The sequence below is a fragment of the Haliotis rufescens genome, unplaced genomic scaffold, assembly GCF_023055435.1.
Source record: "Haliotis rufescens isolate VD_foot unplaced genomic scaffold, xgHalRufe1.0.p SCAF_15, whole genome shotgun sequence".
In the NCBI taxonomy this organism is placed as follows: domain Eukaryota; kingdom Metazoa; phylum Mollusca; class Gastropoda; order Lepetellida; family Haliotidae; genus Haliotis; species Haliotis rufescens.
Window position 1 is genome coordinate 12,869,615 of NW_025963835.1, and position 65,222 is coordinate 12,934,836.

At 39.5% G+C, this 65,222-nt stretch overlaps 3 protein-coding genes across 3 annotated transcripts; 1 reads left to right on the top strand and 2 right to left on the bottom strand.

Moving 5' to 3' along the window:
* Positions 1–11,418: 11,418 nt before the first annotated feature.
* Positions 11,419–20,193, bottom strand: LOC124111305. Its single transcript, XM_046470965.2, has 3 exons — positions 20,048–20,193; positions 13,335–14,692; positions 11,419–12,122 (listed from the first exon to the last, which is right to left on the bottom strand). The coding sequence occupies exons 2-3, from the start codon at positions 14,677–14,679 to the stop codon at positions 12,031–12,033; spliced, it is 1,437 nt and encodes a 478-aa protein (XP_046326921.2). The 5' UTR covers positions 14,680–14,692; positions 20,048–20,193; the 3' UTR covers positions 11,419–12,030.
* A 7,087-nt stretch (positions 20,194–27,280) lies between these two features.
* On the bottom strand, positions 27,281–35,970 carry LOC124111333 (zinc finger protein 729-like). The gene is made up of 2 exons (XM_046470984.2): positions 35,879–35,970; positions 27,281–31,895 (listed from the first exon to the last, which is right to left on the bottom strand). The coding sequence occupies exon 2, from the start codon at positions 31,631–31,633 to the stop codon at positions 28,466–28,468; it is 3,168 nt and encodes a 1,055-aa protein (XP_046326940.2). The 5' UTR covers positions 31,634–31,895; positions 35,879–35,970; the 3' UTR covers positions 27,281–28,465.
* A 4,429-nt stretch (positions 35,971–40,399) lies between these two features.
* LOC124111332 (coagulation factor V-like) lies at positions 40,400–58,260 on the top strand. The gene is made up of 11 exons (XM_046470983.2): positions 40,400–40,815; positions 42,161–42,208; positions 42,712–42,819; positions 43,455–43,681; positions 45,477–45,621; positions 47,207–47,299; positions 47,488–47,505; positions 47,922–48,035; positions 48,803–49,008; positions 49,917–50,061; positions 57,902–58,260. Exons 1-11 carry the CDS (start codon positions 40,476–40,478, stop codon positions 57,994–57,996), a joined length of 1,539 nt encoding a protein of 512 aa, XP_046326939.2. The 5' UTR covers positions 40,400–40,475; the 3' UTR covers positions 57,997–58,260.
* The last annotated feature ends 6,962 nt before the right edge of the window (positions 58,261–65,222 follow it).

The following is a 65,222-nucleotide window of genomic DNA, read 5'->3' on the forward strand; positions in this document are numbered from 1 at the left end:
TCCCACAATGGACATTGTCCCACAATGGGACATTTTATGATTTGCCAAACATTCGGGTAACTTGGGATATTCACCTTCGGCTTCCCTATACCATAGCTTTCTCATTCCTCTCTACCATTGTTTCAACTACCACCATTCGGAATGAGTGTACCCGGAATGACACCTCGGTGAAAAACGTGATATTATTAATTTTCTTTGGAAAGATGGATCCATTTGAGTTCACTGCAATGCAGTATATCCTTCTCAATCAAACATATCTAGACACTTTTTGAATTACGATTCGTACATTAAATCATGGGAATATTTTCCTTTGCTCAAAACTCATGTTTTTGTTTTTGGAAATATATAAAGGCGTTTCTACAAGTATCATGACACAATTAATCTCGTTTCGACTTAATCCAACTAATTTGTGGCTTTATTAAAATATTTCGCCTATGTGCGAAAAAGTGTTGCCCATGGGCGGGAATATTTTCCTTTGCTCAAAACTCATGTTTTTGTTTTGGAAATATATAAACTCAAACCATGTGTGTATCATGACAGCTGATTTTATCTTAATGCAACTTATTTGTAGCCTTGTTAAAACGATTCCCCCAGTGACCACACACACTTTTTTACTAATGATCCCATATCTCCTTCGAATATTCTGTACAACTTGTTGACAAAACACACACACGGACAACACTTTCTGACTACTGGTCACGTTTCTGCTGATGACATAAAAAATGATCATGGAGTACAGTTTATTTACATGGCCATGTTACAAGTATATACTTATCCATACACAATGTGAAAACACTCTACACAATGTGCCATGACAACCAAACTTAATTCACCCACACGCAGACCTTTACTCTTCTGTACACACTGGTAAACATTTTTTCAAAATGTATGCAGAGTAGGATGCGTGTAAAAGGTTTATCGAGAATTCGTTTTAGCGTTAAATAGTATAATTTTGTTGTAAGATATAACTGTCAAATTAGTTTTGGTCAGTCTTTTCAAAACATTAACTAATTGTGTGCAAAGTACACGACTGCCCAAAAGATAATTCCCCTAACGCGCGTTGAGAACGCGCATGTGACTCGGGTGCTCCACGGGTTGCACACGGGTTGTGCACCCGTTGAACACGCGTGTGCAACTGGTGTGCAGCGCGTTTGCAACCCGTTGAGCACGCGTGGGTCACTCGTTACATACGCGTGTGCCATGCGTGTAACACGGGACCGGATTTCAGTTGATTTGGTTGGTTGGTTTGTTGTTTAACGCCGCACTCAGCAATATTTCAGCTATATGACGGTCTGTAAATAATCGAGTCTGGACCAGACAATCCAGTGATTGGCATCATGAGCATCGATGACATGCATCAACCAAGTCAGCGGGCCTGACCACCCGATCCCGTTAGTCGCCTTTTACGACAAGCATAGTCACCTTTTACGGCAAGCATGAGTTGCTGAAGACCAATTCTTCCCCGGAATCTTCACGGGTCGATTTCAGTTGAAGTTGGCAAATATATCAAATGAATAGTGAGATAAATCAAAACAGTGAGATGTGAATCTTGAGTTTATGAGCGGCCATTGACCTGTGTTCACCAGACCATAAACATAAGGTCGGCCTGTCTTAATTAGTGTTCGGTTGCTGGACATTTATGGCATGAACCATTCCACGAGGGTCCAGTCTAGCCATTGTGGCTACCCGACAGTAGAACAGTAGTGAATTGAGAAGCGAGTTTAACGCTAGGGGAACCCCCGAGTTGACGCGATTGTCGCGGGTTGGTAAATGTTCACCATTAATGAAGTGATTGTTTGTGGATTGCGGACATATTCGTTTTAAGTTTTGCCCACGTGAGTCATTCCAGGTGACTGCAAATATAACGTTTTTCGTTCGCCAAATTTATACTTTACAATTATGATAGAACAGTCACCACTAGTTATGTCTTATTATTTCACGTAGGAATATGACCCAGTTTCCCACACCCCACTTTCTGTTTGGTGTTTTGAAAGAATTATTAAGAGAAAGTTTTGTGTGGGACTCTAACATTTATCACTACTTCTAAGAGGATATTGGAAATGAATATGAACATATGTTGTCTCACTGTTTGAGATCTTCACAATCACCGGGTGTGGCCATGTAGACAGGATCTCGTTAGGGTTTGTAATATTTTCATTTGCCCAATGACCATGGTGAGTATTGCTAGGGATACCAAAGGTGACAGTTTACTATAAGAGGAAATTGGTGGTGTGTACTTATGCCGTGTGGATAGGATATCTTTAGGATTTTAATCCTTTCTTTCTCTGTGTGTAATCCTTTCAAATTGATGGAAGGAAGTCACTCAACCAGGTCATGACAATGGTTATGTGCAAGGCTCGGGATCGCGAAAAGATCACTAGAGGTGTTGATGGAAGCTAGACATGCAACATACATCATTTCCAGTGTAGGGTGGCACCTCGTCTTTGCTTCACTCGGTATTAAAAACAGTGGACCGCAGTTTCTGATTAACAACTTAAAACATAGATCTAGAGACAGGGAGTCGATATATAACAACAATTATGGTCCTGTTAAGACGATTGACAGTTAGAAGGTTGGAGAATATGACCCTATATGTAGGGTTTAAACGACAAGTCAACACTGGCCGCCCTGAATATGTTCTTATGTTTGACAGCAACTATGCTCGTGGATTTCAGAGATAGATATGAATTGTTACGTTGAAGTTATTACAATAAGCGAAAATGTCTCCAAAGTCCACAGTTTGTTTAATAGTACAAAAAATAAGTGTGTTAAAAATCTATCAACGTTTTCTTTTATTGAACACAATAATCTATGTAACTTAAACATATTTATGTATGATCTTCACATGCCACGATCTGTGGCCAGAAAAGCAAAGAAAGTTATGTCTTATGACTTCTATTATCCCCGCTGACGCTATCATAATGTTCAATTTCAGTCTGCCACACCAAGCGTGAATAAGCATTATACATGTGTTGATAAATCACAATGACGCATATACATTTTTGTAGATATGAAACTTTCTAGTTAATTGTGGATACACTGGGCACACATACATAACAAAACCCCGTGACCGATGAATTGGTGCCTTGATATGCAAGAAGAAAGAATCTTGTTTATTTCCAGGCTATCCTGATCATCGTTTACTCCTACAACATGCATGGTTAGAGGCAAGATCAAAGGCGCCGCCCAGCATTCATTAGACAACAACTGTTGTTTACTGAACAGAGTTTTTTTATGATAAAAAACATTGACTATTAATTTCTTCTCTCATTTTGCAATGTAGTTCACTTCAAATTTCTTCTCTTTTTCTAAAATCTTACGAAAAACGTTAATATGATCACAAGGTAATGAGCCTGTTGAATGTTACCCTGTGAGATCGACGGGGTTGAATAATAAATAATATGCTTAATGGATATAAACCACCATTCTTAATTGTAGGGGAGGGGGGGGGGGGGGGAGAAGTTTATTGTAATACATTACATTACATTACATTACATTACATTACATTACATTACATTACATTATTGAGTAAAGATTTGCAGATATATATGTTGACCATTAATTATAAATGATGTATATGTGTAAATAGGGATATATAAAATATAATACTAGAACATATGGATTGTGTTACAGAGGGAGAAAGTTATAAATAAAGATAAGATTAAGGCCTAATATAATAGTAATGTATAGCTTTGTTAGATGTGAAGCATAGCAGTTAGGCTGTTTTTCAGTATGAGGGGCCTGCTAAATAAAGGAAAACTGAAGTGAAGCCTAGCTTTAATATTCATATATTTTGATGTTAACATGTTTTGTAGCGCTTGTACAAGAAACATATTCTCCAGCAAAAGTAGTTAAGCGTTAAGAAACCTGACAGACACTTTTGGCGTTCAATCCGTAATCTGCAGGTTTGTTCACAGGGACAGGACGTCGATCTTTCTGAAGCATTGTTTCCACACAAAAGCTTAATTCCTAAGCTTACTCGGCTCCACTCGCCTAATTTAAAAATTATTCCGCGAGAGTAGACTTCTTTCCCGGGAATACCTCGGCCTTCTGGCTTCAAACGACCGAAGCATTTATTTTGTAATCTAGGCTTACATACATTTACACATACATTTACACACACGCAAGCACACACATAATTTACATACATACATGTAATCATACATGCCATGCATACACACAGCCATGTTTTCATACGTACATACTGAATAGGAAGCGTGTGTATTGATCTGTTGTCTTTATCACTGACCCATCAAGAGTGTCAGACGGCATGTATCAAATCTTTATAACCGGTGAGATTGTGATAACTGTCACATCTGACTTATTTGGCTGAATGACACGTCTGAAAACAAGGTGTGACCCGTTACACAGTAATTCGGGGTAACGACTTTCTGTGCTATAGAATGAAAGTACCGTTGTGCTGCATGTATATGGAGTACATATATCTTGCGATGATGTGTCATTCCATAGTCAGTACGATTGTATGGCAGAAATATAAACACTTAAAGGTAGACACATGTTAACGATAATACTGACAAAGAGATAAAGAAACGCGGGTCGGGTAAATATTATTACCTTGGTTAAATGTAAGTAACCATTTTTAAAACATTTTTTCATAAGATGAAAGAAATGATGGTGCCGAAAAAAGACCAGCAATTAACACTCTAACCGCGATGCAATCGCATTACTTAATACAATCCACAAAAACCAATGTATAGGGCGCCTTTTTACTATTTATTCCTTATTTGATATTAAAAATTCATTAATGGATACCAAGGAATGAATTTATATCACAAATTTTATTAAAATTTTATCATGAAATGTTTATTAATATAGCAAATCGGTTTTTAGATATCAATAACTGAATTCAGTATCAAATAATGTACTTTATCATCTAACAAATGGTATATTGTATCTATACCCTTTGTCTCCTTGAACTTTATGCCTTTTTTAATAATTCGTGAAGATAGGTACAGTATCGTATCATTTACATTATATAGTCATATTCAGATGATGTCTCTTCATATAAGTAAGGGCAATTTAGCTTCTTTCCTATGTTTAAATCAGTTTTCCTCCTGGCTATGAATTTAGAACACAGGCTTTAGGTTTACATATGTATCTTGTTATCATTGTATTTTAATGCGATTTGAATATTATTATTTACTTTGTACTTAATTCATGTTTTAAATGAGACTTCATGTTTTAATGAGACATGTCACCACAAATTACAATTATTGCTTGTTAGCTCAACACAATTGACAAATACTCTAAAATATGACTAGTAAACCATTAATGTCCGTTGAAAAAATATATATTGTAAATGAGAGAATGATGTATCTAGGATTAAGTGGAAGATAAATATATTATATTGACATTAGCGCTGGGAATATATTCAACAAGCCCGTGAAAACAACACTGCTCTAGCTCAATGTTTACATCTCCTGGCGGCCATTATGCAACGGCCATCTTATACACAACCCCGCGGTTTAACCTCACTGTGCCGGCTTGCCCTCATAACGCCTACACCCCATATGGCCTACAATAATTATAATGGTCAGTTGTACCACCCCTATCATATCAATGGGTATTACCCAACTGGCTTTACATGCGTTGATTGATGGCTTACTTATCTTCTTCTTTGACCAACCATACATGTTTTGGTTGTATAAACATGACTTACTCATCTTCTACTTTGATCACCTAAGCTGTTTTTTCTGTGTTAGCAAGACCTGCTCATCTCATCTTATTCTTTTTCGCAATGTTGTATTTAAACCTCTGCAAGTTTCACACTCAGAGTCAAAATAGCAAATCTGTAGAGAGATGAGTTTGTTACTACACAGAGAGGCGGTCAACAAGTGCTTCATGCTGGATGGATACCGATACAGACTGAATGTCAAGCGTCAACTTGCAGTTCAGTGGAAGTGTATCATTCCTGGCTGCAATGGAAGATGTAGCACTATCTGCGACCACATCGCATCCACTCCTCCGCACACTCATCCTCCTGTTTAGAATGCAGATCACATCAGAATGATAGCCAGAATGAAGGAACTTGTCAAGACTGACATCACTCCTGTGCAGCAGATCTACAATGCTGAACGCGACCAAGACACAGCAGCCACCATGCCTTCCTTTGCCAGTGTACAAGCCGCCTTGTACAGACATAGAGCCAAGTCGGTTCCGCCAGTTCCTGAATCCAGAGCCAACGTCAACCTGGAAGATCCATGGACCAAGACAGAAGATGGCAGAGACTTCCTGTGCGTAGATGACGGTGTAGATGACAGACTACTGGTGTTTGCAACCACTGAGATGTCGGAAATACTGAGTGAAGCTGACATCATGTTTATGGATGGTATTTTCTTTGCCCAAGCTTCTTTGCCCGAGCTTGTGGTTGCAGGTGTACATTATTCATTGTCTGTGGATGGCAAAATGTATCCTGTGGCATTTTCACCGCTCCCAAACAAAACCAAGCAGACTTATGTTAGATTATTTAGATTGTTGAAGAACATTGTTGGTGCAAGGACTGGTGTAGAACTCTCCCTAGATGTAATCAGGGCTGTCAGTGAGACCTTCCCTGGCAGCTCAGTTTTTTCCACTATGCCCAAGCTTTGTGGCGTGAAGTTGCTGACAGATCTTGTGCGAGAGTACATGAACAATCCTGCAGTACGGAGCCACGTCCGACGAGCTGCAGCTTTGCCACTATTGCCACTGGATCAAGTCCAAGATGCTTGGATTGAAGTTATGGAGCAGGGTCCAGATGGTCAACAGATTTCCACCTTCAATGACTATGTAACAAGTACCTGGCTAGAAGACGACGCCAGATTTCCCTGTAATATCTGGAACCAGCACGAAAACACTGGACATCGATCCAACAACCACCTGGAGGGTGTGGACTAAAGAAGAGAATGTCCCGGTCCGTCCCAGCATCTACCAGTTCATAAAAGAAATCAAGAAGATTGAGAAGCAGATAAACGTTCTAGAGGGCAGACAGGTCTTGGTGGTGCTGTTAAACGCCGTGCACGCATTGACAGAGACAGAGATGCCCGACATGACTGAAGCTACACCACGCAACTGGACGAAAAACTGTGATGCAGTTTCTAGATGCAGTTGGACACTTTGTGAAATTACAGTAATTGTTATGTGACTGATGAATTAGTGTATCATACATGTACTTGATTAACTTATGTGACTGATCATGGTGATGATGATGTCTGTTGAATATATGACCTTATTAAATTATAAATCATCAGTGCAAGAGTTTATTTTCTTTAGTTGTTGAAATTTATGAAGTATACCTCATTAGTGAAGTATACCTTTTCTAAAGGTATAATAGCATTTATGTGATGTGCAGTCAACCCTAAATTTGTTTTGATAAGGGCATAGGTGAAATGGGGTGAAGGCGAAGTGAGGTCAGGCCACTGTGCCCTCACTCCAAATGTTGTTACAGTGGATTATAGGGGATTAAGAGACACAGATCACTTACTCGCTTGGTATAGTCTGTATCATTAAAGTGAACCCTCCTCTGAGGGTGAACTCTGTTCAGTTAGTGTCTAACTGTTATTTGATGATAATAGGTGAGCAGTTTTCTCATGTACATGATTATAGGGATGATTAAAATTATATATTGCTGATTGATGTCTATCTGGGAAGTGTATAAAATGACATTTGCAAGTCACACTGCCATAACAAAATGGCTAATGCTCAAGTTAATGTTCGATTTGTTGCTAACTCCCAAGGTGGACAGAACTTAGTTTTCAACGGACACAGATTCCGAATTAAGAACAGAAGAAACACCACCATACACTGGCGTTGCTGCAGTCAGGACTGCCCGGCGACAGGAGAGACGTGTGGAACCATTTTGGGACCCTGGGTTCTAGGACAACCAATCACTTAGAAGTCTGGCACTCCAAGCTGAAGAAATCGGACCAAAGTCATCCAAACATCTTTAAATTTATTGACATTATCAAGAATGAACAATCACGTTCAGAGACATTATTGATGCAAATTCACCCCGGAGGAGGACTGACACCAAAGAGAAGGAAATATCTCCAAATTGACGACAAACATCCTGATAGAGAAGGACAACTTGTTGACAGACAGATTGACACCAATTGAATATGCTGATGCAAGATAACAGTGATTAATCAATCAACGTATTTTCTGTTAATCCTTTGATTACTAGGAACGATCCGTTGATTTACAAAAACGTAAATCAACAGATCATTCACCTCTTGCTGGGCTGCCACGTGCATATTACATAACACACATTTCACCTCACTTCAAACCTGGATTTAGATTGAATAATTACCCCAGACACAATAAATGCCAAATGGGAAACTTTGTCAGGTAATCAAAGTGGTGCTACGAACTATAACTATACGAACTATATTTATGTGTATATATAAATATATAATCAGGCAGTTTCACTTGTCTCTGCTATTTCTAGATCAGGTGGAAAAAAACAGTAGACGGGAATAAGCCACACATAAGAAGTCGGCCTCAGTATCATCAGGTAAACCTTAGGGAATCTCAACACCACAGTTGCCAAAGAGAAGCCTAATCTCAAACCGTACGTTTTACATCAAACAAACAGGTAACTGATTTCCAAGTGCACCTTTTGGATAGAGTTTGAGAATTTCATGAGGAAATAGCATTGATTGTATGGTCTAAACACGATTAGTTAGTGTTGCTGAAGACCAATTCTGCCACAGGATAGTCGCCATATGGTGAAACATTTACTCACAACCACACGTTTGTCTTTCTAATACTTGGTCTGGATGGATTAATGTGGATTTGTCTTTAAACGATCTCAGCAGGACCATTTGTGATCGAGTATCTTGGCAGAACTTGATCATAAAATGCATGTATAATATTACCCTTAACATAAATATGGTACACAATATGACAACTAATGGATAATTATTCAGTGACTCTCATTCTTATGTCATGGAAAACGATCTGAGGGTGTGACAGTTTATGTTTCTTGTGACACTAAGCCGACACGCCGTGTGACACCATAACTGTAATACTGATAGAAGCTGCGTTACAATCACCCTAAATCCCTCTAAAAGAACGACCGCGAACAGCATTTGTTTATAGCAAGAGATCGAAAATACGGAATGAAGTTGTGAATGACGTTTAATGCCGCAATCAACAATATTTCAGTTGCGTCTGGATCAGTTAAAACAGCGACTAAACCCACAAACAACGATGGGCGCCGATAATTCCCTGATATAGAGTTCGCCGTTACGTCGCCAACATCGTTTTCTTCTATATGTGAATCCGAGGCTATAAACATGTTGTAACAGCCAGTCCTTGGTGTTGCCTAGAACATCCCAATCTTTGACGCCGATGGTAAGTTGTTTGGGTCACCTTGCCCTCGGGCGGGCTGCCTGGTTTTAACGGTAAATGTTGAAATTCGCGTTGTTGTTCCTGTTCTATAATTTTCTATAACAGGAGCGGATTTGATTATATTGATTAGTGCAGTTGATGTAATGAGACATTTTGTCTAGGTGTCGTTTTGTAGGCCTTACGCGCCAAGGTCTCATTGGAACCCCACCCATTTGATGGTACTTGTTCAACAACCGCAATGGTACACCTTTTCATTTTCCAAACATACGGGCAACTTGGGATATTGACGTCCTCCCTTTATCGTGCCCTCAATTCGCCATGTTGTCTCTTCATTGAGACTATGTCTCGGGGGTATTTGTAAGCACATCTCATAGGCGCACAAACTTTGGCTTCTGTGTGCACGTGTTACAGTTCTGTTCATGCATGATGTAAAGTTTCATTGTGATTAGTTGCAGCGTTCACGTGCAAAGTCACGAAAGTGTAAGTGTGCACCTCGACGACAGCTACATTCAAATATTCTTATTCTTTTTCGGTAGTATACTTTATATACATTTACATGCAAATGACTTTATTATAGATTAAGTCATGAAAAACCATTCCTTTTATATCAGAATGGATTGGATTGGTGCGGTTATTGCTCGCCATCGTGCAGATGTCATTTGATGTAGAGGCAGTTGATCTACCATCTGTTTCAGTGCAGCTCCAGGAAATCAAATATCACTTTATTTGTTATGACCAAAGTGGTATTTTATTATTTGTTCTGCTTAATATGTTTAGGAATATTGTTTTTTAATGTTATTGTCAAAAATGATGTTGGTGTCTAAATCTGGACTTGAACCTGTCTGTTCCCAGTGCTCAAAGCCGGAGGTCCTGGGCAGTCTAGATCAAGGGAAGTAAGTTTGAATTTTTGGCCTTGTGCGTTGAGATTATTGGCTGAGACTACAACTTTGATATATGCTTAAATCCCCAAATAAGGTTAATCTGATTGCGGTTTGATTCTGATTCTGACTTGACTCGGAATCCGCTTGAACTCTCATACGGATTCTCGTTTATTTTTATTTTGCCAGACTTCGATTTGTTATACTGGAGCTCTAATTTAGAAGGGCTGCGGTGTAGCCTGGTGGTTAAAGGGTTCGCTGGTCACGCTGAAAACCCGGGTTCGATTCATCACATGGGCACAATGTGTGAAGCCCATTTCTGGTATTCCGATATTGCTGGAATATTGCTAAAACGGCGTAAAACCATACTCTCTAACTCTGCGTTAGACTAAGATTAATGTGTTAAATCTACGTCTGGGGAGATATTGTACTCTTTAGACGAAACACTCATCATAAATGCTCTTCTTTACATATATTTACCCCCACGAGCTTTTGGAATCTTTCAAACTTATGGTCAAATTGTGCAATAGCCATTGCTGTGTTTGGTCCCCGGTTGCGACTCTATTTCTTGAAATAGAACCAACGTAAAAAATATACACTCGGGGTTGAACATCGCGTTTAGGACTATTGCACTTATGTAGCGACTTGAATGCGTGTTAGTGAGATACCATGGCGCATTTTAACATGGATACCCCACTCACAGTATAATGACCCCTAGACAACCAGTTCTTGTTTTACACTCCCTTTCCCCGAGCGGCAGAAAGAGAAACAACAATTACCATCGTATCTTGGTATGATGCGGCAGAGACCGAAGTATCGATAATATTTTTATTTATTGTGCATTTACAAGAATTACACAACTGACGTGTTTGACCAGGGATGCACTCATGATCAAGGCCTTCAATAGTAAGGCTTTCAAACGGTTATACATGAAAAACATGTGTGGAACATTTCCAAGTTTGACGCATCAGGGAAAATATTTTTGGCCAAATCCTAATTTTGAATTCTATGAACGTTCACGTGTTGCTTTTTTTCAAGTAAACAACGGCCTTTTGCACGTGATTGGAAGGCATGATACAGGATTCGTTGCTTAATCACAGGTACAAAATTAGAATACAGTTTTTCACCAGTATTTATTGTATCATATCATTGCTCTTACCTACCATAATACTGAATAGCAATGGGGCGGAGCAGTAATGTAACATTATTTCAATGTAAATCGCATGCCGACCGATCATCCGCACAAATAGATCGTATGAGATGAATGCCAAATTTGATGAAAAGATTTTTTTTGTTATTACAAATTAAAACTACAATTTGAGATCGAGCAACATTTGTTATATAAGGGTCACGACTATCGCCAGATTGTGTCGTGTAATGTGAAAGTCACGTGAACAAGTGAAACTAGTGAATATGAATTCTCCGGATGCTGCCCGACACGAGATTCAGATGAGCAGGGTGAAGGAACATGTACAGTCACAAAGGTTCCCATCATGCACATACCACCTTCCACCATGTACTGAACACATAAATGTGGGGCATATGCCGCAGGGTAACCAGGCCTAGAACCTATCCACAGCAACCGGTTCTTGTCATGACTAATCGGATCAAAAGGTCAGGCTAACATTGCTGATGACGTGTCACTGCGTCTGCTTGCTTTCACCAATCGGTCGACCCGGCCCAGACTGACCGCAGTTTTTGTTTGTTTGCCGCACTCAGCAATATTCCAGTTATTACTCAGCTTGGATACTAGTATTGATTAATAACACTCACTCACAGTATCTACATCACAGATATCTAGGAGCTAGGTGCCACATTTTTCTCTCTTGACTGGCCAGCGATTCATATGTTTCCCAAATTCGTGAGTCACTTCATATGTATACACCTGGTCAGTACCTGAAACATAAATCATCTGAAACTGAAACATTTGCATAAATTGGTAAGCAGCAACTAGGGTGCCGTGGCCTTTTAAGGAAAGACATTATTGCCAGTTTGTAGAAAAGATTATAACATTGTGGGGTTTGTTTTCCATGTCTTAAGCTTACATAAGGAACTTTTATGTATCTGAGAATGAGTCTGTAAACGTCCTTTGATCTAATGAATAAGGATTACAAGAAGTTAAGCTAAAGACGTTGAGAAACAGTGATACTGTAAATTTACACTCACAACTGAAGTTTCGAACAGAAGAACACAATTATAAGGCACGTTTCCTCGCACTCACACAGGAAGTTGAGAATAACAAAAAACAGTAATAATGCAAGTGAACACACATTCATACATAAACTAGTTCATAACAAACGTGGTTACAGAAGAGACCGAACATTTGACATCAGCAACCGATCTATCATTTAAGTGTACGTCAGCGATCTCGGGGCCCTGGTCCCACATCAAGCCGACACACTATGGCATGTCTGAAAGACTGTTTGAAGCGATGTTTCACCCCGACACTCACTCCAGATGGAGGCAATTTGCTGTGTGTTGATATTGGACGTGACAGTCATGTTTTAGAAATATGCTAAGAGTTATTGTGCCAACACTTTCTGCAGTTTTCAAATTGCACTGTTGATCATCTCCCTGAACTATTTCCTTCATCTTACGTTGTTACTATTTCTGCTCATCTTGTTCAGTGAAGTACATTTTCACTTTACAATCTCGACGTAATAATGTATGCTAGACACATATACTACAATTAACAATGCACAATGAGGTGAAATAATGATTCATGTTTGTGCCAGGAACCAGGGACCGTTTCCACAAAGCAAGAATAGCACTAAGTTGAGACACTCGAATGTCTTGATGCTGACAGTTTGTTACGCTCCCAAAGATGAACTTTGGCTAAAGAGCTTAAGTCACTAATATTGATCGTTGTGTGTGTTGCATGATGTTATATATGAGAGGGTGCCAAGAACGCATACTCAGAGATAAAACACAACAATGGGTGCCTTTTTCTACAAGGAGAGACATTTCCAATAAATTGTCTCATCAAAGTAAAGCATGACTCTTCTGGAACGATCATGACTTTAAAGTGCTAATTGGGCTTCGCTGTACGAACCTCTCTATAATACATATATGCTAGTGTGTCAACAGATGTATTTCTACAGCACTAACCTGGATCGTAATATCTTCCTTTAAACGTTCTATTCATGTTCAGGTCTCGAGAGGTTGATGTGTGTGAGAGACTTTGTGTTGTGTCTTCAGAAGAGTCTTTGGGTTCTGAGGTAAGAGCAGCGGCGATTGGTGAATATCTTTTCGACGATTTGACAGGTGAATCTAGTCGATTCGTGCTCCCGAGTTTCTCTTGCATACCTTTGGATGATGTCGAAGGCGTGTAGCCAATCTGGGGTAATGCCACATCTTGTATATCTTCCATAGACACTCGTGGTTCTGGTGTTATTGGAATTTTCAAATTAATTCGATGAGATAAAGTTTCTGGCGATTTAGACGTTACTCCCTTAATCATCCCTTTAGATGTAGATGGTTTGGAGGCAATGCTTCCTAAATTATTTTGTTCTTCTGACTTTTGCGTCCCATTGTGACATGACTGGTCTTTGGTCGAGCCATGGAGCTCATCATTGCCATCACTTCTATCACTAGCTATATCTTTGACAGCGAATGAGTAAATTGATGATCGTCGAGATTCCGACACTTGGTCAAGCTCGGGACGTGGGTAGCCTCGGACATACGATTTGTCTTCCAGCATATACCCTCTTGATTCGGATTGATGCTGATACTTATCATTCCACCCAGCATCAAAGTTGTAGACACCTTCATGCGGACAGCCAACGTTACCATGATGGACACAATGCACTTGATCGTACAACATAGAGGGTACTGCTCTGGAGCTTGTCTTGGGGTAGCAGCTACATGGCGCAGGAGCAGAAAACAAAACTACCCGTGGGTCAATAACTGGTTCACCATATCCGTATGGTCTAAACTCCTTGTAATCAAAGATACTATCTTCCTTGAAGCTGCCATCTTCTATTTTTCCGCTGGAGCGAGTTTTCTGTGAATCTCTGTCTTCATGTAAGGCTTCATGGTCAGGAGCTGATGAATTCTTTGAACGTTCCTGTTTTGACTTCCTACTTTCTCGTTCTTCCTTGGATTTGCCACTTGTAAGTTGGTTACTGTCCCTTGGATTCTCAGTCACAGTTTTGCTAGAACCTCTGCTCGCTGGTTTATCCTGTTCGTGATTCTTCTTCCCTTCTTGCTCGCTGCTTTCCTCTTTCTGAGAACGACTTTCAGCTTGTGGGGTACCTGATTGTTCCCTCGGGGTTTGATTTATGGATGAACCTCTTTTATGAGCCTCTGGTGATTTTTTTCGGGATTGCCTACTAGCCTTCTGTGAACTGCTGTCCTCTCCTTGAGGCTTGTGTTCTGTTTTAGACCCATCTCCTTCTTTTGCTGTTTGCTTGGTGTCGGCAGCTTGACTTTTATTCGTTGGACTGGACGGCATGGCGATATCACGTCTGTAACAAATAATGTTTATTAATGTAGAGCCAATATGAATATAAAACCATTGGTCCGGTTTTGATAATATTCCCTCGTGTTTTTATAACAATTACCTTAGGTTACCATGTTGACAGTGAGACAACACTTCACAAAACTGTTGTACATTTATTTACGGTGCTGGAAATTAGTAGATATTGGTTACACTTATTCAGGGTATCCTACAGCCAACGAAAGAATCGGACATGAGTATTTGTTACCAAATATTGACTGCGAAAGTAAAATTAAGTCCAAAATGCCTCTCACAATCGGCAGGTGACCCGTGAAGATCCGGGGTAGAATAGGTCTTCAACAACCCATTGTTACCGTATACGGTGACTATGCTTGTCGTAAGAGGCGACTCACGGGATCGGGTGGTCAGGCTCGCTGACTTGGTTGACGCATGTCATCGTATCCTAATTGCTTGGATCGATGCTCATGATGTCAGTCACTGGATTGACTGGTCCAGACTCGATTATTTACATACCGCCACCATATAGCTGGAATATTGCTGAGTGCGGCGTTAAACTACAAACAAACAAACAAATACAATCGGCAGGTCCTATCGGTGAGGTCTCACACCGTGACAGTTACACGTGCAATAGATGATAAATCAATTATGATACTTTCATTGTGTTCAGGGCAGGGCACGTTACTCTCATGGTGAGCTCGGCATGACGACAGTCTGGAAATATTTTACTCAAAGTACTTAGTGGGTTGGTTTTAACGCTGCTTTGAGGAGCATTTCGAGACACAGAGGTTTCATAGTCGCAGCAACGAATGACGGACGCAACGTTTCAAAATACCTTAAGCACAATGTTCAGCAATGACAAAGTAGCCCATACATTATGATAGTGGTCACATTCAGTGTATGCAGTTAGTTAGGATATCAGTTGTACTTATGTGTGTAATTATTGTTGCATTGATAACAATAGCATCTGGCTGGTGAATTGTCAACAGTCGGGCTATGTATGTAAACGCTGCTTTATACAGTATTTCAGTTGTATCACAGCGCGTCAGCTTGATGTGGAGGATTTCGCAAAAGTGTTAAATGGAAAAAATGTAGCCATACACTAATAGTGAGTGAGAGAGTATTTCAGAGACATCACGCATATCAGAATGATGTGGGAGGAAAGCCCGAAGTGATGCAGATCTAAGACATTTACCACTTCTGTGCTGACGAACCTAGAAACATAATCAGGTCGAACCGGGATACGAACCCCAGATGATGGGTTTCTGGCATGCCCAAAGACGCAGCTCTGCACAGTGGGATGGGGTTTTCTTAAACTGAATGTCCACGAGGAAGTTAGGACTGCTTAAAAATGTCTTTTTCTGGATTGCAAAACTCGATCATTTTAAGTTCCTGATAAATACAATCAATTGAAGACAATGGTTAAAATACATGTCTAACAAAACGTTAATACGCATGACCCATTTAACAAACATCAAGGGGGCACGGGTGGCCCAGTCGTCTAAGGCGCCGCGATTCGCTGTGCAGAGTTGCGTCCCTTGGGCACGCCAGAAACCTATGATTGTGGGTTCGAATCCCGGTTCGCCCTGATTAAGTTTCTAGGTTTGTCAGCACCATACCAGTGCTCGTGGGTTTCACCGAAGTGGTAAACGTCTGAGACCTGCATCACTTCGGGCTTTCCTCCCACATTAAGCTGACACGCCGTGATATAACTGTAATGCTGTTAAAAGCGGCGTTAAACCCAACTCGCTCACACTAACAAACATCAATAATCAAAACATAAATCATAGTAACTAAAGGTCATATTCAGACGCTGACAAAAACATATTCAAGATGGTATGCGTCCGACGGCAATTAGAGTGTTTGGCATTAAACATTAGCATCAATATTGACAACGGGTGTGGTTTCCTACCCACAAAGGAAGTGTATCTAACGTCATTAATCACACAATACGATTACAGTTGTGGTAGGTTTGTCAGCACTGAGGCAAGGCTGACATGCTAAATGCTGGCTTTGTTCGAAGTCATTCTTTCACAGCCATACAGAGGCAAAGATATTTTAGTTGGATCGGCTTCGGCCTGCATAAGCAATTCTGTGGTGTCCTGCTTTTTTCACATCATTTTTCTCCCAAGGGGATTCCGAGTAATAATAGCCCCCAGCGTTCTATACATGTAGGACGGGCCACCAAGTAGACAGGGTGGTCAGGCTCGGTGACTTTGTTGACTGTGTGTCATCGTATCCGGATGCTGTGGGATGTTGCTCATACCATGAATCACTGGTTTATCCGAGAAGACTCGATTATATACGGACACGCTGTGATATTGCTGGAATAATGCAGAGTCGGCGTTTAACAACATCCAAAACATAACGCCAAAGTTACATCATTTCTCGGTGTCATTTTTGCATATAAGCGAGAAGACAAAGGAATAGGCGTCAACACCTTTCGTGGTGGCTTTTTACGGCTGTTGGTCCTTTCCGAACCTAGATTACGTACACTGCGAATGTTAGGGCTACAACTGGACGGGTGTTGCCATCGTGCCATGTGTTTACATTATCAATCAAGGTCTCAAAATGTGCAGGTCTTTTACTTTTGCTGGTGACAGAGAGCAGAATGTTCCTCGTATGTCTCGTCCCATACAAGGATTCCAACCACTACACTTCCTAACAGCACTACAGATGTCCTCCAGCACGATATAGACTGAGGATCAATATGAAGGGAACAGATATCCTGACCAATTGTATGTCGAGGGGTGAAGATCAGGGGTAGAATAGGTCTTGAGCAACCCATGCTTGTCATAAAAGGCGACTATGCTTGTCGTAAGAGACGACTAACGGGATCGGGTGGTCAGGTTTGCTTACTTGGCTGATGCATGTATCGATCCCAATTGTGTTGATCGATGGTCATGATATTAATCACTGGATTGTCCGGCCCAGACTCGATTATTGACAGACCGTCGTCATATATAGCTGGAATATTGCTGATTGCGTCGTTAAACAACAAACCAACCAACCAACCAATTTTATGTCAGTTTATAAATCCGTCGCGAATGCAATTTTTTTTTTATCTTCTCAAATTTAAAATCACAGAATTACAACATCGTTAACAAAACAATAACAACTCTCATCCCGAGCCTGGAAAACTCTTCTCCACACAAATTACAAATAATAGTTTCAACAGCTTAAACAATTAGTGTTGATTGCAGCATATAGGTAAATATATACAATCTTGACAATCACGTCTTATTTGTTGGAAACATAATCTGGTGAGATATGGACAACATTACACTGTAATAGAGCTGTATCTTAAGCACGGTCGTATCCATGAGAACCACATTGTCAGCAAGCATAACAGCCATTAGAAATAAGTTCTTGGTTGTTTATCAAACAGTTGGCCGATTGTATCTGGAGAAGTTAGATATTGTAGCTGTTTGAAGCTAGGGTCGCAAGCGATACATTATAAACGATGAAATACACGAATAAAAAGTAGGTACTGATCAATGATAGCATAATATAAGGGTTTCTATTCTATATATGACCTGTGAAGATCCGGGGTAGAATAGGTCTTCAGCAACCCATGCTTGCCCTTAAAGGTGACTATGCTTGTCGTAAGAGGCGACTAACGGGATCGGGTGTCAGGCTCGCTGACTTGGTTGATGCATATCATCGATCCCAAATGCGTGGATCGATGCTCATGATATCAATCACTGGGTTGTCTGGTCCAGACTCGAGTATTTACAGACCGCTGTCATATAGCTGGAATATTGCTGAGTGCGGCGTTAAACAACAAACAAACGAACTATTCTATATACTATTATCGGCTTTGCTGTTTATATCAAAATACATATCTCAAGATACCCTCAATTTAATTAAATTAGTGATTGATATTAACAACGACTGCTACTATCGCCGCCGTGGGTCGATTGAAACAACCAAGTCATTAATTCGTTCATAAAAAAGACTTGACCGACGTTGCCGTAGTAGAATTCTATTGTTGGAGTTAATTTTTTAAATAGAGCTTGTACATTTTATTAACATCCTCATAGAGGCTGTACATAATGTTGATATCTCATATAAGAAATAAGTGACGCGTAGTCGTCGTTTATAGTAAAATAAAACACTTCAGGGAGAATAATAATCGGCATTTACTTCTAAAATCAAAACGTGAAATCTAGTTTGCTCAATTACATACTCATTCCAAGTTTGTAGCCATAGAATTTATATGAAATTCCAAGCACAACTACGCATACTCGTTTGTTTGTTTTTCTGTTTGATGGTTGGTTGACAACTTCATCACGACGCCCTGATAATAATCGAGTCTGGATCTGGCAAACCACTAGTCGGGATACAATGGCCCACACACACTGTCAGCAAATTCACGAAATCTGACAACATCCCTTTTTAAGTGAGCTCTTCCGACAAGCACAGGCTTTAAGGTCAGGATAGACAAAGATGCTTCCAACAAGCACAAGTTTAGGCATGGTTAAAAAACGTCATGTCAGGTCTTACCTTTACAGAAGTGCAATAGCGTCGCTACTCAGTACTCTTCAAGTATATTACCCTACTGCCTCACTCCACCCGTGTTTAATGATGACGATATTGATTGCGTTGGTTCCTTGTCGGTCAGGGAGAAAGAGTCGGTCATTTATTAAGTAAGACGGCATTCAACCCCTTAGAGTCTTGTATGATAAAGACGCCACACGTTCTGCCGCTGTTACCGACTCTCCTCACGAACGCTGCTCCGCCACAACAGATCGAAGTGTTCACAGTGGCATGCATACCAAAAGAATTGTTAACTGCCGAACGGGCGGAAGCGGGCAGAGTTAATTAACACTAACACACGATAGAACTATAACTCAGATTTACGGGTAATAACTGGTCACATTCTCGATTTAAATCGCCAGTAATGTCGAACTTTCCTTCGAAATGACTTCCTTTTTTATGTCGATGTTGATAGATTATATAAAATGTTTAAGATGGGAATGTTTTCTTCTGTTCGACAACCTTAAAAGTATCGTTACTAATGCTATGCTATGTAAATATCACTACTGAAAGACATATACCACTATAAAAAGGTAATAACCACCCAATTCTTTCAAATCACTTCAGTGAATCCGTCATGTGATCATTAACTCATTTTGAGTAGTATGTCTTTCAATATTGATAGTTACATTACATTACATTATTGAAAGACTTGATTGCATGTTCAGAGTATGGACTAATATATAACGCGAAACAGTTCATATATTACCAACAATAGAAAGTTCTCTTGGTGAAAACAGCTGCAAATAGATCCGATACATGTTAAAAGTAAGCATTTTTATCTTATTGTTAATATATACATTATTAACTATTTCGACATACTCACCAGACGTTCTTGTAGCGAGCCTGTGAGGTGAACATGTCAATCGGTTTTACTCCTGGTAAAAGCATAAAGGTCACCACACACGAATGTGGGTAGATTACGAGTGGTGATTACAGGCAAGGCTGATTACATTGTTGATTATCCGAGTCGTTCGCCCTCCTTCAAGTCCCGGTACAGCTATGTTTGTTTTGTGAAAACGTGAGACAGACATACGTTTACAAGGTGCAACTTGATAAGAAACGATTGCCCCGTAACCCTTCGTGTGTGCGAAACGTGATAGAAATTATGAAAGGTTCTTTCCTTGTAAGAACAAATACAAAGTCAAACGTTTTAGAGTTGTTTGACAAATAGACATGTAACGTTTGTTTATTGTGTTGAAAGTTAAGTTACCTGTGTGATAACGTCCTTGGGGGTATATTAAATTACCCGCATACTGAGATGCCTGTAAATCAGACTGTTATAATAAATGCTTTATCTTGTGCACATAAATCCCCAATTGATGTCAAGTCTTTCTCATAGGTTCATAGGTAGAAGGGGGAGGGGGGGGGGGGGGGGGGGGGGGGGGGGGGGAGGAGGAGGAGGAGGCGGCTCGGGTGGCCCAGTTCCTTGGGGCACGCCAGAAACCTATGATTGTGGCTTCGAATCCCGGTTCGCCCCGATTATGTTTCTAGGTTTGTCAGCACCATACACGTGCTCGTGGGTTTCAGTGTGTCATAGCCAACTGTGATACTATATCCTTCGCTTCTGTGCATAGCCTAACCCAAACTGTACAATCAAGAAAGGAGACACGACTTCACAACAGTAATCGTGCGAGGGAGGAGACCGCCTCCGTGGTCTGGTGGTAGAGCGTCTGCCCGGAGAGTGGAAGGTCGGGGGTTCGTTCCCCGGCCACATAATACCAAATGACGTTAAAAGATGGTACTTGTTGTTACCCTGTCTGACAATAGGCTTTAATTGGCTTAAACAAGGACTAATCGGCATTAATCCGGACTAGTGCATGCAGCCACACATACACACACGTGCATACACGTCGTTATATTAGTGCAATAATCATAAAAACGACGTTAACCCTCAACGGGACAGAAGGTTTCTGATTAACGGGATCCGGAGTACGGGGGTTTCGCTGTAGTAATGTTTGTTTGTTTGTTGTTTTACGCCGCACTCAGCAATATCCAACTGAATGGCGGCCTGTAAATAATCGATGCTGGGCCAGACAATACAGTTATTAAGTCTTTGAATGGCATTCAGAAGTGACACACATATGGATGCCAACTTCTTTAATATGAGGAAATACAACGTTTCCACATTTTGTTATCTTATTACTTTTGTTGTCCTCACATGAACATATATATATATCACCTGATGGTGGAGTAAGCATACACTCCGAAACGGTATCTTTCTTCATAAATCCATAAATTCTCTTACCTTAATACAGTTATTGACATCATGGTATACGATGACATACATTAACGAAGACAGCTTCCTGGCCGATTATTGCATTAATTTATCTGTGAATGAATCTGTGGCGGAATCTGTGGTTTGACCCGACTATGGTCGCTGCTTCTCCGGATGACAGACAAACTGACTTTTAGGTGTGCCGAACTCAGGACAAACACCAAACTGCTGGCAGTGCCCAACCGCAGACTCGAGAGCTATTTACTACTACTTTGTACGCTGCCCTGTGATAACTATGGTCATGTACTTCAGGGTAAACAAAAAAGTGTGGAGATTAAATAAAACGAAATTGTACCAAATAGTTTACAGTTTTTCTTCCCATGTTCATATATATAACGGTAAAAGATTTTCGAAGCAGGTGTCATTTTAAAGGGACGTAACTCTGAATCACTTCTTACTAACATACTTCACTTTTCCATCACCATTGGGTCGGATTATTCAGTTGTGAGAGTGAAAACAAATCTGTCGTCAGTGAAAGAAAATCGGTCGTCAGTAAATCAAGTCGACGGGATGATAAGGAACGCGGAATTAAGTGTCAAAGAGCACTGCGTCAGAACATTCAGTACCCTGACGTGAGAGGGGCTTCCGGAGCGCACGTAATATCTCACTACGAAGCAGAACTGAATAACGAAACGGAACTCGGATGTTTCGAACATGTTGTTTATAAGTTTGTAAATGGCTTGCTCATTGTACATTTGATAGGCAATTAATAATACTATAGTCCGACTGTAATAATCGTAGTATGTTTCACTGTAATACTACAAATTGTCAAAAGATGTACAAACATGATAAATATGTCAACACAATATACTTATTTTACATCCAACCATGTCATAAGAATCATGGGGGAAAACGTGTCTTCACAATGATCTCCATTGGACAAAACACTGCCATAAAGTACATACCTACTGATTAATAACATAAGTATATTGCAGGTACAAGATAAGCAATACATTTCATACTCTACATGCATGAGGCTTACCTTTTGCAAAACAAAATAAACAAGACAAAACTTTGTATTGACTTTTTTTAAGGGGTTTCGATGTCAATATGCAATTGGCAAGGGCAAAACATTTGTTCCTAAAATCTTCACAACGGTAAGGGTAAATTTACTATTAAAAACCTTGAACACGTTATTGAAGAAAACATATTCTATGTGAGTAGAAATGAAAAAAAAAAATTATTGTGTAAAAACAACTTTCTATTTTTATTCTATAAATTCATGATATTAAGAGTAGACCTGTCCACACAAAAAACAATTTACATTTGTCCATAATGTGATAGATATGTCTACAAACATTTTTATGTACATAAATGTGAGGCTAGAACAATTCAATTCAATGTTCCACCTCTAATATTTTTGCCATTTTCTAACAAAAAATCTGTAATATTATTGAATCATAATGTGCATAAATTTGTATCAACACATCAAATATCAAAATTCATTAATTTGTATCGATATATCAATATTAAAAGTTTACATATACGATGACATCCCAAGCACAACCTTCAGTGGTAGTACATGTATTGACCCCAATACCAACACTAGACTGATCAATAGCAGGGAAATAATGAGTGAGTGAGTGAGTGAGTTGGGTTTAATGCTGCTTTTAACAGTATTCCAGTTATATCACACGTGTCAGCTTAATGTGGGAGGAAAGCCCGAAGTGATGCAGGTCTCAGACGTTTACCACTTCGGTGAAATCCACCAACACGGGAGGTGCTGACAAACCTAGAAACATAATCGGGGGGAACCAGGATTCAAACCAACAATCATAGGTTTCTGGCGTGCCAAAGTTACGCAACTCTGCACAACGAATCGCGGCGCCTTAGATGACTGGGCTAACAGCGCCCTCAGGGAAATTAATGAAACATGAATCTACTATATTACTTGAGAAAATGAAGATGGGTGAGCCGTATACACTAATCTAGAAGTTAGTAGACTACCATATCCACAGCTCTAAAACTGTACAACATTAAACATGTTAAATACTTAACCAAACATAGACAGAAGGTACTGCAGATCACCTGGATGAAACACTCTAAATTTTAATTTAAATTATAATTTTAAGTTTACTCTTAAACAGAAATAGGCTAACTAGAGGACTTGTAGTGTAGGTTACTGAGTATTAAGGCCACTCAGAGGCGGATCCAGAGGGGAGATTCTGGGCATGGACTTCCCCCTCTTTCACATCTGATGGCACTTCGTATGGCCATATCCTACCATGATTACATGTTGATTTGGTTGTTACAGTAACATTATTAATAATGGTTTACATTTAGTGTTTTTGGGGGTAGGCTTTAGGAGGGCACATCCCTCACCCCATCCCCCACCCCAAAGCATACACACACACATGGAAGTTACAAATGGCCCAAGTGGTACTCCCCCTTTTATAAAATCCTGGATCCGCTCCTGGCCACAATAATTACAGCACTTTAACAACCATCTTGATGTCAACCAGACCAGACATCAATAGTCCAAGAATTGCTCCATTTTCATTGTAGGAGCAATATGATTTCAGATACATCAAACAGGCATTTTACATTAACAGTGTGATATGCCTGAAAAGAAGCAATCTCATTAAAATCAGATCTTAGTTCTCGCTGCACCTAAACTTTGTTCATTAAAATCAGAATAGTAGTGAGTAAGTGAGTTGGGTTTTAACGCCACTTTGAACAGTATTCCAGTTGTGTGTAACAGCATGTCAGGTTGATGTGGGAGGAAAGACCGAAGTGATGCTGGACTTGGATGTTTACTACTTTGCTGAAACTCACAGACATGGGTATGGTGCTGACAGACATAGAAACATAATCGGGCAAACCGTTATTCGAACCCACGATCATAGGCTTTGGTGTGACCAAGGGACCAACTCTGCACAGTGAGTGAGTGAGTATGGTTTTACGCCGCCTTTAGCAATATTCCAGCAATATCACGGCGGGGCACACCAGAATTGGGCTTCACACATTGTACCCATGTCGGAAATCGAACCCGGGTTTTCAGCGTGACGAGCAAACGCTTTAACAACTAGGCTACCTGACCACCCCCCTGCACAGTGAATTGTGACACCTTAGATGACTGGGCCACCCACAACCCACAACTGAAAAAATTGTTGTGGAAAAGGATGTATTTACTGTCAGTATACTGCATATCACTGATATGACAACTGGCTGTTTAACATGATTAATGGGTAAACAGGAAACCTGAAAAATGTATTACCCTGCAAACATTACACCTTGTCATGACATCATTTATTTGACAAATTTCACTGACAGTCATTTCAGAAAAAAAAGTGAAAACGTGAAAGCTAACAGCAAGAGATGGATGGGCAGACGGAAGATGGAAACCATCACTAAGGTCACCTTGACCTTTGGTTCAACATACCAATGGCCAGACCTTTTTCAATATTTTTTTTTGGGGGGGGGGGGGGGGGTGTTTACAGTATCTTGGCCAAAAAATATATATAAATAAAAAAGTCAAATGTTTGCTTTGATTTAGTAGTTTTCTAAAGTTTTTATTATAGTATTTCAAATAATCTGTTCACATTGACAGTGACAGTAAATGAGGTATTTTCAAACATTTACTTACAAGCAACGGTAAATGTAAATACCTCCAATTAGTGTATGTTGTCACTGATACACAATCCATCATTTCAACACAGATTATACTAAAGTATATCAAGTACCATGACATCTCATTCAAGTCAATTAACATAACAATTTAATGCAAAATGATTAATTATGCAAAAGCATATCTCCAAACAAAACAACTCACAAGATCACAAGTAGCCATGGTAAATAACGTTAACAACTTATGAATAATCACACGTCACAGTTAGCCCAATTACTAGCTTACATATTAACCACTGCCTTGGCTAAAATAGTATTAACTTAATCATTAAAAAAGAAATAAAATATACATACACAGATACAATAGTTGACAAAACAAGCAGTAATCGTGACATGTATTCCGTAAAAATGAATTTTTTGACTGGCCATAATAATGTGACATAAATAAAGAACAAAACATGGTTACAAAGTCATCATGTGCATGTGTCAGTGTGTGAGACTTTTCAAAAAGATAAATACATATATAGCATAATGTATTAGTAACAAAATCACAATGAAATCACAATTTCATGAATTAAAAGATCTTTCAGCACCTAACACATGTTCATCAGTTGGTACTCACAGAGGACTACATGCAAAAGGTCACAATGCTATTAGCCAGATCCAAGTGTTGGTTTGTTTCTTGTTTAATGCCACACTCAGCAATATTCTAGCTATATGACGGTGGTCTGTAAATTATCGAGTCTGGACCAGACGATTCAATGATTGACATCATGACATCAACAATTGGGTTGATGATATGCATCAACCAAGTCAGCGAGCCTGACCACCCGATCCAGTTAGTCGCCTCTTATGACAAGCATAGTCGCCTTGTACAGCAAGGATGGGTTGCTGAAGACCTATTCTACCCCGGATCTTCACCATATGTGAAAGGCATCAACCATAGACACCTGGTACTGTCATGGTTATCTGGAGGATGTGAGCAAATAACACAGCTGTCACATTAATCTGTGGTCACAGGCATGTGTGCAGTTTGTTTATTCACTGTTGGGACCTCTGGGGAGATCCAGGGTAGAATAGGCCTTCAGCAACCCATGCTTGTCGAAAGAGGCAACTAACGGGATCGGGTGGTCAGGCTCACTGACATGGTTGATGCATGTCATCGCATCCCAATTCAAAACCGATGCTCATGATGTCAACTATCAGATTATTTACAGACCGCCGTCATATAGCTGGAATATTGCCGAGTGCTGCGTTAAACAAACAAACAAACAAACAAACAAACAAACAAACAAACAAACAGATGAAAAGCTGGTTTTATAGATCAACGACACAGATTATACCACAAATATTTCACTGCCAACATCAAACATTTGGAAGGTAACCAGACCAGAATTGAATATTATTTGCTGACGAGTGATAAGAATTAGAGCTAATTGTCATCCGTAACCATGGTAACCCTAAACAGATCTATGATATGTCTCGGACGACTTGGCCATGTTGCTTTCTAAGCACCTGTGTTAAAATCTAACATACTGTGACATTAACAACACACACTTCCTAACATCATGAACATGGTTAATGTCATCATGAAACTCACCATAATACAAAACATCAACACCAGAGAATAACCACTTCTGATCATCCAATGAAGCAGATTCCGTTGGGCACAAAGGGCATAAATAGCGGTGAAAATGATATGAATGGATCACTGAAAACAGTGATGACACCAGGTGTTCGTGAAAAGGGTATGAATGCTTTACCCTCACAGTAGCTATAACCTAAACAAAACATGTAAAACATTTGTGCAAATATGTGCAAAAACAGAAGTGTCCCCTTAACCACCATTTTCCTCCAACCTTCAGAGCTACAGATAAGTTGCCTATTTGCGTAAAATATGCCCCAAAATGTTAAAAACCCAATTACATTAAATCAACTTGCGTACAGATTCTACAGAAACACATGCATTAACAGAGCTACAGATAAGCTGCCTATTTGCGTAAAATACCCCCCTACCCCCAATGTTCAAAACACAATTACATTTAATCAACTTGCGTACAGAAACACATGCATTAAATTAAAAACACCACGCGTAAATACCCAATGCAGCTTTTTCAGCATGTGTACAACGGAGCTAATTCCAGGACCACAATTATGAGCTTTTCTGAGTCCAGCCTATACTTAGAACCCTTATATAGATCTAATACATTATTTTATTTTAAATCTCTCAATGTTTACTTATTTTTGGAGATACCCAATAGAGTGATGAATAGATGAGTGAACAAATATTGGTTACCCAATGAAAAATGAAATAACCAATTAAAACAGAAACCTTTGAGTAAAAACTCAATTGCTCAAAAAGTTATCTGGAGCTCTGAACCTTCCTAAAGTCTTAACATACCACCATGTACCTGCAGTTATAATAATATCACTTCCAGATCTTGACCTTCAGGAAGCCAACTTCCTTAGATCCAACATTCTCATGATTCTACAAGTAAAACTGACAATGAATGATACCACAACAAGATGACTTTGACTGTTGACAGTCAGGCCACTATTTTTCACGTTGTTGGACTGGTCAAGACAACCATGCCTCAGAAACTGATAATGACCACCATGTTTTACAAAAACTTGACCTTGATCGGTGTCTCATTTTCAGGGCCCCATTTTAAAGCAGGTATCTCCTTAACAGAAACAGGTAAACAAAAAGTCTCATGCCTGAAGTCTGGGTAGAGGTAAGCATGTCTCAGAGCCTTATAATGATATAACAATGTTATACAAAATTAAAAGCTGAATGCTGACCGTTATAAAATATGTTGGCAAAAATGTTGGCAAAAATGTAAACCCAAACTTACTTTGGAAGTTTTTTCTATCTTGTGACCTGTGACCTGTTCATGACTTGTGACAAAAAAGATAAAATATCTTTTAAGGTATTATCTCTAAGGTAGCTATCATTTGATATTTGGGGGTGGGGTCTGGGCTTTTATCCTCCAAATGAAGTCCCCTGAAGATGCCTGAAAACATTAATTGTGCTTCTGACTGTTAAAAAAGAAGCCATTGCTGCAAGCTGTTTTGGTAAAGATAATATTTACGCTTAATAGTTTTAATTAAAACAGTATGTGGTTGTGCAGGTGTAGTTGAAAAAGAACAAGTCTCCATATAAAATCCCAGATATTAGAAAAATCACAGGCAGCTGCAGCAGTGGCCAAATTCGAACAAAACCTGACGGAAGTCTCTTTCTTCTAGGTAACTACTGCTAAATAATGGATCGTAAGAGTAAATGATGTCAGTCACCCTGATCTACTAATATGACCAGTTGGACATATCTAAAAGCAGGTCTACAGCCACGGTTACTATGTTGCTACTTAATGAAGAATGAAATTACTTTCTCTGGATAACTTACAGTCCTGCTGGTTGGAGACTTATTCTGTTATGCTCTACCTCATGAATCTTGAGAGTAATGAGATCCAAGAATCTCTTTCCACACACATGACAAGCCCTTGAACCCCTGTCCCCATGGCACAGGTCAGTTTGTTCCTGGTCAGTCTTCCGTTGCCCATCACAACTGGTTGTCTGGTCAGTCTTCAGTCTCCAATGTCCGTCATTGGTTTCCTGACTATTTGTAACCAAACTGTGTGTCATTGTAATTTTCTGAGCAACCAACTGACCTTGAGCATGCAGGTATCTAAGTAAGTCATTGCCCATGGTGTCTGATGCAGCTGTATGTATCTTCTCATGTTCTGTCAAGGACAGCGAATCACCAAAGTCCTTATTACAGGTGTAACAGTAAAGTTTGACCACCTTACCACTGCATTTACCTTCCACAGTTATCCTGTTTCTTTGCTGCCGAAAATCAGTGATGGTTGGTTCAGGTGCATCATCAGCACCTCTTGCTTCAGTCTTCACATGGGTAGCTTCATGAGAGGTCAGTGAAGCAGCCTCACTAAACCTCTCACCACACTTAAAGCAGGGAAATAGCTTCATTGATGACAGATCAGGCGCATGTGCAATAGCTTCATGTGATCTCAGTGCATTAGTTGTGTTAAATATTTCAGGGCACTTTTGACATGGCAATGGTTTCAGGTCAACAGGGTCAATGACCTGCCCCTCTGTTTGTTTCTCCAGAGTGTTTCTGTCACAAAATTGGGGTTGGGCTGAAATAACAGGTTCGTGAGTTGTCATGTGGTTATTTAAAGTCTTTACATCCCCAAAGAGTTTACCACAATGTTGACAGATACAAGGCTTAATATCCACCGGTTCTTGTACTGGCTGACTAGTGGTAGATGTATGATTTTCATTGTGCATTTTAAATGTAACCTTGTCTTCAAAACGTTCCCCACAAATTTTGCAACAAAAGGTTTCAACACCTGAGTGATCAAGCATGTGTTTGTTTAGTGACTTAAGATAGACAAAACTTCGGTCACACACTCTACACTTGACTGGCTCTCCTCTTGGTTTGCCTCTGGCTTTGGCCACAGGCGATTCTGCTGTACTTTTTTTGAGTGGTTCAGGAGTCCTTTCTGGCAGTGGGTCTTCGGTCCTTGGCACTGGTTCTATAGTCTCCTCTGTCAGTGTCTCTGTGTTTTTTTCTGGTGCTGTATAATTTGGTGCACTCTCTTTAGAACTCAAAAGCATCTCCTTCAACTTGTTCTGTGGTGGATTCAAATGCTTTCTCGTGTGCTTACGTAATGATTTTAGTAAGACAAATGTCTTCTTACAGACAGTACACTTGAATGGTTTCAGTCTTTTCTGATGGGTTGTTTCTGTATTGGAATGCAATTTCATGTGAGTCTTTAGAAACTGCTTATTATCACTGACAAGTCCACAGGCTGGACATTTGAACATTTGCTCATTACAATTTGAGACAATTTGTGTTTTTTGCTTCCTGAAGAGTTTAGAGCGAAGTTTATTAACTATACCAATACTTATATTGCTACGTCTGCTGTTATGAACATCAGGGACAGGGAGATCGGAAACAAGATTAGGACCATCACTAGAAGACATTTCAGGGGCTTCATGCTCTGTCTTCACTTGAACACATTCACCTGGCATCTGAATGTTCTCATGAGAAGATTCTCCAGCTATTACAGGTGTCAAGGTAACACAGTTCAAATCACACTCCTCACCACTGCTGACTGAGCTAAGAGATGCAGCCTCAGGATGTAGAGACATGTGAGAACGAAAATGCTTATAGTAGGAAAATTCTTTGAGACAAAATGGACACTTTAAACATCTCTTTGTCTTCCCATTCTGGACCTTCTCAGGTATGCCCCCACCGGTATCAAGGTTGACCTGTCCCGATGTAAGCAGCAGGCTGTCATAGTGTATCTCCATATGCCTGTTCAATGTCTGCTGATGCTGGAAGGCTTTTCTGCACAAAGGACAGGAGTACGGCTTCTCCCCCGAGTGGGTTCGCATGTGGATCCTGAGACTACCCTGCAAAGGGAAAGCCTTGGAACAGATGGAACACACATGATCCCTCTTTCCAGAGTGTATGATCATGTGCTTCTTCAGAGAGGTTGGACGTGGAAAACACTTTCCACATTCTGGACAAGAGTGGAGTCTCTCTTTTGTATGCTGTTGGCGTTTGTGTGCACCCATGTTACTTGCGGATGTGAACCTTTTCTCACAAAAGGGGCATTTATATGGTTTTTCTCCCGTGTGGGACAACATATGTTTCGTCAAACTGACTGACACAGGGAACGATTTCTCACAGATTGAACACTTGTATGGCCGTTCTGTGCTATGTTGTGTAGCCATATGTCTTTTCAGTTCAGCCTTAAAAACATATTCCTTTTCACACTGATCGCATTTAAAGGTCTTAGCGTCATGATTTCTCATATGTCTCTTCAATGTAACAACTGATGCAAACTTCTTGTGACAAACACCACATTCATATGGTTTAACTTCTGCATGCTTTTCCATATGCATCTTCCAGCTATCTATCTGAGTGAAAGCCTTGCCACACACTTGGCAGTTGTAGGGCTTCACTCCAGTGTGACCACTCATGTGACGCTTCAGTTGATCATGCCGCAAGAAGCTCTCATCACAGACCGTACATCGATACGGGCGCTCCCCGGTATGAATACGCTTATGCATCTTAAGGGTGTTGGAGTGAGTGAATGATCGCTGACAGACATCGCATTTGAATGGCTTTTCACCAGTGTGAAGTCTCATATGAGTTGTCAGATTTACATAATATCCAAACATTTTGTGACATACTGAACACCTGAATGGCTTCTCCCCAGTGTGGGTGCGCATGTGTGTTGTCAGGTTGATCAACTGATTGAACCTCTTCTTACACACATCACACTCAAACTTCTTCCCCTCTTGCCCTTTCTTTTCTACATATTTATACGACATTGTTCCACTACTGTTCATCCATGTACTCCTCCCAAATGTGTTGGTTTTGGACTCCCATTTCCTCCCATCAGAATCATCAATGAAATCAGGATCAGAACCGGTGTTATCCATGTCCTCACTGTCTTGAGTGTAGTCCTTGTCAGAGTTGTCTCCCATGGCATCAGACTTCCCATCAGACTCACGGTCTTCTTCTGGACTCTCCATCCTTACCACTCAGTCACGCCTGTCTACACATTCACTTAAGGAAGAATTGTCCACAAACATTTATATTCCTTCATCAAGTCAACACGTGTGGGCTGATCATACAACATTCAGTGGCAGGATATTTTACATGTTTATCTCAATCTTTAAAATTGTTCAATTGTAAAATCTCCTCAATTAGCCATCATGGCTGTAAACATCTCTTCTTCTTGTGATTGGTAATTGTCCTCTTTGATTGTTGAAGAGGATGCATTAATTCCATGGCCTGAAACAAAAAACCATTGAATATTTACTTGTGCATATTTAATTTACTGGACACAAAACTGTGTATGTGATGTACTGGGTAAAACCAGTCACTTTGGACCTTCCTCCCACATCCAGCTAACACACAATGTCAAAAATAAAACAATGTTCAAAGGCCAACTTAATCATCATGAATACATGAGTTGGCTAATTTGATAGATCTTTCCAAGTTGTGAGAAAGGCAAAGTTTGAGGGCTAAGTTGCTTTGTTACTGCATTGCAAGATTCTAGATATATTTTTTACTCTTTTATTGCTTTTTTCAGGTCGGCTCAAAGTGCATATATCTAGCTGTATAAAGTAAACTTATATAGACCGCAAACTTTCGACTCAGTGTCACTCATTAGCAACATCACGTCTCCAACACAAGCAAAGCCATCCCCTTGTTATAGTTACACAAACAAATTGGTTTTCATCTGAATCATGTAATCAGGACAATAGTATTTTTTTAAGCTCATAAAAATATCAAAATGATATGCTACACTGACCTACTTCTCCCCAAAGTCACAGACCAGCATTTCCACTCCAGGAATGACATAACCAGCCTCCGGTAGACTAGTATTATCCATCTGACCTTTGAACAAGTCAGGTTGACTGCTAGGTTTGATCAAAGATAATGTCAAATGCATTTGGCTTCCTACAATATTGGCTTGACTTCTTGATTTTAACACTGGCTACCTGGAAGAAACTACTTGTAGCCATGTCCATCACTGCTTGTGGAAGCCAGTGGATGCTGAGTTCAGAAGATAAGAACACCACTGTAGTCACATCTAAACCTGGGCAGTGACATGCCTAAAACTATCTTTCTAGTATCTATGTTGTTTTTAAATTTGGTTTATGAACCAGCGACTCCAAACAAATTGAAAAGTAAAAAATATAAAATCAATAGCAGTGTTTTTTTTTTAAACAATTTTTTCTGTTGCTGGCAATGTTACTAAATCATGAACAGAACACAACAGTGAGTTGGGTTTTACACCACTTTTAGCAATATTCAAGCAATATCACGATGGGGATTTAAACCCCTGTCTTCGGCCTGATATGCAAACACCCCACCACCCTAAAAAATAAAACACTACAATTAAAACCTCTTGACAAGTCACCTTAAAAACTTTTAAAAAAGCCATAAAAATATGACAAATTGCAAGAGATGAAAAAATAGCTGCAATGGAAATTAAAATAAACATTTCTAAAACTCCTTAATATCAAATGGCACTAGTTCAGTATGCGCTTTATATATAGACATGCAATGTTTGGCAAGGAAATATTTAACAGTTTATTTGTTATACTACTTAAGTAAACCAATCCTATATTAAAACTTAAATCCAACTTGTTGTCATGGTAACAAACAATAAAAAATTCTAAAAGTGCTATATATCAAAAGGCACCAGTTCAGTATGTGCCTGGTAGACATGCAAAGTTTTGTAAGAAAGTATTTAACGTTTTTTGAGTTACACTCTGGAAACGAACAGCACCCCTGTAGAACCTAAGTCCAACTTATTGCCATGGAAATGTGAAAATTAAAATTTCTAAAAATCCTAAATAGCAAGAGGCACCAGTCCAGTATGTGTCTGGTAAACATGCACAGTTTTTGTTGGAAAGTATTGAATGGGTTTTGAGTTATGCTCCGGAAACAAACTCTACCCTATAGAACCTAAGTCCAACTTGTTGCCATGGAAACGTAAAACATAAAAATTTATAAAACTCCTAAATAGCAAAAAGCACCAGTTCAGTATGTGTCTGGTAAACATGCAAAGTTTTGTAAGAAATTATTTAACGTTTTTTGAGTTACGCTCCGGAAACGAACAGCACCCTTATAGAACCCAAGTCCAACTTGTTGCCATGGAAACGTAAAAAATAAAAATTTATAAAATTCCTAACTAGCAAAAGGCACCAGTTCAGCATGAGTCTGATAGACATGCAAAGTTTCGTAGAGAAATATTGAACGGTTTCTCGGTTATGCTCCGGAAACGATTTCGGGACGCACACACACGCATGGAAGGAACCCATTTCTATATCCCCCGCCCCAACGAAGTTGGCGGGGGATAACTACTCAGGTTATCTCCCTTACATGGATCACATTAAGTTTGATTGTGACTGTAACAACTGTAACAATCTCATTAAAATCAGACCTCAGTTCTCGCTACCGCTGAACAAAGATCTGAGGACATCCCATTAGGGGTCACGTCAGAACGACCTTTCATCCGACCAATCAGAGCATCGCTTACCAGATCATGAAAGTAACAGTCGGAATGTAATTTCTAATCATGTAACCTCGAAAACTTTACTTCGTACGATAGTTACAGGTTTAACGACTGAATCCATACAATCTAGACCATCTATTAGCCATTCCAGAATGTTCTTTTGTTCAGGTTTCAAATTTGTAATCGAGAATTTGTCAAAATATGTTTCAAAGCGTTAGTCGCCAATTTGAAATTAGTGCCGTAAAGCACAAGAAAGCTGCCTTCTGACTGGTCATTCCATTGGCCGGTCAAAGTTCGTGCAAGGTCGGTCTGACGTGACCCGTAATGGGATGTCCTCAGATCTTTGTTTAGCGGTAGCGAAAACAAAGATCTGATTTTAATTAGATTGACAACTGTAACAAATCCACTTCAATTCACACCAAAAATAGGACCAGGGACCTATTCTAATCAGGGTTCTACTTCATGCACATTATTTTAGAGCAAACAGTGTTACAAATTACTGCCTTAATTATTTCTGTTACATTAATTTGTACAAGGAAACTGGTTAAAGATCATTTATTACAATCAGTTCATTACAACCCATCAACCATCGGTCATATTCGGTTTCAAATGTTTTGTGCCCATCATTTTGTATACATTATTTCATGATGATCTCAAAATATAAAAAGGATATTTCTTGATGCATGTTATTCATAATTACTTGAATATATGGTATGATAATGATCAGTTTTAATGAATGGTAAAAAATTTACATACATTTTATATAAAAGAGTAAACCTACTTTTAAAAAGTTTGACATTATCCCTGAATAGTTTGAATAGTACCAAACAGTAGTAGCTGTCATGAATTTGGAATTGTTAATATGTCTACAGGACATAGCAGCATGTATGGATAAAGGGGGCTCAAGTTTAATTACTCTACAGAAAAAACAGTTTTAAGCTATAATTTCCCAAAACCTAGAATATATCACATTAACTACACATTATCATCGCATATCATATGAGTGAGTGATTGAGTATGGTTTAAGGCTTTGAACAGTAGTGCAGTTATCACAGCTTGATATGGGAGGAAAGCCAGGAGTGATGCAGGTCTTAGATGTTCACCCCTTTGGTGAGAATAATGTGCATAAAAAATATTGATATTTACATTAAATTTAAATAAAAGTAAATGGTATATGTGTATATGTATATAAATATATTATGATTACCTACACAATGTAAACAGACAATATGTAAATGATGAGTGCAAAACAAGTAAAATGGAGAACTGATGTTTACAAGCCCGAATACCTGGTTGTATGTAACTATATATTTATGATAACAGGAAAACAGGACAATAAGTATATAAAATGAGTACGAGTAAATTTGTCTTTGTTTTCAATCTAATATCTGACACAAAATTCATTGGGTATTTTTACAAACTCGGTCGGTCAGTTGTGACTGGTGACAGTGGTGCCCGGAAAGAAAGCTGTTGCACCATGGATTGATTGGTTTGATTGTCACTGTCAGTACCACACAGGGTTCGTATACCTGATAAAGTTATCGCCTTTACACAATGCCACAGAATCTCTTCGTAATGGTAGCAGATTTTTCATCTGTCAAACTGAAATCTTAATTTTACTTTTTTTAGGCCCACAGTCGACTGACCTGTACTATACCATATCGAGCCATGAATGCTGCACTGCACGGCTTGATAGTGAAGAACAACATTTACGTTAACAGTGCAGCAGATAAACAACACCACATACCTGTAAACTACACCAAACATAAACTGGCAAGTAAAATTTAGACAGACGATCACAAAGCCAGCACGGCACCACTTCTTCTATGTTTGGGTAAGGGAGGTCACTCTATTTAAACAATCGTCAATACATTCGGAACTTCTCGTGGTGTTCCGATGGTAACGAGCACCGCCACTCTCAAAGCGCGCACCCTTTCTCTGTCAAGTCTTGAGGGAAATCAACTTTTAACTGCTTCATCGTTTTTGGGGATCAAAAGCTATTGGTCTTTTTCACACATGTTATCCATGCTGGACGTATATGCGCACTTTATGGGCCAACATTTATTGCCTGAGACAGTAAATTCATGTCCATTCATAAGATAGATGTAAGTCTTTTTTTTTCTTCGTTTTCTTTTTTCAAAGAAAAAACACCACTGGCTAGAACAGTCCTCTCTTGGAATGTTTATTTTGTACGTTATTTATTTTACCTCATTATTATCTGAAAACAAAATACACTAACAATACGGTATTCATTCCACGGTATTCCGGTAAGCTGTGACCAAAGACAGGAATGAAATGTGTCAGGATTTCCTTAGTTAATTGATTTGAGTCAAGTCTCTCTTTAATTGAAAAGTAAAAACACGACAGTGATATTCGATACTTTCCGCTGTTTCACAAATTACGATACGAACAACACAGTTTGACGTCCATACGTTTATTACGAAAATATTCTCAAAATGACGTCAACATATATCTTGGTAAGGTTCAAGTGTTACTCAGCTGGTTGACCCACATACCTCTGTGTTTTTGTTCATATCTCATTTCAGCAACAGCTGTGTTGTGTTGTGGCTTTTTGTGGCAGTATGTCCTTTATCTAACCAAGGGTTAAGTGAGTGAGTGAGTGAGTGAGTGAGTGAGTGAGTGAGTGAGTGAGTAGTAAATCCAAAGACTCTCAAAACATCAAAATTATTTAATTAGATAATTAAATTACAAAATAATCAAACATATATATCATAAGTAAATATATCATATCAACAGTGTCCCGTATATATACAGGCTATAAACAGTGAGAAATATTAAGAATATGTTTACCACAAGTTGTTCAGGATATCTTTATTTTTGTTAATACTGTGATAGTAAAATGCCACGTCATGTCATCAATGTCATTATTATCTGCACCAAGAAAGAATGCTAACATTTCATGGTCTTCTCTCCTTTATATTTTACAATACTTTTCTTCATCACGATTACTAATTAGCGTGAAAAGAACACATTCACAGTTTATTAGATGACATGGTGATAATAATCATTGGAAAAAAGTATTACAGTTTGTACATTCCTTAGATATTTTACTTCTGGATCCAATCCTTACTCCACACTGTATTTCTTCTCTCACTCCTGATCATAACATTACAATGCTGTATACCACATGAGTAGACTAACATTTAGTCTGTGAAATCTTATATATATCTTATATATATATATATTCCACGGTCAGGATGCAGGACTAACCACATGATGAGTAAGCGTTGTATGCCTTTTAGAACAGATCAGACCCACATGATAATATATATTTTTCTTCCTTCTTCCTCGTGGGTAGATATTTCATCTAATACAATCTTTCTTCACTTTTTCTCCTGTGCAACAGAGAGGAGAAAATTAATAAACATACACACCTGACAAATTGAACAGTTTATTTTTTTCAAATATTGTTTTTGTTTTAAAATTTAAAATGAAATCCTAAGACCAATGTCACCGACCCTCTAAAATATAATGACCAGTCCCTAAGTGATGTTTAATTTTATAACTGTTTAATTTGAACTGTGTCCTTTTTTCATATGTCGCCAATTTCCATATCAGCAATAGAATCACTACTTCCCTTTCACCCCAACACCAGAACCATACTAACATTCCCAGAAATAAAGTTTTCGTATTAATAAATATATAAAATCCAAATGGAGCCTTGAATAATGCATAATTATTCTAGACTTGCCAGATCATTCTCAACAGATTTATAAACGTCGTACCTTATGCATGCATTTGAGTTCACTTTGCAGTTATTCAACAGAAATAGACGAAAACAGTCCATAAGACTTACAAAGATGATGTTTGTTTTTTTGTTTAACGCCACCCGAAGTAATATTCCAATCATATGACCGCGACCTGTAAATACGGACTTAGAGAATCCATGCAGCCCTTCGTACCCTATACCATGAACATGCATCAATCAAGTCAGCGAGCCTGGCTCATGCTTCACCTAGTTCCCCCGTACTTGTGAATTCATCATTTTACAAATAATTACCCTTGACGAGGTCAAATAATATGCGAGGGCCCGACCCGGCCACAAGATATAAGGGGCCTGCTACGGCACTGTGATTGATGATGTTATCATATCAATGAAAGGAGGCATTTTGCAGGTGCGATAGGGCCAAAGTAGACACGATCATATTACAGGGGATAAACTAACCACACCCGTTTTACACACCCTGGCGACTGATATGGCTTGTTAATGCATTTTGAATTGGCGATCGACCCCGGGTGGTAAGAAATTAGAGTTACGTCCCTTAGTGCGTCGTCTGCTCAGCAAGCTGTTTCGTGACAATGTCTTCCAAACAAGGTGACAATGTGTAGCATTCACTTGCACATAGGTATATGTTCTAATTTGATGTTATGGTAAAGAAAAGAAGGTTATTATGTGTCAGTTTTCATTTCCTACCCTACATCAACCCTCAACCCATAAACATCAGCCCTCTGGCATCTGGGCTGATATGAGGGTCTCCGGTTGATATGGGGTACGAGATATAAAAAAGGTGCTGTATAATAATCTCTAAGTAATGTGTAAAAAATACCGTGACAAATTGATGATTTACTTCAACCTATCCAAATAATTCAGTCTATTTCTAGAAGATTTAACGATGTACTACAATCTCTTTAAATAATTTCTTTTATTTCCAGATATATCTGCTGTTGAACTGCTCAATCAAATTTCACAATCCTGAATGATCCTTAAGTATGATTTGTATAAGAAAACTTGTCACCTCCTTTTTTTCTACCTTGCATTACTCTGAAGCTTTGCCTTCTTTGCTGTCAAATTTAATTGACAATGATGCATAGTGTACATGCGAGATTTTACGACCGCTTCACCTGTTTGCAACATGCTCGTGTTGCCGTACAAGATTTTACGAACGTCTTGAATAGTTTTGAGTTTAATTATCGAACACTGCCCAACATTTCTTTGATCAATTTCAGGGGTCACTTCTTATCCCCAATCCCCTCGGAACCGTTTCCAACTATACTGATGCTAATATTTAAACACGTAGCTACTCTTATTTGGGTAATGAAGTCTTAACCATTGTTCACAATCTACTTTGTTTACAAGTGACAGCCATGCTCTCCGTAAAAGGCGACGATGTTTGTTGTAAGAGGTGACTAACGGGCTTGTGTAGTCAGGCTCGCTGAATGGGTTGTTACATGTCATCGTATTCCAAATGCGTAGATCGATTCTTATGATGTCAATCATTGGAGTGTCTGGTCCAGACTCGATTAGATACAGACCGCCGTCATATAGCTGGAATATTGCTAAGTGCGGCGTTAAACAACAAACAAGCAAATACATGTGTCAGCATTTGGTAACATGAGTTTGAACTCTTAATCCTACAAAAAATGACTATCACCTGGCGTGATACCTTCACTATAACGACTAATCATTGATACCAGAGGGACTGTAAATATTTTTTATTTATATTGCATTAATAAAGTGCTCTCAGCAGTACCAAATACATTTCACTATTGTGAATAAAGAATGATCGGGGGTATGATCACCCGAGTCCTCCAAGGCGCCGCACTTCGGAGTGCAGAGCTGCGTTCCTTCATTAGGCGTACCAGAAACGTATGAGCGCTGGTTCGAATCCCGTAATAATCATGTAAAAATTAGCTCACGCTGTGAAATTGTTCATTAAATACAAATGTTGACGTCACTGTTGGCGTAATAGGTAATGGTGTCACAGCAGATGATGACACATCATTGTTGACGCGATGTTGACAGTAAACGTTTCTTTCGTTACAGGATGTACATTGGGTGTTCCATACATTTTTTCAACAGTCACGTCAGAATTCATGTTCATGTGATTCGAAAGCCCCGACACTGAGACACAAGAATGTAATAAGTTCTTTTTAACCAACGACGGCTTCATGACTGATGCATAATTACTGGCCAATGAAGAGTACACGGGTTGAGCTGTCGACATTATTTGACTTGCCTCAAAGATGGAATTAATTTAATAATTTATTCTGATCTGTTCACACACACAGGGAAATTTGCTTCAGGATTTTCCAAAAAATATTTTGTTCGGTGGACATGATGGATGTCCTGAATATTACAATCCCTTATACATACATCAGATAAACATTGTATGGTTACTGGCGACCAACACGCGGCAAGTTAACACGACCCAGTCCTAGGCGGACGAGTTAGGGTGTCTAAGTGTACAATCATCAAGATTCCTCAGTGTCGGGGAGAACTGTAAATAACGAACCCCTCCGTGACACACCCTGATAAGGACTCATACAGTCCATGTGAAGCCTCAGGGTCTCTGGGCTGCACCTCCATCACATGTTGTAGCAAGATGACCACCAACGGCCTGTTGACGGTGCTCCTGCTGACCATTGCTCCGTGCGCTGTGTACAGTAATTGCACAGTAGGTATAAATGAGTGTGACTGGTACCCCTGGGCATCATGGGGAGGTTGCACCGAGACCTGTGGCGGGAATGGACGCCAGACTAGGAACAGGGGCATCTGTTGCGAGGCTGATCTGGAGTATACCGCCTGCGTCACGAAATGTAACGTGCCCTATGCGGATGGCCAAATGAGTCAAGAATGTGGGGCAACATGCTTCAATCGTGGATCTTTCCATGACGGAATATGCCTGTGCGTCAATGGTTTTGAGGGAAAGTGTTGCGAAAATAGTAAGTGTTTAGCATGTCATGGTATACCCACACAGGTTATATACATTATGCACTTATGACCACATTTGATCCACTATCAAATAAACTTTCCCTTGAAGATTGGAGGTTAGAATTGTTCTTCAGCAACCAATGCTTATAAGAGTCGTCTTAAGGGACTGAGTGGTCAGACTCGCTGACTTGGTCATCGTATCCCAATGGCGTAGATCGGTGCTCATGATGTCAATCACTGGTTGTGTAGTCTAGACACGATTGTTTACAGACCGCCGCTATACAGCTGGAATATTGCTGGGAGCGGAGTGTAACAACAAACACACCAACATGATATGCATGTATCTGAAGTGATGAAACATTTGATGTTTCTGTTGCTTATAACGCTATCAAATATGACCGACAAGGGTTAAAAAATTGAGCGTAACTGTAATACTCTCCTGACGTACCCACAAGTGCATTAAGCTATTTTCTTGTTAACTGGGCAGTTTAAACAACGTTTCATGTTACGTGAAACGGCTGTATTGTGGCGAACAATATTGTCATCTTCTTATTCTGATAATGGATATAAAAAACCCAACATAGATTTGTCTTCTTGTTTTTCTTTTTTGTTTTGATGTCACCATAGATTTAGGACTGACAGTTCCTATCTCGGGGCAAATCATTACTAATTCATCTTTGTTCGCTAGCATTCAGTTGGGGGTGATCCTGTCGTGCAGAGTTGCGTCCCTATGATCGTGGCTTCGAATCCCGATTCGCCCCGATTATGTTTCTAGGTTTGCCAGCACCATTCCCGTTGTAGGTTTTGCCAAAGGGATGATCGTCTAGGACCTGCATCACTTTGGGCTTTCCTCCCGCATTAAGCTGTCACGCCGTGATACAACTGAAATAATATCCCTAGCAGCGTTTACTCTCAAGCTGCAAAGTTGGAAGTAAATTAAATTAAATGCCTTATTGTTGTACGTGTAAATACACCAAATAGTGCCTTGGAAATTTTATCATAGCATACTTGCGACGTCAAGTTGGCGGCTGGAAACATTAATGTGTTATTTTGACAATTATTATCGGACGAAGCAGGGCACTGATACTACCAAACTAATGTCGCTTGTGGGTGCCAGTGACTAAGCTTCTCCTGGCTTCGAATGAGATTCTTATCGATTATCATGCTTGATCTCATCTGACAGCACCACACCCTTGGTCTCATATTTCTCAAATGTGGTAAACGAATGAACGCAATGCCAAAATATTGATGTCCAAAATCACTTGCACAGTTTTCTTAAAATGGAAGTTTCATGATATCTGCTTTCGGCGTTGTCTAACGTACCTGTACCCTCTTTCCATATTTTTCTATCCACAGCAGCAGCAACAGCAACAACAACAACAACAACTCCAGTTCCGGAAAGAGGTAATTTGAATTGTTATATAAGATATTTTAGTAAGTGAAAGGAATGTTTTCCTTTTAAGGACTATTTAACATACATGTACAGTAACAAGTTTGATTGATTGATTGATTATTGCTCAACGCCGCACTCAGCAAATATTCCAGCTACATGACGCTGGTCTGTAATAATCCAGTATAGACCTTATAATCCAGTGATTGACATCATGAGCACCGATCTATGCAATCGAGATACATTGACATGTGTCAAGCAAGCCAGCGAGCCTGACCACCCGACCCAGTTAGCCGCCTTTAACGAGAAGCATGGGTTACTGAAGATCAATTCTAACCCTGATCTTCACAGGTCGCTGACACTTGAAAACATAGTAGACTGTGAACAATATGGTTAAGACTTCATTACCCCAAAAGGAGTAGCTACGTGGACGTTGAAGTATTTCCAAGAATGACACTAAATTGCTATTCAGTATATAATCGCGACAATTTTAATATCAGACTCTTTTCCTTCGTAGTGTGCCAGGATCCCCTGTGGCGTAATGGCATCATTAAAGACGACCATGTTGTTTCCTCATCGGATGCAAAAGGGAAAACATCAGCCATGGCCCAATCCAATTGCAAACGTAAGTGTGACAGAATAGACTGAATTTGGACACAAACTCATATGTAATAAAGTAAGACAATCCATACATGTTACAACTAGGTGTTCAGATACTAGTCGTGCGATTTGAATTTGATTTTTGACGTGTTTACATTGAAATTACTGAACTCCTTTTGACTGAAATATTGTTGATAAAATAGCTTATGCTTTGCGAACACGTGGTATCATCATTATTTTATTGTGAATCGTAAACACATGCTTATGATGTAGTCGGAATCTTACAAAGGACACAAGTTTTAGCAAAGAATTCCGATTTTGTCGCTTTCACTTACATGATCCTTCAATGACATTCTGATGGAATCTCTAGTATTGCTATTTAGGAGGCTTGCCATTGGGTATGTTGGGGTAGAGTTGTTTGGCTGGGGCATGTTCTGGAAAATACCTTTTCGGGGTTCCCCAAAAAGTTGTATTGGTCCTAGTCTCAGAGGAAAAAAAAGTATGACTTGACGCAATGACAGAAGAAAAAACACATATACAATAAAACAACAGCCTCCCCAGACCCCTTCACCACAACCAGAATAACAATGATATGATTCGTTCTTAGATGTTATTCACAAACCATCGCCATAGTTGTGGATACCATGTTGCATTTTCTAGAGAGGCCATGTGGGTGGTGTCCCGACCCAAAACTTCCCATCCACGATCAGTACATCGAGGTGACGTTTGACAAACCGTGGGTGATCCAGGCCATTGAGATACAGCCACCAGAGGGCACTGATCCAAACTCCGTTGTCCGCAACTACATGACCAACTACACCTTCCAATACCAGCCCATTGGAGGGACAAAGCTCGTCACATATGGAAGAGAGCACTCTGGACCAATAGTAAGTATAAGTATATTAAGTATCAACCTAGGGGTCGGGGCAGAGCTCATCACATATGGTAGAACACACTTTGGACCTATCGTAGGTGTATTTTAGTACATAAGGCTGACAAACTTCATCAAATTATTATGGGAGAGAGTACTCGTATGACAGAGACCAATCTAGACACAGGGGACAGAATACTATATAGTAAGTGTATTTGGGTATCAGTCTGGACCTTCATTTGTATTTCAGTACAAACTTAAAGGGGACAAATATCATCACATATGACAGAAAACAATCTGAACACACCTGAGATAGAGCACTCCATAGTAAATGTATTTTAGTACGAATCTAGGGGGAACAAAGTTTTCACTTTATTATCAGAGAGAGTACTCATACGACAGAGAGCAATCTGGCCGCATGGGACAGAATGCTATATAGTAAGTGTATCTGTGTACCAATCTGGACCTTCAGTAAGTGTATTTCAGTTTCACCTTAAGGGGGACAAATATCATCACATATGGCAGAGAACAATCTGAAATAATATGGGATAGAACACTCCATAATAAGTGTATTTAGTTAAAAACGGACCTATAGTAAGTGATTTTAGTACCAACCAAAAGGATTCGCACATGGGCAAGAGCCCGGCAGTCTTGTCGACTTTTTCAGACGCAGTTGCCGTTGATTGTGAGTTCGATTTGCTGATGATCCTTGGTTTCACCAAAGTGGTATTCGTCAAAGAACATGAGTTAAGCGGTGAAATATTAATTCTTTAGTGATAAATAAGGCCCATTATATGTTCAGATAGCAGTTGTATGATTCCAAAGATTGCATTTTACCACATATAATTGATAAAATATGTGATGTATCGAAAATCTGAAGGAAAACTTATGTACACTTATTTGAAACATCCATCCTCTTGAAACAGAGAAGTGTCTCACCCCCCGGACATTTACTACCACTAGGACCCTGCAAAACATTTTACAATCTGTTGACACGTTAACTTATATAAGAAGATGGAAACTGAATTATTTGCATTCGTTGTAGAAACCTGCTTCAATAACATTTAGAAGACTGTAAACTGTTTGTACGGGACGGATATGTCAACTGCCAACATGTCGCGAACGTTTACCACATTTGTAAAACCAACAATCATTGGTATGCTGGCCTCAAACCAAGTGTCATGAACAGAGATAATCTTGGATTCAATCCCATGATTAGCGGAACGCGTCACCACTAAGGAGACAGTCATGTACAGGGAAGCACTGCGCCTTCCATGACCTCGCCATCCGTGCATCCCTCCTTGTTATGTGATGAGCACACGGAACATTTATTGTGTTGACCCTCACATCTTAGGAGAAAGATGACTGCCTCCGTGGTCTAGTGGGTAGAGTGTCCGCCAAAAAGACGTTAAAAGATGGTACATGTTGTTACCCAGCCTGGCACTCGGCATTAAGGGGCTAAAACGAGGACTGGTCGGCTCGGAGTCAGGAACCTGTGTATGAGTGGGGTATTCATGTAAAACTGCGGCATGGTATCTCAGTGGGCTAGCACTATAAAATCGGCAGAAGTCGGGCCTCGTACAAGCAGCCCCACACACAAACACGTGTATGCACGTCGCTATATAAGTGCAATAATCTTGTACGCGACGTGAAACCCAATTTCACCTAACCTAGGAGAAATAGTTATTTAATGAGGTTTGAAATTCCATAGCCTTGAGATAAACATGCCTCACTATATTTGTAAGTTTCATTATAATGATGGTGACAATGAAATGCTTGTTATTAGTTGTGCTTTGTCCTTTGTTCTGCAGTACATGCTTGGTGTTCGTGGTAACAGCGTTACCGTTGTGTCAACACTGACTGAAATACAGCGACCGGTGTCAGAACGCATCCGGATATCAGTTGTCGACGCGGAACATCATGCCTGCTTCAGATTTGAAATATTCGGCTGTGAAAGTAAATATGAACTATGACGGGAACTAATAATAATAATAGAAATAATAATAAAAATAAAATAAAAATAATAATAATGATAATAGGAGGGTGTGTTTTGATTGACGTGGGTGCTCTCCATGATAGAATTGTATAGTTCACTTTTGTACTCATATATTTGTCTGATGAACCTCTTGTGAACCATGTCTAGGCTCATGATGAAAAAAGGCAGTCCACGGTTTTCGTAAACGAGCCGAGGCTGTGGGACACAATCTAAATGTCAATTGTGATTTTGTTGATGGTACAGAAATGAGTGTCAACCAAGCGAAGTGCCACTTCAAATCGGCCCAGAAAGTTGAGAAGATCAGCAACCAATAGTTTTGTATATGGCACACAAACATGCTTAAAACGAGAACCATTAAACTACCCAATGGAATAGTGTGTATTCGATTTTCGTTCGTATCTTCTTGGCGAGCATACAACCCAATCTGCCACGTGAGGCGCTAGAAGGTTAACAGTCACATTATCATCTCATACCATCGGGTACCCATTCACTGCACGTTGAAGATAGGCATATTACGATGGATATACGATATCCGAGTTAGGGACACATTTGTCACTATTCGCCCTTTTAGTGAGTGAGTGAGTGAGTGAGTATGGTTTTATGGTAAGTATGGTGAGTATGGTTTTACGCTCCGTTTGCAACATTACAATATCACGACGGGAAACACCAGACATGGGCTTCACACATTGTTCCCCTGCGGGGAAGCCACTATAAGTAATCTGCATGAAGACCAGTTCCCCTATTCATTAAGAAAGTTTACACACATGTGTGATGGTAGCTAAAAATAAAACAAACATGAATGGTTATACGATGTGATGTATTTTATACGGTAAACATAGTTGTGGAAAATGTTCACCTCAAGTTTGCAACCTAGTAAAGTTTCTAAAACTTTTTAAAGGTTTTTGTCAAATCCAATTTTAAGAGTTTAATTTCTTTTGCCCGGCAATTTGTGCAAAAATACATTCCCACTTCGTTCAACATACTGAATATGGAGTTGCTGACAATGGCTACTGTGTTTTATATAATGTGTTCAACAGAAATGGTATCTCTTTTTTATTTACATATTCTCGTTTCTTTCATGCTCATGTAATGAAACCTGTGCATAGTGTAGGCGACCACGGAAGTTTCACAACCCGTGTCTGATCATTTTGTCTTTTGCCAATAAATTATGTTTAAAAAAATACAAGCATGTAAAGTTACTTCCCCCAGACCACTGAGTTGCCTCCCGGATTGTCACGTGTGATCACGAATGTTGAAAACTGTGACTGTGACGTTAAATGTTTTATGGTGTATGGAAGTGAGATTAATTGCGTTTTGGCTTACGTGAACTTGTTTAATGTGTTTTTCTTTTTTTTAATTGATCTAACTATTCCATTACCGATGTTTCTGTTCATTTTGTAATGCTGAAGATTAAATCATTAATATAAAATGTGCTCTAGAGTTGAACCCGTCGAACATGCAACTATACTTTACATGCATTCTTTAATATGTCAAGCATTTTTGAAAATATATTTACACGAATCTAATTCTATTCATTCACTTCAGATCTCTGTGATTGCCAGAATGGCGGGTCCTGCATATCGAAAAACACGTGCTTGTGCCCTCCTCCATACTACGGTCCGAACTGCACATATATACGTATGTACTTTATTTGTCTGTTTAATAAATACAGTGTATTAACATGTGCAATAATTGAACATGGGCATATACATTTGCGTCAAAATCCGCCGTATCCTCCTCCTTATTTCTTATATCATTTCAAAATCTCTTTTTGACATCTAATGATCCCAAGAAGGAAGCTAAACAGTGTATTTTTGCAATTTCAGATTTGCCGGAGGTTGGAGGTAAGAGAAAAAAGTCAAATAGCCGTTTTTAGATTGAGAAGCTGCAAATCGCTTTGCAGAGTTTAGTTGAACATGATACAATCATCATATCCGAGTAAGTGAGTGAGTACGATTTTACGCCGCTTTTAGCAATATTCCAGCAATATCACGACGGGGGACACCAGAAATTGGCTACAGACATTGTACCCATGTCGGGAATCGAACCCGGGTCTTCGGCGTGACGAGCGAACGCTTTAACCACTAGGCTACCCGACCGCCCCATATCCGAGTTAGAATTACAGATATGGCCTGATTGTGATCGTTGGATTTCAGGACCATACTCGTGCTCGTGGTAACTGTTAAATACATTACATTGTGTTTATCGTGAGTATTAAGGTGACATGCTGTGATCATGATCATAATCTTTGTCACTGTAGGTTGCCTAAAGCCTCTTGGTATGTGGAACAACAAGATTAAAGACAACCAACTTGTAGTGTCCTCCTCGGCGCCTGAACAAGGGAAAGAAAAAGCCAGGTACATCTGCTGCGCGGGTAGGTACCAGCATCCTGGGAATTGCAAGATAGAATAAGTTCTCAGTAACATGTGATTGTCGAATAGTAGGGCTAGGTAACTGGTGGATTGCTTGCCGTCGCAGCCCGCAACCGTTAAAAGTTGCTTTTTACAACCACTGGCTTGTCTGGTCACGAATCGGATATTTCGATGCCGACGCTATATAGCTAGAGTATTGCTGAGTTCGATGATAAACAGGTGACACATAAACAACGTACCGGAACGATTCAAGTTGGTCTCAAGAGAAAAATACCATGTATTTAAATCGTGGTGTTTTGCTCGCAAATGAATCAATGACAAAACAGCAGTTCAAGTTATGGTAGTTTTCATTGGTAGTTTCTTCATGTGCTTAAGCTGAAGCAGTGAGAGGCCATGCGGTAAACTTCATAAAACATGCATGCATATACTTGAAATATACACGTACTTGTGCCTATAAGTAAACTGAGTAAGATTCAGAAATATTGTGGAATAAACCACTGGGTTTTGTGGAAAACAATCGTATTCAATGTGAACATTATCTATTTAAACATAAACGTCAAAGCCAGATAATACCAGTCTTGAGTATCTGCTGAAACAGACAAGGCAGCAGTGAAAGTACTATCAATGGGTCATGATAGTGTTTTTGTGTTCGCGAAGAAGGTAAGTATGTCATCAGTACTTGTATATGTGTTCCAGTAAAGATATCAGGGGGTGTATTAATCGCACATTTTAGCGAAAAAGAAGCGTTGTTTTCTGTTTACTCCTTCAGGTGAAATAAATGGCGCCTGGTGTCCCGCGGCCAACGATACCAAGCCTTATTACGAGGTGCGGCTTACCAAGCCTCACCTGGTGGCAATGCTCATGTTTGAGCAGCCCAATGTACAGCACTACTGGGAGCTACCTGACACCTACATGAAGACCTTCACCTTGCAGTATCACAACATCTACAATGGCGCCATGGAAACATATGTGGCGGTAGGATGTTTTTTTAATAGACAATTTAAGCCAAGTATTGATGACCAATAAGTGTTAATAGGTAAAGTATCATTTCCAATCAGCCTACATAATGTTCTCAGTTTGAGGTCAGTCCTATTAAGTGTGAGGCGTGATCCTCCTGTTTTTTTCATGGATAAAGATCAAGTTGCGAAACCTATCTGAACATATGGTTATGGGTTCCACGGATAATGAGGGATTAGTTCGTCTAATGATTGGTTTGTGCACCATGTCCGCACTCGTTCATTACACGGACGTCATCAATGCCTCAAGCATGCCTAACCTTCATATTTCCTGCCCATTAAGCTTTCAGTCGTGATGCATCTGAAACCGTTCCCTCACCTATCAAATACTAAGCCGGGGGCACGGGTGGCCCAGACGTGTGAGGCGCCGCGATTCGCTATGCAGAGTTGCGTCCTTGGGCACGCCAGAAACCTATTATTGTGGCTTCGAATAATCCCGGTTCGCCCCAATTATGTTTCTGGGTTTGTCAGCACCATACTGGTGCTCTCGGGTTTCACCGAAGTGATAAACGTCTGAGACTGGCATCACTTCGGGCTTTCCTCCCACATTAAGCTGACACGCCGTGATATAACTGGAATACTGTTAAAAGCGGCGTTAAACCGAACTCACTCACTCACTCAAATACTTATCCATTTCGATATGTATGTTTTCCAAATACTAAACGGCCACAAGGGGAGGTTTACTTTCATAATAACAATTTTAACATGTGACATACACAACGTTAGAAGACTTTAAGGAAACATCTTCGTATCTTTACAGTTATTCGCGTTTTGTCGATTCCATGTACCCCGTCCTCTAATAGAAACACTAATTCAAGGATATGTAAGATGTGTAATATACTGATGAGTTGTGCACTGATTTCCCAGGGCGCTGATGCCATCTACAACGCTACCGTCAGCTACTCTCCTATCCTGGACCCGTATTTACACACCGACGTTATACGTATTACCCCTGAAACATGGGAGAAGGCTCCATGCTTCAGACTGGAGATAATCGGCTGTGACCCAGATGGTAAATATTATTTTCTATATGAATGGAAGCAGCAAAACCCTTTCCATAATCATAAGAAGTCTCTGCTGAAAGTAAAGTGCGTTGTAGCATCATCCTGTAGCATCATCACTATCACTTAGTGATGATAAAAGTGCGAGGGGTTAGTGCCAGAACCACTTATCTCCATTTTCCCTAGATGTGAGAAATCCCACTTCAAAAGTTTGAAATGGTGCTAAAAAGCACCACTTGAAGTTTTATTAGCAATATTGTTTCCAGCCATTGTCATTAAGTGTGCCAAACAGTATATCTTGTTTTTTCAACATAACATTGATATTAACATGTAATAAAGATAACCTGAAATATATACGATGTTCTGGCATATCTCTTCCCCAAAGAAATTCAGCTAGACTTTCAGCCAAAGCGAAGTAAATAAAGGCAACTCCATCTGGCAGCATAAACATTATACAGGAAAGGGGAAATGTGAGGCCCAGATCCTTGTAAACAGAAGTGATACATTGTGGCCCTGATAAATGATAACATTCCTGCTTGCGTCAAATTACCCCAAACACAGGACATACGTTTATGCTTCAGAAACTTTCTCAATGAGCAAGCCAATTAATAGCAATAACAGCTTATCTCCCGACAGCTGGTAATGGCTCAACCACAGAGTCTGCGTGACACACAGGCTGATACCATTATCCTGGTGTAAGCTGACACTCTAAAGCATCGCTTGCTACAAGCACGTGGTTATAATCACTTACCAGCTTTAACGATTATCTGGCATTGCCTAAAAGAACTAAAGTAATGTCAGTGTTGCCTTTACCAAACATTGTTCATTTTATTAAATGCTGTACATTTACATTTACATTGCATTGTTTGTTTCAAAACTAAAAAGCTAATTAGTCTGCAAAATTAAGTTAATGTCAGGCTGTAATGCTAATGAGTGGAAATGTGTCACACAAAGTTAACGGAGAAACGTTATTCTATAAATTATAGATGAATAGAAGATCCTTTTAAAACCTTTGTTTATGTAAATATATATTCTTTTATAAAACAGTGGGTACATATTTAGCTTATTATCTATATACCAGTATATAATATGTAAAAAGTGATAGATAAATAGATAGACAGATCTGTACCCAACGTTCAATTTTCAAAATGGTGACATAACTCACAGTATTCACAAAAAATATAATACTTTTTCCAGCTGAGCTTCATTCAAAGTCAATTTATGAACATACAAATACTGCAATTCTTAAGATCAGTTATCTCAGATTGTATTCGGATATCCAACCTAGCTGTCATAAGACATTTTAATGTGGTTACAATCATTTTACGTTCCTAACAGTAAATGGAATTCTTAGCTTGAACATTCACACGATTGTTGTGGCTCACTAAAAAGGAAATAAATAAGGAAGTAATGCAGGAACTTGTCAGATATAATATAGCCAGGATCAGCATTTCAGCAATGTCAGACTTCCACAAATCTGAGTCGGGTATTCATGTTTAACTGCGGCATAGTATCTCAGCGGGCTGGCACAATAATATTGGCATTAGTCCGGACTAGTGCAATCACACGCACTTACGCACGCACGCGCGTACGCACACATAGCTATATTAGTGCGATAATGAACACAGCACCACAGTCACACATCATATTATGCAATGTCTGTGTCATAGTCTTCCTCCATAGCATCTGGTACCGGTAGACAATCAGGTCTGTTACCAGTTGGGAGAGCTTTGTAGTACTCATGATATTCGCTTGGAATAATGCCAGATCTACAAAGAGATAACAAGTCTTTCTTCTTCGCATGTGATATTTCTTGCTTCCCAGTGTATCTACAAGTAAGGGAGTTGGTTGTGTTCAGAGGTCTACCTCGTCTACTGCCTGCTGTAACCTTGATTTCTCTGAACTGCTCATCATTGTGTTCAGTTTTGAAGTAAATGCTGTCAGGGCTAGTCTTCATAAACCGCAGCCAGCGAACATTTAGCCAGTTAACTCTACCACCATCCGTGTCCACTTTAGTATTTTTCAGTCTTTGATGTGCCAATTTCTTGAAGTCCATTACATCCGTGTGTTTGATTGGAACAACGAGATAGGGGTCCTTGCTTCTTGCCATTCTGATAACAGTATCCCACTGGCTGGGAACAAAAATACTTGTCTTCTTTTTGGCGAATTCAATACTGGAGTGAATTGCATCGCACTCCATTTGGGTGTGTCCTGGCTCCAAGAATTTATGGTCAATGACATCAATGTGGTCAGTGGTAGTGACAGCATGAAGTAGGGAAGCAGCAACATATTGGTTCCTATTCTGCCCTGTGCATGTATCTGAATACATGATAACATGGTTGATGTTAGGAGGCATTGCTTTCAACTGTATTTGTAAACATGATGCAATTTCGCATGAACCTCTCTGGGCATCAACCTCTGACCACAGAAAACATGTACCGCTCTTGTGAACAGCATCATGCACTGTGAAATTATAACAATTCAGTTTTCTCATATAGAAAATTTCGCTAACTAGCGAACATGGCGTGTACAATACTGCCTCAAGGTCAAATGTTCCAACAAAGACAGAGGATTCTGTCAAGGCAAGTGCTTTGTCCTTAATCTTTGCCTCTCGAGCTCTGATTTTTCTGGCTTGGTGTTCATTGAAATCCTTTGTTAATTGTTCTGTCAGGCAACCAGTGTCTCTTTCTCTGTAATATTGCTGACAAAGCGAACACTGGTCCTTCTTTGGTACATGGAAAGAAAAATTATATTCTTTATTGAAGACGTTTCTGTAGAGTGATGAGGACACTGGTTCTTTGTTGTCTGCAGCACACCTTTCCTTATAAAGTTCATACATCTTTTTAATATTTAATTCTGGTCCTAAAAATTGCCTGTTTGTATCTTTTCTTGTGTAGTGGGCATCAATCTTAGGAAATGACTCAATGTGTTCCCTTACTTTTGTCAAGCGATCACTGGCAGTTTTATTGTGTGGCTTATGTCTACCGCGACGTTCTGTGCTCCCAAAGGTTCCCTGGCTCTTGTGCTGTAAGGCATGGCTGATGTATGACTCCCCAATGTCAAGAGTCTTCATGAAAAACTTCTTGCAAACAAGATGTCTTGTTCCTTCCCACTGTAGATTAAATGCCCGATAGACTTGGCGTTTCTTTTCCACCTTTTTTTCACTGTCATCCAGGTATGTACGGGTTTTCTTTTCATCAGTGTTGGAACAAACAAAATCCTTTTGCCTTTCATATGATGTCAAGCTTCTAAATGCTTTAAATATACTGTGTCGAGCTTCTTCGGGGATCTTCTGGGTGCACTTATATCTACATTTTGAGCAGTCGACTGCTTTAACCGATTTTCCTTTCATGGTCTTCCCTTGCTGGTTCACATATTCCATTCCACCTAATCTCAGGTGTTTCCTTTGATTTTTTAACCATGTCTCGGGCGTCGCACGTCTCTTTCTAAACAGCACCTTTCTAGGAGGTGTATGGAAGGCTGCCGACTTTCTTGGAGTTGCAGATCGAGATGGGTTCTGTTTGTTTGGGGTTGATGCTGTATTAAATGATGGCACTGTGTCGGCACCATGCTGTGAAGATACTGGAACTGGACTTGAAGTATTTGAACTGATCACAGGGCCTTCTGGCATTACATGGTTGCGTTCATTTACAGCAGTACAAGAAACATCAGAGATGCTGATGGACTGGAGACAACTTGCAGCTGATGTGGACGTTCCAGGACAGGTAGCTCTAGAAGCACATGCTTCTGTTGTTTCATGTTGAGTACTTGAGTACTGAGAAGATTTTGTGATGTTATTTTCTATCATTGTGTTTGACAAATGGTTAGCCAGTGGTGTGCATGCATCATAATGATCTTCAATGCCTTTTATGGATGTAAATGCGAGGATTATTCTTCTCTCAGTGCATTGTTGACGAATTGTAGGTTGGACATCAATTACAGGAGTTGATGCCTTGCTGGAGAAAATACGGACACCACGACCTGACCAGTTAGCAAGTGCTAACGGCAGGAAATCAGCAACCTTATTGGTGAAATATCCATTCCTGCGAAGATGTTCCACTTCCAGTGAATAACTTTGCCATGTTTCCAGGTTGTTTTCCTCCACTTCAGCATATAAATCGGAATAAGTGATGATATTATCATCAAGATGATCACACAGTTGTTTCCTCAGTTCACATTCACTCACATTAAGTTGAAGTGCAGAAGCCTTAAAAAAGCAATTTCCATCAGCCGGTACCTTCAGTAACTTGTATCCATTACAATGCAGAAGTTGTTCTAATCTCTCCGTGTGAAACTTTTTCATTTTAGATGCATACATGTAATTGGTATGACTTTCATGTAATGTCTTCAGAACAACAGTTTCCTCCAATTCCCCACTTGACCTTTCATGAAATTTGCTATGAACAATATTCTTCTGATTTGGTATTGTCAATTCTGTTTCCGATTCAGTGGTGTCAGACGAGCATAAATCTTCTTCATTCGGAAGGTACTCTTCTGATGATGTTTCGATGCTACTTTCAACATGTGTATGTCTATATTTCCCCAAATAAATTAAAGGTTCGTCATCAGAGCTGTCAAGTTCATTTTCATGTCCTCCCTCACTGGTATTACTGGGACGTGGCTCTATGTAGTCTTGAGGGGCTTTCATATGCGTTGCCGACAAAGGATCTGTGTTGTCAGTAGTTTGTACCTGATTAGCATCCATGTTGGTTGCCGTCAATGGATCTGCGCCGTCAGTGGTTGGTAGCTGATCAGTTTCCATGTTGGTTGCCGTCAATGGATCTGCGTTGTCAGTGGTTGGTAATTGATTAGCTTCCATGCTGGTTGCCGCCAATGGATCTGGGTTGTCAGTGGTTGGTAATTGATTAGCTTCCATGCTGGTTGCCGCCAATTGATCTGGGTTGTCTGTGGTTGGTAACTGATTAGCTTCCATGTTGGTTGCCGCCAATGGATCTGGGTCGTCAGTGGTTGGTTGCGGATTTGGTTCCATGCTCGTTGCCGTCAATGGATCTGTGTTGTCAGTTGTTGGTAGCTGATTAGCATCCATGCTCGTTGCCGTCAATGGATCTGGGTTGTCAGTGGTTGGTAGCGGATTCGGTTCCATGTTGGTTGCCGGCAATGGATCTGCGTTGTCAGTGGTTGGTAGCTGATTAGCATCCATGTTGGTTGCCGTCAATGGTTCTGCGTTGTCACTGGTTGGTAGCGGATTCGGTTCCATGTTGGTTGCCGTCAATGGAACTGGGTTGTCAGTGGTTGGTAGCTGATTAGCATCCATGTTGGTTGCCGTCAATGGATCTGCGTTGTCACTGGTTGGTAGCGGATTCGGTTCCATGTTGGTTGCCGTCAATGGAACTGGGTTGTCAGTGGTTGGTAGCTGATTAGCATCCATGTTGGTTGCCGTCAATGGAACTGGGTTGTCAGTGGTTGGTAGCTGATTAGCATCCATGTTGGTTGCCGTCAATGGAATTTGGTTGTCAGTGGTTGGTAGCGGATTCAGTTCCATGTTGGTTGCCGTCAATGGAACTGGGTTGTCAGTGGTTGGTAGCGGATTCGGTTCCATGTTGGTTGCCGTCAATGGAACTGGGTTGTCAGTGGTTGGTAGCGGATTCGGTTCCATGTTGGTGGGTGGTTGTGGCACAATATGGTTAAATATCTGATTGTTCTCGATAATATTGCAAGCTTCCAAAATGTCTTGATCTTCGAAGTCAGAATCAAACTCACTCATTTTCCAATGCCTATAGAAAGAAAACAAAAAACAAAAGAAAACAATACATAGCACTGGTCTTGAAATATTTGTGTATGAGACATTATTTCTCAATTTACAATCTAACTTCATGTATCATATATTTACTCTTATGTAAACTTTACTTGTGTTTATGAAAGATGTTTATGTTAAAACCACAAGTCTCACCCATGTCATTTACATACTATTTTATAGCAAAATTAACAAAAAATCCCTGCGATTATCTGAAAACAACAAAGAGCACACTAAAAGTTAACGAACACTGATTTGATAATGACTTAAACATAAAAATCCGTTATATAAATCATCAGACGTGTTGTTGCGTCGTAACTTTATAACAATATAAGAGATCAATTTTCAAAAATTAGTAAAATAACAGATAATTTAATTCAATTTACAGTTTTACTTACCTTAAACGTATTTATGTTGATGAAAATAATTTGGACTATGATATTTCCGTTGTAAGACGTTTGTGTAGTGGGGTTTATCTTCGACGCCAGGACCAAGTAATGACCATTAGTATAAGCTGACTGGAATTTAGCCCGGGGATCAGATATAAACATCCTGGGCCATAGAAGGCTAGCACCAGTTAACATCATCTGGTGCGGGGGAGCGCTTATCTCTAATCGTAAACACAAAAAGCCAGCACATCTCAAATGCTTATCAGTTGTTACGGCTCTCCAATTAAAGGAGTCTGAAGCCTATATCAGAGTGCTAGAATGTGTTAATTCTCGATACGTTTTTCTGGCTTAATAGAATTGAGTGAAAACTTTAATGTTGTGTATACCAGCATGTAGTATTTTAGTATAGAACATCCTGGCGCAACACGAGAACAGAGTTAGGTGATAAGTTGTTTATGTCTTGTTGAATATCTTTTAAAATATACAATGTAGTACATAGATATTTTGGCGTAGGATTATATATGGTCATACAATGTTTTGAAAGTCATAAAGTCAATTTTAATATTTTACAAGATAATGTGTTCTGGCACTAACCCCTCGATTATTTTCTATATGAATGGAAGCAGCAAAACCCTTTCCATAATCATAAGAAGTCTCTGCTGAAAGTAAAGTGCGTTGTAGCATCATCCTGTAGCATCATCACTATCACTTAGTGATGATAAAAGTGTGGCACCCGTCACAAACAAAGGCAAGTTCACCTGAACAAACACTGCAACATACAATGTATGTTGAAAGTCAAAATAGAGAATTGCATAGGACATCATTTTTGTCACTGATGCGTCAAATTTGAAAAAAACCATAAACGCTGTAATCCTGATCAAACATCTTTTGAGCAAGAATTGCACCCAAAGGCTGGAGCTGCTGGAATAGGGCATGACAAAAAGGGGAAGTTGACTGTTGGAAAGTTGAATTTATCCCGCTTGTGATACAGTCTTGTGGATAGTTTGGTGTCACTCTTTATGCATACATCTAAATATGAAACAGATGAGGTGGGTTCTCTGGTCTCTTTTGTTTCTGGTTCAAGCGGGTCAATCAATGGAAGGAATTGGCTAATTGTCCATACTTTAACGATATCAGATCATTGATATACATAAAGCGAAATTCCGATTCGTATGCAGAAAGAGACAGATTAGCAAGAAGGGGACACAATTGGTGCCTACTTCTCGCCTACACGTCCGACCTATGCATATCGCTTCTATTGTCAAAACCATTGTCAAAATAATCGTTTTCATTTGAAACCTACCGACCTCCCTACCTGTCTCTCCGTGGTATTGCCTAATAACTACCTTCAATGCCGATATGTGGAGTAGGGGGCGGTGGGGAAGCATTCACCCGTCACGCCGAAGGCCAGTGTTCAATTCTTCACATGGATATAATATGATAATATAATGGCTGGTGATATTGCTTGATTATTGCTCACAGTTGCGTTAAAACATACTCATTCCCTATCAGTAGCGCTGGAAAACATTTTCGAAGTGAGGGTAAGTGCCTATGTATGTGTTGTTTCCGTAGTTTACACTTATTTGGTTCAATTTGAACCGTTTCGCTACCTTAATTCCTTAACAACAGTGTATTAATTAGATAGCATTTTAGAAAGACTGAACAAAGGCGTCCAATGTCAATGCGGTTTTGTGTTTCGTGTTTTAGAGGGTCCAGCTGGAGCTGTTCTCCCCGATTCAAGTGTACTTGGCAGGAGAAGGAGAGAAATAAAGTACAGCCTGAGAAGACCTCCTACTAACTGAGACATTTCACAATATGAAAGCACCTGGCAATAGAAAGATGATCAGTCACCAGCCATTATTTCGTTTTGATCAATTGCATCTATTTAAATTCACGTAAAACTGTGTCAGTTGTCAGGCAATGTGTTACATCTATACCACTTTGGTTAAGCACCTGTGTGGCTTGCAGTACAACACTGCAATCAGATGGTGTTATTGATGACATGAGTGTAGCATTGTATCGACATTCTAAAAGGCAACAAAACAAAATAAAATTATGATGAATTATGAATGTCTCATTCCTTATAGAAAGTGACGGACGATGACACAAACCTTTACTCCTTTGGGTGTTTTTTATTTACTTGAAAGCAACAGAGCCTCTGCACTTGTACAAAGAAAGCAGAGAGAGTTCAAAATTAAGATACATATCGCCCCTTAATGTAAAGTATTCTTATAAACAAAGTTTGATTGGAAATATAGGATAGTTCTTTTGCTATTTTCACGTTTTTATTGTTTTGCTCGGTTTCTTGCAATTATTCGTAATAAGCGACAACGTGAGAAACTGACTTTGCTCAGACCTGAGAACAAGAGGGGCTATGATAAGAATGGCAGGCTCGTTATTGAGGACACGCCAGCTTCTTTATGGTGGGTGATGAGCATCAGTTGTCGGCTCCGGTCGCAGATCGCTACTCAAGTTAAACATCGTCAACTGTGGATCATGAGCGGGTGCTGCCGTCAAGGTCGAAGGTTATGCAAAAGCATATCTTACATTGCAAGGAATATAGAAGATTTATTTATCAAACTGACCGCGTTGGCTCTGTTTCTTTTGTACCTGAACATGACATTGTTGATTTATATGGTACTCGGGAGGTATACTTAGGATGAAATATTCACTGGTAAGATATGTTATTGACGTTCGATACAGAGAACTTGCTATTACTATTCTGTTGGATAGAAGTATGTTTGGTTTCAGAAGAGCTACATTATGTGTGTTTACATATATGCAGCCGGAGAAATCGACCTAGTGTGACAACAAAGATAGACAAAAGTGGAAAGAGATTTTGCCGTATTTTTTACTGGAAGAGTACCCAGCTGTTTCTATCATTGTACTTGGATTTGTTTGTTTATTTGTTTGTTGTTTAACACCGCACTCAACAATATTCCAGCTATATGAATAAATCCAGCTGTAAATAATCGAGTCTGGACCAGACAATCCAGTGGTCGACATCATGAGCATCGATCCACGCATTTGGGAAGATTTGGAACTGACCATCAAATCGGTGACTGTACATTTATTGGGTATTCAGTGAGTGAGTGAGTGATTTTGGTTTAACTCCGCTTTTAACAGTATTCCAGTTATATCGCGGCGTGTCAGCTTAATGTGGGAGGAAAGCCTGAACTGATGCAGGCCTCAGACGTTTACCACTTCGATGAAACCCACGAGCACGGGTATGGTGCTGTCAAACCTAGCAACATAATCGGGCCCAAGGGACGCAACTCTGCACAGCGAATCGCGGCGCCTTAGCCGACTCGGCCATCCGCGCCCCCTATTGGACATTTTGGGTGTAGTGTGATAGATTACTGTTTAGCATCGAGTGACATGTTCCCCGATGATGATGAATGTCTCTGTAAAAAAACATGAACGGCGCCATTATTTAGTTCAGAAGAATCTCAAGATAACTCCTACCTTTTAAAGTATAACAAAGTTTGCACGAATACAGATAACTGTGTGGAATCAAGAATAACCATTTTGCACAATGTAAAAGGAGTGACCGAGAAAATGCAGCGGCGGTAGACTAAACGTTTCTGTGACATCATAAAGCGTGTGTGTGGACGACCGCAACGACCAAACCCTATTGATATACAAGACTGGGTAAAATGTTACTATCGATGTACAGTAATGTGAAGACTTACAACAGAATATCTGGTATATTTGTTGCTCCATGGGTGTGAGGCAAGGGTGTATGCTTTGTCACTTTTTGTTTCAGTTTTTTTAAATAAACGAATTGGTTACTGAAATGGAACACAATTGTCGTTTTGTTGTTAAGTTACACTCGGAATGTATTTATATTTGTTTACTTCTATTTGCGGAATACCTTATTGTATTTGGCAATACTCTCAACAACAATTGTAGCAATAGATTACTGAGGTCGAATGCTTAAATAATATGGCAATTCAGACAAGAAAGGTGTTCATGGTCCTGTTAATTAGTATAAATTCCTCGAAACCATACTCGCCTCACGTTTACTTCAAATGTTTAGATACAAAGATAACTACAATACTTATAAACGGGGCTGAAATTCGGGGTTCAGTACATAGAACCGAGTCTGGCAGATGTTCTATTCAGTCGCTCGCTGTTTTGAAATGTGTCAAATATTGACTGTCTCTTTATAATATGCAGGAATCTCGTTTACCCCCCAAAATGTTATAATATGTTGGTTGTATATGGAATACTTCAAGGGACAGTGTCGCGTTGTCACATTGTCGCCCTTGCAAAACAAGCAAAAAGTGTCAAAACTAGCCAAAGCGCGACATTGCGACAATGCGACAATTGCAACGCGACATTTCGGCCATTTGTCGCATTGTTGCGTTGTCGCATTGTAAGATGTCCGAAAGGCTTATGTGACGTATTGCCATCCGTCTTTGTACGGCGTTAGTCATCTGTCATGCGAAATCTATTCACACTATGATTTCCGTGGTCCCAAGTTCCGTGGTGAGCTTATGTCAGCTCCCACAGAAGATCGAATGGTCAGTTCCTAATTATAACTGACATGAAATACTCTACAGGCCGTATGGCTTATGTTCATTTTCGATATTTTCAATCAACAATGGTCTTACTACAGGATATGCTAAACTGCTATAGAAAAGGTATAGACTTCATGTCCGAAAAATATAAACTTTAAGTGGCTTTATTTGACTCGGCACGGTACTTGGGAAACCTACGGGTTTTTTTTAACCAAACATCATTGCATTGGAATTCATTTCGTTTGCAATAGCATTTGATACTGGTGTATGCTTAACTGTCATATCCGCAATACTGCAACAAAATGCCCATTATTTTATGCCTAAAAACTCTGTTAATGGACCACTCTAACAACCCAACATCATCTACAACTTGGTCTGATCTGCTTGGGCTGAGTCCTCCTTTCCGTCTTTACGGTATTAGGATAGTAACGAGGTTACCTTGCAGAGTAACATAACCTTTGTAAAACGGTAAGTTTGATAAAAATCGGTTAAAGGGGTTAGGGGTCATAAACCCTTTTATTAAGCCTGAATATAACAACCAGGTGGTCGTTGTAGAGAGGGATTCTAAACATAATTAGTCATTTGCACATCTAGACAAAGTGACGATCAGTTAAATCTGCGAAGTTCCATGAAAGTTCGATAAGTATTATTTCATAGTGATAATACTTAATGTAAAAAGAATATTATCTATCACTTCAACCCTTAATGTAAAAAAAATTACATTAAGAGTAATTTTTACATTAAGGGTTGTAACACAGCCTTTCTAGGATGAACCTGCTGAGAATACATTGACTGTCTATTTGTAAGAGTATTTTTAAGAGCGAATGTTAGCTTTTCAAAGGTGGTAAGTGACGATACATATTATCATAGATCAAAAGTCACGAAAAGCAGAAGGCAACGATTGTTTGTATTAAAATGTAAAGGGGTTTTAATGTTATTAAATGTGTGGACTCAGTACCAGATGTACTTTACATTTACTTAAAGGTCGTGTTTGCAGTCAACAAATGTTGCAAACGAATACGAATTATGTACCCTGGTCCTTATAACATACTATGATTTGAATCATTAATAAACCCACCAAGCAAATTTTCTTTCAAATGAAAATTGACCATATACACCTAAGTCACTAGCAATCATATACAATTTGATTGAAGGAGCAATTTGTTATTTTGTAAAATGAAACAGTTTTGCCTTTTCTGAGGTTGACCTCTGGAGCTGAATAAGAGAATAGTAAGATAGAAGAGTCCAAACGTCGATCATGCATTGACACTGTCAGTACAGCTGCATGTTCAATTAAGTGAGGCTGAATGTTAAAAGTATTGAAGCAGTGTCGGACGCACCTACTCCATATGTCGGCCCACCTGTACAAATGTTCATGTGTGTGTATTTGCATGAATGCCACTGTTACAATGGTTTTATGATAGCTGATGTACCAACACACGATGAGGCATCCTAAGTAGTGTGACCACATAGTTAACGTGGATAACAATATGAAGTGCATTACTCCTACAAACGTGATAACTATACTATATTACACATTTGTATTGGACACATGTACTTGAATTCCAATATTATTTAAATTAAAAAAAGCTATCTTTGTGCGCAAAATATGCTGAGTGGTATTATCATAAAACGGCAGAACTCGTACATCCGAACTTGTTTACAGTACTCTGCAGGGTATTACAATCAGACATAAAGCCAAAATGACAACTTAATGATTTTTTATTGGTTTGTAACTTATGTGTTATGTACATCACTGCATCCAAGTAGTTTCCTACGCCTTGACAAACTCTTTTCACTGTATGTTTGGGCAAGTGTGCCAGCAAACAATTTTGTAACCGATCCCTTATGCGTATATATTGGTTTTTTTTACAAATTGACTGAAACATACGTCCATTGTTTTGTTACGATAACGAATTCCAAACATTGATATGTGACTGAAAATGATAGGATTAAAAAAATACGAAAGACAAAGTGCATTTCTTTTTTGTCAATCTGTTAAATAAACGGGCAGATTTTTCAGTCAAAATGCAAAATAACTGAAATATTTAGAAATGGTCAATTAACATCCGATAGTCGACAGAATACAATAACCACTTATGACTTCAAATAAATCGAATGTTTATTTTTTAACATTATAGATGCCATGATTTAATATCAAGTTAAGAAACACTGAAATGATATCTAAATCAATCTCAGTCACGATATTATCCAAGAAATCAGAAATATGGCAAAGCTTTCACTGCAGGGATACCCGTTTTAGTAAACTATAACCATCAGAGGTATTTAAAGAAAAAATACCAACATCCGATTACCTTACACCGTTTGTTTTATCTGCAATTTAGGTTGAACAAATTAATTAACATGCGCCCTTCGTTATATCGAAATCTTTATAGATCACGGGTAAAGAATCAGAGATGCGTATAAATATTGTCTCAAAGTTTATTTACGCTGTCCAAAGAGACAATACTCCAGTCTCTTTTGACGCTTAATTGCGTTAGCCGGCAAATCGACTCACGGCAGCGAGGGAGCTCAAGCGGGTAGTGTTAGACAGCCGGGTAGAAGCCATAGAGTAGTGCCCATTTAAGGGCTAAAACAAGGATTGGTCTGCTCGGAGTCAGTATAGTGCGTCTGAGTTGGTATTCATGTTAAACTACTTGCATGATATCTCAGTGAGCTAGCACTGTAAAATCGGCATTAGTCCGGACTAGTACAAGCAGCCGCAAAACACACACGTGCATGCACGTCGCAATTTAAACGCAATAATCTTGAACGCGACGTTAAACCCCCATTTCACATGGGAATTTTATGTCATGTATTAGATGAATAAAAAGTAAGGCTATACAAAATGGAAAACTATTTTGTGGAAATACATCTTAATTTTTTTTTAGAAAAAGTTGGTTGGTTGGTTTGTTGTTTAACGCCGCACTCAGCAATATTCCAGCTATATGGCGGCGGTCTGTAAGTAATCGAGTCTGGACCAGACAATCCAGTGATTAATTTCATGAACATCGATCCACGCAATTGGGATTGATGCTCATGCATCAACCAATTCAGCGAGCCTGACCACCCGATCCCGTTAGTCGCCTTTTACGACAAGCATAGTCACCTTTTACGGCAAGCATGGGTTGCTGAAGACCTATTCTACCCAGGAATCTTCACGGGTGTCAGAAAAAGTAGTCAAAAGATACCACAGTCAAGAGATACCACAAAAGTTACTGTCAGCAATGACATACATTTATTTCTACATAAATACTACAGACAAATCATAAATCAATAAACATGCCAAAGTTCAGCTTCCTTAGTTTGGTAATGTCTCTGGAGAATCTGTTTACAGAATCAAAGATGCATCTAATAAGAATTACAGAGCAAGATTTAGACATGACTAGAACCTACTATTGTAACAAACATCCACATACTCGATTATTTAGAGACCGCCGTCATACCGCTGGAATATTGCTGAGTGCGGCGTAAAACAACAGACCAAAACACTATTTCAGATGAATCTGGAGGGGACAGGTGAATTAATAAGCCGACTCAATAAAGACCCATCCTCTCTGAATATACATACTAGTTAGCTTGTATTGTCATATGTAACCCGATGATGTTGATTTCTGAGGCAAGGCTGTACAGACGCCGTGAAAATTGATCATATAGAGACCAGCTGTGCTCGTATCTGTTAAGGTGTTAAGCCGATCGCTATGTCCTTCGAATAATGATCCAACCATTGCTGGATTATATTAAAAAACACATTGTCCCCGAAAATTCTTGAAAAAGATAATTATGCTTTAGACTGTTGAAAAAAAATAGAAATTGGCTGCCATAACAAAATACATTGTTGCAAGATGTTATTCTTCAAAACGGAATTCAAGCTCATAGTTTTAAATAAATAAATATCAGGTTGTGTAGCTGTAGCTGAAAGAATATTTAATCCCGATACAAAAATTCCAGCCCCAAAATGACTTACCCCTCCCAACACACACACACACACACTCTCACGCACGCGCTCGCATACCCAGAATATCAATAATATGTCGGTCCCACAGATAGAACGGAACTGCCGTTTTTTCTTTCCCCACTGAATATATACATTGACATGTAAATCTATAATGAATTGGGTTTTTGTTTTAATCATTTTCATCATTAAACACAGTGTCGGTCGTATGACAATATTACTGGGATTTTGAGACCAGATATTGTTGCAAAGCCAGATATTTTTTATTAAAACTATGGCGGACAGTTTCTTTTTTTCAACAATATAAAGCACACCCCTTAGATTAACTGACTTTAAACTAAGTGGCAAAGCACATGCAGAAGTTCAGTTACCATTTGAAGTCACAAATGTGTAGTGAGCTGGAAATTATTGGTACAACACACAAACTGAAAGGTAGGTCAACCAGCTGTCCTCCAAAGCCTGCCTGCCCTATAGGAAAGTTTGTGATTTTTCCTACTGACAAGGCCTCCAAATACATAACCATTCCATGTAAGCATCACCATATGAGTTG

Excerpts from the sequence above, each read along its gene's own strand:
- LOC124111305 (XM_046470965.2), bottom strand. The coding sequence starts at position 14,679 with ATGCCGTCCAGTCCAACGAATAAAAGTCAAGCTGCCGACACCAAGCAA. Across the intron at positions 12,123-13,334 it reads AGGAAGATATTACGATCCAG|GTACTGACCAGGTGTATACA; the intron begins GTTAGTGCTGTA and ends TTTATGTTTCAG.
- LOC124111333 (XM_046470984.2), bottom strand. The coding sequence starts at position 31,633 with ATGGAGAGTCCAGAAGAAGACCGTGAGTCTGATGGGAAGTCTGATGCC.
- LOC124111332 (XM_046470983.2), top strand. The coding sequence starts at position 40,476 with ATGACCACCAACGGCCTGTTGACGGTGCTCCTGCTGACCATTGCTCCG. Across the intron at positions 40,816-42,160 it reads GGGAAAGTGTTGCGAAAATA|CAGCAGCAACAGCAACAACA; the intron begins GTAAGTGTTTAG and ends TTCTATCCACAG. Across the intron at positions 43,682-45,476 it reads GAGAGCACTCTGGACCAATA|TACATGCTTGGTGTTCGTGG; the intron begins GTAAGTATAAGT and ends TTTGTTCTGCAG.